The 72,089-nt window shown below is 39.3% G+C and overlaps 3 protein-coding genes across 13 annotated transcripts in view; all 3 read right to left on the minus strand.

Annotated features, from left to right (window-relative positions):
- LOC111873206 (phospholipid transfer protein C2CD2L) overlaps positions 1-20,083 on the minus strand; it is a 178,269-nt gene extending 158,186 nt beyond the window's left edge. For all 6 annotated transcript variants that reach the window (XM_023867727.2, XM_023867724.2, XM_023867726.2 and 3 more), the window contains exon 1: positions 19,367-20,083. In XM_023867727.2, the coding sequence (XP_023723495.1) occupies positions 19,367-19,963 (597 nt within the window). In that variant the 5' untranslated portion in view covers positions 19,964-20,083. The remainder of the gene's footprint in view (positions 1-19,366) is intronic.
- Positions 20,084-45,871: 25,788 nt separating this feature from the next.
- On the minus strand, positions 45,872-52,901 carry LOC111873204 (UPF0430 protein CG31712). The gene is made up of 5 exons (XM_023867719.1): positions 52,762-52,901; positions 51,775-51,918; positions 50,510-50,735; positions 46,795-46,878; positions 45,872-46,456 (listed from the first exon to the last, which is right to left on the minus strand). The coding sequence occupies exons 1-5, from the start codon at positions 52,899-52,901 to the stop codon at positions 46,292-46,294; spliced, it is 759 nt and encodes a 252-aa protein (XP_023723487.1). The 3' UTR covers positions 45,872-46,291.
- An 8,402-nt stretch (positions 52,902-61,303) lies between these two features.
- Positions 61,304-72,089, minus strand: part of LOC111873212 (rho guanine nucleotide exchange factor 7) — a 94,033-nt gene continuing 83,247 nt past the window's right edge. For 4 of the 6 annotated variants that reach the window (XM_033755008.1, XM_023867734.2, XM_033755007.1 and 1 more), the window contains 3 exons: positions 65,760-65,853; positions 62,498-62,594; positions 61,304-61,662 (listed from right to left, as the gene is read on the minus strand). In XM_033755008.1, the coding sequence (XP_033610899.1) occupies positions 61,540-61,662; positions 62,498-62,594; positions 65,760-65,853 (314 nt within the window). In that variant the 3' untranslated portion in view covers positions 61,304-61,539. Of the gene's footprint in view, positions 61,663-62,388; positions 62,627-65,759; positions 65,854-72,089 lie in introns of those variants that run through there. The other 2 variants (XM_033755009.1, XM_033755010.1) reach the window with 2 other exon arrangements.

Below are 72,089 nucleotides of genomic sequence, written 5' to 3' on the forward strand. Positions count from 1 at the left end.
TACAATTTTTCACTTGGCTTTCCAGAAGTATCAACTTTGCTCTGTATGCCCTGATAAGTGCAAATAAATCACAGACTAAATTATTTTCACCCTGCAACTTTAAATCCAAATTGTTCATATGGTTCACCAGATCAGCAAAAAATGCTAATTTCCAAAACCACTCGGTTTCTGATAAAAGTGGTTGTGAATAATATTAATACTAACATAATATGGAATATCAATATATTTTAAACACAATCTTAATGAATGAATATGAAATCTATGAACAAGTATTTCTTTACCAGTGCTCATTGGAAAATTAGTTTAATTGGCGCATTTCTGCACAATTCTTTCGCGGGCCGGATGTGGCCCGCGGGCCGTAGTTTGGATACCCTTGCCATAGACAGATCATGTTAATTTTTGGATTGAAATATGCGTTATCACAGCTCCGAAATAGTCGTAAAAATTATAATATAAAGATTTAGATAAGCTAATTTTGTACGAAAACATCTAAGACATTATTCTGACATGTGGCATCGATCTTGTGTCTTTCAAGTCCAGGAGGCAACTTCCCTAACATTTCGGATGTATTTCGTGACTGCCAACTCAGAATACGAAATTTCGACTTATGATTTGTTGGGTTCTTTTTTTGGGGGGGGGGCCTCCTTACAGTCTACCGAAAGATGACGGTTCCGGTCTACATATGAAAACTAAACATTATGAGACCGGAACCGTCATCTTTCGGTAGACTGTAAGGAGACTCTGGCTTGGTCACGTACGGAAGGATGGGAATGAAAAGATGTTGCACCCTTTTGTGACGTACGAGCACTACCGTCACATATAGACTTCTCTAATTTCCTCTTTCCTTGAAACAAAACAAGTACGACTTCTCAACTTGCAGCAAGTTAAAACTACTGAAAGTCTTTGCGGAACTATAGGCATTAGTGAATTCATGGGTGTAGAGAGAGGAATCCACATCCACCATATTGACGGGCACCGGTCTGGATTCGAACCACAACGACGGCATTAGTGCATCATCTGTTAACTGCTCTCCGCTGAACTTCTGAAGACGTAGAATCGGAATTTAAGTGCGCCTGGGCGATTCCCGAACAAGACAAAACATTTATGAGTAGGAATATGACTTTCGACAGCCTCTGTGGTCTAGTGATCAGAGTTCTTGGCTACAGATCCAGAGGTCCGGGTTCGATTCCCGGCGCTACCAGATTTTCTGAGAAGTAGTGGGTCTGGAATGTGATCCACTCAGTCTCGTGAGGATAACTGATGTCCTTCTTGAGACGCTGGTAGTCCTTCACCTGGTCAATAAATTACCTTTTTTATGAAACTGAAGATTGCCTAGTTTCGTATTGTCAAGTGTCCATCACAGAACCCTATCCTACATTCCACAGCACTTCAATATTACCTTCCCCTTTGCGCCTAGGTCGCACAAAAGGGCTCTTCCCTCCTGGTTTTCGATTCAAATTCTGTCGCATTTTTGATCTGCCCATGCACTTCCATTTTCTGCGCATGTCATGCTGGTTGCTTTGCTCGCGCTAATGAGCCCCATCATTACGTAATTTTACTATATCTTCCCTCTTAGAACCAAATTATTCCCAGCATGAAATTCTGTGCAAGATATTTCTGCATTTCTGCGGCGCCGGTTGTGGAGTCTTCCGAAGCAGTTGTTATTATTATTATTATTCTCAGCTTCCTGCCATCCAGTAGTGAAAACGATACGTCATTACAGCCTCACTCGAACACCATGTGATTGTCAAACGAAATATCAAATGACAAATTAAAGCCAGAATAATTGGGTATAATTCAATTTATACATATATGTATATATACCTGAGTAATACTGGCTGAAATAATACACAGCCTGAAAACATAAACACCTTTCTGCTTTTTATTAAGATTTGTGACAGTTCAAATTCGACATTGTCAGGATAATTTCCAATTACACTCCATAATCGATTATCATTTTTGCAAAGAGAAAAAGTAGATAACTGGCCTATAATGTGGGGGATGATCCATCTTGTGAAATACCTTACAGGAAATTGCATAACAGGATATTATGTCACCAGGTAAAGATTCGCAGAATAGTATTCTGAACAATTCCGTCATCTCTACCAATCTGCGACTCACAGCCGCTGTATCCGTTTCTGTACTACAGCTGGTATTAAGAAAAAACAAGGAAATGTGGGAATATAAGCAGAAAGACCTCAAGAATCAGAACAAAAAGAAAATGTGTGATAAAGCAGGAGGATGTTATAAGAATAAGAGCAAAATAAAAAGAAAACACGGGAGCGTAATAAAACAGGAGGAACATCGGCAAGAACTAGTCCTTTGGACGTCAACGTTCTCATGATAAAGGCATTATGAACGAACAATACGGACAGTGTCTTTCAGTACACTCTACACAGTTATGTTCCGGTAGAACGAAACGTCATTGTCACGACCAACTCGCCAAGCGTAACAAGAAGAGGATGTTGGACATTCTAGCACGAATCACGGAGCACTTGAAAGTCTCGAGTTCAGTTTATTGGCTTCGCTTTCTCTAGTGTACTTAGAAACGTGAACATCTTGTGACAATATTGCAACACTGCTTCGTATTTTTCATTTTGACGTGTGCTAAACAGCGTAATCATATTTTTAAATATAAAAACTATATGTACTTCAATTGAGCGGAGCACGGAGATACACCCAGTATTGCTTGACGCATTCTTATTAAACTTCCATTTAGGTAAATCGTTTTATAAAACTACGACACATGAGAACATTAAGGGTTCACGTTTACTTACGCCACAATCAAGCCACTAGTAATGGAACTGAGCGTAACAGGCTCTAGCCTTAAACATATGTAACTGACAACGATAAAACGTTGCTACCCTACAAAATTACCAAGGACTTACAGTACAAAAATCTTATCGGGCGATCGGCCGTTCTATGTTAACAACCAACGCTTCAGAGATCTTCACCGCCTCCACCATCAGGGTCGATGACGGAGATCTCTGTAAGGCTATTTCTAAATTAACACTGATATTGCTGATCGCCCGAGAATATTTTAGTATTGAGGTGTGCCGCCTAAAAGCCGGACTATATGACGTCCATCGCTGCGCAACGGCTGCAATGGGAACGCATGCTTCAGCGGCAGGCAACTACCTAAGAAACTGCCTAGAGAACAAAAGCGGAATTGTTGAGTTCAGACGGCAACGAATAGACCCGCTAACGAATATTCTAGCTAACATGAGGAACAGAATCCTTCGACAAGGTGTTCTCTCAGCGGTACGCGAAGAGCTACTTAAGAGGGCAGAAGATAAGAGACGAGGCATCAAGTAAAGATTTTTAACAAAACCATATCTTGGACTAAGGAAACGAAGTATCTTGGTGTTACACTTGACTCAAAATTAACCTACCGTACCCACATATCCTGTATTTTGCGCAAAGCTAATTACAGACTCAGACAACTGTACCCTATATTAAATAAATCCTCCACAATTGACATTAATTTAGCGTTGGTAATTTATAAATCACTCCTCCGTTCCATATTGTCATATGCCTCCCCCGCGTGGGGCTATGCTGCCAACACTCACATAAATAAATTACAGACATTTCAAAATAAAGTCCTCAGGATAATAACAAAATTGCCGAGGGTAACACCAATTACAACCTTACATGAACAGACGGGAATGTCATCAATAAAAAGTCATTTCAAGAGGTTAGCGAGGACATTGTACCAGAAATCGGTAACCAGCGAAAACAGTCAGATTCAGGCACTAGGACACTACGATCCCACTGGTGATAAACATCTGCGTCCCTTATCCCTGCTTGCAAGATAATCAGCTCTAAGATCTCTTTACAGGTAACCGGATGATTGTGTATTTATGTGTTCCGTATGGTTCTCACAATAAACAGCGACTGTTTCCCTAAACATCATTAACCGGTTGGGCTCTCTAGTGGAGACGTAATGTGTTTCCTGTGAGGTACGAACTGAATCTTTATATTATTTGTGAGACGAGAGACCCCCGTGTGGAGGCGGGGTCGAATACCTCCACCATGACCCTGCGAGTCGTAGGAGGCGACGAAAAGGGAAGTCTCAAATCTGAGAGAGTAAAATATGGTCGCGAGTCTCAAGGAACTCGGACGCGAGAAAAACTGCGCTGGCAAGGGCCAGCAGCATATATAGAAGACAGACCCGTCCTCTCGTCAGAGAGGGCGCCCCACAAAAGCAAGACCGTAAATGTCAAACAGTAATAAATATCTAGTCATGAGCCCCAGATGGGCCTCGACACCAAGACTTACTGACTGACTGACCGTCAGTCGCAATGTGACTTCGACTTCGACTTCGACTTCGAGACGAGAGAAGTTCAGATCCGACGGGAGATAAGTGAAGAACCAAGAGCAAAGAGCGGTGCAAGTGTATAACTGTTGAGGAGGAAACGCTGAGAGACGACGGACTAATCAGGTCGCTTCGTCTGAAAGGGCGTTATTTGAGAGTGGTTGTAATTGGGAGTGTAAACGAGTAATTGTCCAATAAACAGCTTCGTCTAATCCGGAACCCATATTTTCTTGTCGCGTTTCCTGGATACGTGACAGTATGCTTATTCGCTGTGGAAGATTCAAAACTTATATAGATACTTACGGTATTAGACGTAAGTGTAAATCGGACAGTCCATATGGCTAAAACTCCACGAAATCTGAAGAAGAATGAGTTGAACAGCCAGTAATCCGCCTAACGGATTTAACTGTTGGACTTCTAACGGCATTTTGCCGTTATTCTCATACCTTTAAAATGTTCCTTCCTACATATAGCAGAAGCTACCAACTCAGTGGAGTACAGTCGTTTTTACCAAGCTGACATGTCCTCTTTCTGACTCCGATGAACCAAGCCACAATCTATTTCTTTATTATTAACTTTACTATACCCCTAGAATCCTCCCAACTAAGCCTACGTCCCAAGAAGTTCCTCCCGCCCCCTCCACACACAAGATTTTCTATAAAAATTGTACAGGCATATGCACATCCTTCTTTTCCCAATGCGTCCACGCTGCTCGACAATTTCGTCCACATGCAATCATCCTAATAACATTTGGCGAGGAGTATAAATTATTAAGCTGCTCATTATGCAATTATCTCCAATCTTCATTACTTCTTAGTTCAAATATTCTCATCGACATATTCTCAAACTACCTGGACTTATGAAAAGTGCTTTCGTTCATTATGTGACACCGTGTGGTCTTGTAGAAGTTACCGGACGTTTCAGAGGAACATCTTGCCTCCATCTGAAGATGAAGGATCGGAGAGTAAACCCAGCATTATACAAAGAAGCAGCAAGCGATACCTACTTGTTTGCTCTGCTTGCACTTCGAGCCTGAAGATTGGAGTAGTACGTTCGTAACAAACGTCGGTAAGTTTTCTCTATAAAATGTGTTCCCAAAAGGTTCTGATAAATGCACGGAATGTCCAGGATCCGTTAGGCCCTCCCCCCCCCCTTCAATGCCATCTGTTGGCGAGTTGTGGCGTTAAGATTCTAGAAGTTTCAGCTGTGACTGTGTATAAAATTTCAAGGCGCAAGCATCGCTGCATCGTGTGTTCTGACCTTGAATGTAACAGTACTGTTCTGATGCTCGTCGGAAAATGACGGTTGAACAGAGAGCCAACATGAAATTTTGTTTGAAGTTAGGCAAAACAGCCGGAGAACCGTACGAAATGGTAAAAAGTGTGTATGGTAGTGATTGCTTGAGTCGCTCGAACATTTTTTGATGGTATGCTGTATTTCATGACGGCAGGGAGAACACTGAAGACGCTCCACGTTCATCGAAGCCGAGGACAATTTGCACTGAAGAAAATGTAAAAAAGTGACCGAAATCCTTGCATCAGACAGATGTGTTTCTGCAAGATTCTTCGAGGAGCTTTTTGGAATATAAAAAAGTATTGTGTATCAATTTTGACCGAGGATTTGGGCAAACGGAAGGTCTGTGCACGGTTGGTACCGCACGCGCTGTCAGCCGATGAAAAACATGCCAGCGTGGAACACTGCAAAGACATGTTACGGTCGGTCCAAAGTGATACAAAATTTACAAAATCGATTGTTACTGGTGACGAGACATGGTATTTTCAATATGAGCCTCTCACAAAGCGGCAGAGTGCAGCGTGGTTGAGCCCAAAGAAGCCGAAACCAAAGAAAGTACGCATGCAAAAGAGTCGAGTAAAGAAGCTGCTAACCGTTTTCTTCGATTGCAAAGGAATCATTCAAAAGTTATTTCTGCCAGAAAGTCAAAAAGTGAATTATGATTATTATCTAGGAGTCCTCGATCGTTTGTGGGCGACAGTTCTTCGAATTCGACCTGAATATTGAGAGCAATGTTCCTGGCCCTCCTCCAAGACAATGCCCCACCCCACAAATCGAAGATTGTGCGTGATTTTTTGGCCAGAAAAGAGATCACAGTCCTTGACCATCCTCCGTATTCGCCAGATTTGGCTCCAGCAGATTTCTGGTTCTTCCTAAAAGTTAAGTTGGCGGTGAAAGGAGGCCGTCACGACAGCATCCAGGACATCCAAAGGGAATGTACCGCAGTTTTAAATGCGTTTCCACAAAAGGAGTACAGTGACTGTTTTAGAAAAATTTTCAATCGATTCCAGCTATGTGTTGATTCAGAAGGAGACTATTTTGAATAAAAAGAGTGAAATTTTGAAAATAATTGACGTCTTGTATTTTTAATGAACACAGTCCTAACAGAACCTGGACACACTGTTTATTTAGCTTTTGCATGGGCGGTAAGCACAAGATACGGCCACGAAAGCGTGGTGTACACGTAAAATGTCCGTTACTATAACCCGATTTTAACTAAACTGTAACGGGTCGACAAATATCGTTAAACTCCCCAACATGAAATGTAATTAAAATCGTTCAGTGGCTTTCCAGTTCTTTCATGCGTGCAGACGGACGGCCAGAGCGATTTTGAAAGGCGCTTAGAAGGGATATGAACTCGTCTAAAAATCAGGCAAGTTGCATCCAGAATAAAAACTGTATTTCTGTCGTATGGTTAAAACGACACTTTCTGGGTGTAGGTTGTCTTTCAAGAACCTCGAATTTCTTAAGACATAGGCAATGTTCCCTTTAAGTTTCGCGCATGCGCAACCGCGCAGCTGCTGTCGCACTCCCGCACACGAGTCTCGGTCTCCCGCGCACTGTCAATGACCGCGCAGCGGTTTTTGTTAACTTACTATCAACGTTTCAGAGGATCACTAGTGTGACTTAATATTTGTTTTAAAATAAGTTTGCTCCCTCCAAGATATCAAAGCGTACAGTACACGGATCGGGGCAAGACAATCACTATGAAATTAAGATAAAGAAAGAGGACGTTTTTAAGTTATCGTGGCTAATTGGATAGGATGAAACAGGAGTATGGACTCTTAGAGCCTGCAGCATATACAGCTCAGCGAACTGTTTTCTTACACTGAGGATAGAGGTATAGTACACCTGTCACGTGCGAAAGCCAAAGTCAGTTGCGATTTTACTGAAGGAAAGGCATGCAACTCATGTATGACCGACTACCTAAAGACACATGTCAATCAAAAAGTTCATCTGGAGGGAGTGCGCAAGTTACGAAGAATTCAACAAGGGAGTGGAATAAATCACTTACTGGAATTAAATACTGACCAAGAAGTCTATGTAGATTAGAGTTAATGAGCGCCAAAGAAGTCAATCCGAAGTGAAATTACCGATTGACAATCTACTGCTTGCCATATCCGTAAATTCTTCAATGTTCTCTGTTCGTAATATCCATGAGCATATGGCAAAATATGTTACACTTCCAGAAAGTTCGCGCACCAAAAATTATGTAATTGAATTTGTTTAGTGCCTTAACGATGCAGTTTTGAAAAATGTAATGAATGAGACCTGCAACGCCTCTTATGACGCACAAATTGTGGACGGAAGCACATGTGGAATTTTTAATATTTTAATGTTTTGTCTTAGCTCTCGCAGATGGTTAGTGCTGTGGTTGGCTTATATACCCTGTCTGGTGTTGGTACAGGTGTCCGAAGATAGGGACTAGCTATATCGATTGGGCCCAACTGAGTATGTTTTACCCGAAGACGGAGACAGAATCTGGTATCTGAAACGTTTTCAAATAAAAAAACAGGATGATGGATAATGTCCGGGAAAATGTTTGTACCGACATTTCTGTTAGTGAAAGGTTGATTTCACATATAAATTTTCGTTCCTCCAAAACCAATAGTTACAAAAGCAAGCACAATAGACCACTGTAGGTCGCGGTGCAAGGGCCGAGAAGGCCCACCCCTTATACATACATTCAAGAGTGACAAAACGTTTGCTGGAATGATGCAGATATCAACATGCGATAGTAAGCCAATTTTCGCAGCTATTAAACAACTCTATATAGATAACCAATTGCATCTGCAAAAGATGGCTATGTTCTCACATGAGATGGCGTGCAGTCGTGTTGGAGAAACACAGGGGTGTCGCGGCATTCCCGAAGAAAGAAATTCAACATCTCAGAGAACAAAACTGCGTAGCTCACCGGGAATGTCTAGGCATCGACGATGCCTGGAGAAATGTGTCTATAGTGCAGGGCCTAGGAACAATTCTTGTCACAGTATATACAACATTTAGCAGGTCATCAGTAAAGAAATCCCGATCTAAGGAAATGACCCGAATTGCTGAATAAAATGTAGTCTCGTGCAGACAATCGAGGTTAGGTGGCTTTCAAGACATTTTGCGGTGAAGGGATTGGTTACAAATTATGAAGCATTAGTCCAGTATTTCTCAAAGATGGTTTAGAATGAAAATGATCCTGTAGACAATTACTGTTTTAAGATGTTGCAGAGTCACAAATCCGTGTTTCTACAGCAATTGTGAATGATGTTTTGAATGAATTGGCAGAAATTTGCTGTGTTTTTTAACGAAGCTTTATTATGCCACTTTGATAAGGCCAAGATAGGGAAGCTGAGAGCACCATATTTGGGGCACACTGCTCAATTTAGTTCCAAAGTGAAAACAATTATTGCCAGTATTGGAACTGAAATAAATAATGATGCAGTTGAGCCGTTTTATCGAGCGAGTATGTAACAATCTGGGAGATCAGTTTCCAGATGGTGAACTGAAAGAGGGGGCTGCATTTGAATTCAGGCTGTGACAAATGCCACTCGCAATAGATTTCGACATGTAATAGAATTGTGTGGGCCGTCCTGTGACTGTGAACTAAGTATTGTTACCTGCGCTTGATACGTGTCCACGTTCACTTCTGCTCCATACACAGCGTTTACTCACCCTGCTCTAGAGTACAGAAATGGGGGCACACAGTAGAGTAGTTGGTTGAGGCACTATGCTAGAAGCCGGAAAGTCGCGGGTTCGAGTGGATTTTTTTTTTCAATTTACCTATGAATATGAGTATGATGGGTGAGCCATAAAAACCGGCCCTCGCACCGCGACCTTCAATGATCTGTTGTGCTTCCCTTTTGGATTAACCCTTTATTAATCCTACATTTCAAATGAAATGTAGTACTTTATTTATGGCGGTGTCATAAAAGTCACTTGGTTCCATGAAGAATTGACCCAGGTGGCGAAATCTTGCGTAAGCCATGGCCTCACAGTCACATATGATGTGTGTGTCTGATTCATCTTCTTGTAGGCACCTTTCACAAGTTGGGTCATCTGTCAGTCCTAGTCTGAAAAGGTGTCCTTTTAGGTGGCAGTGTCCAGTAAGTAATCCTACCGCCCATCTTAATTGATCTCTGTTTAATTTTAACAGGTCCCTCGTTCTTTTGGCAGAGGGTCCTGATATAAATCCTTTTGCCTATTTGAGTCCAGTTGTGGATTCCCAGCTTCAATTTACCTAACCCTTCCAGCTGCACTATGGCCCTGGGGTCAACTCAGCCTCTAACATAAATGAGTACCAGGAATCTTCCCGGGGAGTAAAGCTGACAACCTTACTGCCATCTGTGAGCCGATTGTCTAGAAAATGTTGAGAGTCTTAACGTCTCACAACCCTATGGAGCTTCACAGCCCGTTACAGGGATAGCTTTATCTTTTTTTTTCCTTGGCACTACAGCCGCAGTGGGCCTTGGCCTACCTCCATGAACTTCTCCGTTCACTTCGGTTTTTCTAGATCTTATACATTCGGTAGGACTCCTTGGGCGGGTGATCAGCCCGTCGCAAGGCTTCTACCTGTACACAAACACAGAAAAACACACACACACACAAACTAAACATCCATACCCTGAGTGGGATTCGAACCCAGGTTTCTCGATTTCCAAGCGAGCGAAGACAGTACATGCCTTAGACCGCTCGGCTACCGTGACCGGCAGCTCTACCTTTTACAGTACATTACATTACAAGCACTCGTCTGGATTTAGTCAGTGTCATTCGGGCTGAGGACTTATGACGAGGCAAGTTAGCACCTTCCTCCTCCTCTATCCCGAAAGCCTTTTGCTGGTCTATACTCGTAGGGTTTCAATGAACACAATATTTCCATGAATGTAACCATTGAATATGTGACGGTCTCCCTTTTGCGTAAGAACTACCTTGACTTAGCTTTCTCGAAGGATCTTATAAACAGCCGCAATTTTGTTGTCATCGTGCCCATAAGCCGCGCTACTAAACAGTCTGACTTCAACGTACAGTAGGCAAATGTTTTCATTCCGACTGTAGCTCACTGACATTTTGTAAAACTGTTCGTTCGGCTGAACCTGCCATAATAAGGAGACCAACTAAATAAAAAAGTCTTGCGTCATACATAATCAAGCAAATAATCTACATGTTTCTGTGTTACGTGTAATTTATTATCGCACATAGTTACAATAACATTTTTCATCTTAAAATAATTGCTCGTATATTGGAAACCTTGACGTGTAAATCTGCCCCGTTTACATGCATACTGCCTTATAACACATGACATAATTATTAAACAGCAGATGAAAATTTTGAACACATCCTGTATGTCACCTTGGGAAGAATACTTGCAAGTGTACGTCTTCTGTTTTATTTCCATTGCTATTGCGAGTCTGAAATAAGAAGCAATAGCGCGTAACAGACACCCAAAATGTATCATAGCCACTACACAGGGCAGTTAAAGGTAAAGTTTTCCCTGTGCTTAACTAATTAAGCACTACACAATGAAGGTGTATGGGGAATTGATGTATAGATCCACATTTCTTGACCTCGGCACTAGTTGGAGGTGAGTGGTCAGCTTCACGCCTCTGCCGCTTTTCACCCGGGGAAAGCGCTCCCGGTACCCTTCGGATAAGAGGCTGGGCGAGCCCCAGAGCCGGTCTGGACGACATGAAAAATGGAAAAATCTTGCCCCTACCGGATGTCGATCTCCGACTCCTCAGTCGTCCAGCCCGTAGCTAGTCTCTATACCGACTGAGCTATCCCTGTTCACCACACAGTGCACTTCCTGTAACATTTTACCTGTGAGACTGGAAGCTTCTTCAGCTATCGCAAATTGGACTCTCTGCTAGTTCCGACCTAGAATTAATTTTGAAAACGAATTATTTTGATGTCTGACAGGACTTCTCGAACGGGAAAGTGGCCCACCAGGATGTCTACCTATTGTTGCTTTTATTATTAGTGGGGTGGGACTAAGTCCCTTACACCGCGGCCACTTCTGGCCTATTGTACCAGCCCCAGATGATAGGTGAGGGTGATTGTGGAGCAATTGGTGGAATGAAGATTGGCAAGGGAAATCGAAGTACTCGGAGAAAACCTGCCCCAGCGCCACTTTGCCCACCCTAAATCCCACTTGACCAGACCCGGAATCGAACCCAGGCCGCCACGATGGGAATCCAACGACTAACCGCTTGAGCTATGGCACGGCCTAAAGGTCTACCTAAACGAGATAGAAGATACATCCCTGCAATAAGCCAGATTCAAGTTCATGATCCCTACATCTGACGGGTAAGCACTTGTCCAATTTAACCTGTACTGTGACTATGGACAAGAAGAAGAAAATATTTCTTACGCAACTTGTAACTTCAGCGCTTATACATATGCAGCATAAACGCCTTTCTCACTGATACACGAGTACCAGCAAACTTGGACTGCTCTTGGTAGTTCACCAGTGCCTGCCATTTCATGGAAAGCCCACTGTCATACTTATAAGTGTTACGAAAACAGAGCAAAATTTCCGACATCCTACTCATTAAGTTGTTCTAAAACGGGGGAAGGCAATTATTACACCTCGTGGAAAGTGATATGGCCATTTTTAAGTGACCGAAGGCCGAAGGACATCGCAGTAAATTCCCAGTTCTGTAAATACAACATATGGGTGTAACGTTTAAAGGTGTCTCTCAGAAAGTACGGATTCCTTCAATTTTAGCCTTTAGACACTGGAAAATAAAACGTGAACTGAATGGCAAGAATTATTTCAAGAAATATTTTTACTCACATAAGCGAGAGAATTATTATAATAGTTACATGGCTACACTAGGGCCTAGGACTATATTTAGTCCACGAAGACCATGAAAGCCACATGCTCCTCCGAAACGCCTGTTGACTTAAACGGACTACATAGCGTCATATCTCAGAGGACCTTCATACGCACCGGTGTGAGAACCTCAAATCCTACAACTTAATTCAAATTCCCACTCTAAATGCGAATAATCACTGGCTCAAGCATATGGAGTGAACCCATTCCACTATAATACAATCAAATGTAGATCCAATAAACAAAAGCGAGTGCACTACAACGGACCCCAAAGATTAAATTTCCGTCAAGTAATAACTTTTATTAATTCAGACAAATACTTTGTCGAAAGCAGTCTTCTGGGATTTGGCACCGTGTATATGTGGTGTTAACCGACGTTTCGGAGGAACGTATCGCCCCCATCTTCAGGGTTGAAGAAAAAGTTTAAGAAATCTTTTTCTTCAACCCTGAAGATGGGGGCGATACGTTCCTCCGAAACGTCGGTTAACACCACATATACACGGTGCCAAATCCCAGAAGACTGCTTTCTTCATAGTCACCGCCGTGAAAGCCTCAAATCTTACAAATACTTTGTCTATTCTGCGTATGAGTGAGACAGATTGACAAGGGGCTGTGTGACAGAATACGTGAATACTGCCTCGGGACGGACTGATTTTTTTATGGGCTGTATTTTTCCCATCTCTGTCCTAGAATATTGTTTTCCTCGCTCAGTGCAGAATATAGCTGTTATGGTAACTGAAATTATATCAGAACCGATAATCTTATTTCAAATCACAACTCGTAAACCCAGACACTTCCGTTTACATAGTTCGATGACATAGATCAAGAGGCCTATGTTTATCATAAATTATTGGTATCAACGTGGCCTTAACCCTTTAAATGTTTTAATGTTTCTATTTAATATATAAAAATACATTCATACCTCACAGCAAACATATTACGTCTCCGCTCCAAAGGTCGATCGTTTAATGCTGTCCAGGGAAATAATCGCTCCTTATTGTGAGAACCATATGAAATATACAAATGGACTCTAATGTCAGAATGCTCAGCTTCTGTACGTTAAAACAAGTGGCATGGCATATATAGCGACCACTGGGTTTTAGAGAGTTAATTACAGTTATTTGAGAAGAGTTTAAATAGTGATCAGAAACAAGTTTGTAAGATTTGGGGTTTTCATGGCGGTGACTATGAAGAAAGCAGTCTTCTGGGATTTGGCACCGTGTAGATATTGTGTTAACCGACGTTTCGAAGGAACGTATCGCCTCCATCTTCAGGGGAGAAGAAAATAAGAAGTCCGCGAGCGAACCAGCATGAGCAGGTGCAACAGACAGGCGATACAAGCGATACGTTCCTCCGAAACGTCAGTTAACGCAATATCTACACGGCGCCACATCCCAGAAGACTGCTTTCTTCAGAAACAAGTTTATTTTCAAGACGTGAAATGCACTTATCGTCAAATCATTCATATGTAATAATAAACTAGGTCAGAAGCGACACAGCACTCAAGGGAAAGTGCTATTATTCTTTCTTTGATCAAAGGTTTAATAAAACGAAGAACATTAGTACAGTGAGATGCGGGATCTCAGAAATAAGAATTATTTTAAGTGAATGAAGCAATGCAGTTTTGGAAACTCATAAATACGTTACAATTTCTCCTTTGTTATTAGAACGACGGAGCCTGGATAGCTCAGTCGCTATAACGACGAGCTATGGGCTAGATGGCTGAGGAACCGGAGTTCGAATCCCAACAAGTGCAAGGGATTTTTCTCTTTTCCATAGCGTCATGATGGTTTCTGGGGCCCACCGAGTCTCCTACCAAAAGGGAATTGGAAGCTCTACACCCAGGGTTAAAGTGGCTGAGGCTTGAAGATGACAGCTCGCCTCCATTTAGTGCCGAGGTCAAGAATGGTGGAAGTATACCTCCACCCCCCCCCATATGTCTTCATGGCATAGTGCTTCATTACTTAAACACAAGAACAACTTTAACTTTGCCTTTTACCATACCTATAACTCCACTCCCCAATACATCTTAATTAAGCATAGGGATAACTTTACATTTATTTGTTTTATTAATTTTGCATTTCCTATATTTACTTTCCCAAAATGGGCATTAGCCGGTCACGGTAGCCGAGCGGTCTAAGGCATGTACTGTCTTCGTTCGCTCGGATGCCAGGATCGTGGGTTCGAATCCCACTCAGGGCATGGATGTTTAGTTTGTGTGTGTGGGTTTTTCTGTGTTTGTGTACAGGTAGAAGCCTTGCGACGAGCTGATCACCCGCCCAAGGAGTCCTACCGAATGTGTAAGATCTAGAACAACCGAAGTGAAGGGAGAAGTTCATGGAGGTAGGCCTAGACCCACTGGGGCTGTAGTGCCAAGGAAAAAAAAAAGGGCATTATGTATGAATTAAACACTTCCCATGTGCTTAATCACCACGCCTTGGAGACATATGGGGTCGTGTGTGTATATATAGCTCCACGCGTGTTTAAACTCAGCACTAGATGGATGTTGGGTGGAGTCCTAAATCGTGTGTGGACGTGATGTCGAACAAAATAATCTCAGAGCCTCATGGGAATCAAACCCCTGTCATTCAGGCCATCAGCCAGCCAGCCTCTCCACTGGCTGAGACATTCCGGCTCATGTCAAAACAAGTAATAATACGAGCGACTGGAGGATACAAGCTGAAATCAATCGTATACATAATCTGTACCATAACTGCCAATCGAATTAGTTTAGAATCCCGATTTCTCGGTCGTCTAGCCGAAAGCTCGTCGCTACACCCACTGCGCTTACACGATAGTTACAGGCTAAGAACATAATACAGTGATTCCTTCCTGACGGGTTTGTGCCAGAACCTATCTGTCCATAACGCCGTCCATAACTGGAAGGAATGGGGGAAAGGTAGGCGTTACATGTATGAAGCTCCGTTTCAACATTTGACAGCACGGACTGGGTGAATCCACAAATAACATCAGCAACGTCACTGTTAAACCGTCTACCTGCGAATACTAAGCATTCGTGGCTGCTAATGACCACAAACTACACAGTTTTAAGAATGACAATTTTTTTTTCTTTCTGTGGCGCTACAGCCCCAATTTGGGCCTAGGCCTACCTCCATGAAACTCTCCGTTTCACTTCAGTTTACTAGATCTTACACATATGGTAGGACTCCTTGGGCGAGTGATCAGCTCGTCGCAAGGCCTCTACCTGTAGACAAACACAGAAAAACGCGCACAAACATCCATGCCCTGAGTGGGATTCGAACCCACGATCCCGGCTTCCGAGCGAGCGAAGACAGTGCATGCCTTAGACCACTCGGCTACCGTGACCGGCAAGAATGACAATTGGTAATTTTCATTTCGTGCATCCTGTTGTGTTACAATATACAGCTCTTTTAATGACCGTCTCACAACACAACAAACAGAAAAAAAAACAAGGTTAGCGCCCAGCTATGGTTTCGCTACATGTTTCAGCCACTAACGGCCATCATCAGGCAAACACATATTAACAATGACAATTGGTATAATCAAACCAAGAACTTCGAGGATACAAATCAGATTCTATAAGAAATTTAACATAACGGGCTGGGTTAAGTTGTTGAGGTTAGAATCGTTGCGATTTATTACTTATAGACTTAATGAACAGTAGACTTATTATAGTCTCTGTGAGATACCCAGTAACCCTGGGCCGTGCCATGGCTCAGGCGTTTAGTAGTTGGCTTCCCACAGCGGCGGCCCGGGTTCGAACCCATGTCCATTCATGTGGGATTTTCTCCGAGTACTTCGGTTTCCCCTGCCAATTCTCATTCCACCTACTGCTCCACACTCACCATCTATCATCCGGGGCTGGTACAACTGGCCGACGTACCAAGTGGACTCAGTCTCACCGCACCCCAAGAAACAAAATAAGGAACCTAAACTACCTAGCACCCTCAATTGGAAAGTCAGAGAAGCCAGAATATTAGAATTTATGTTTTGACATACAGACTGTGCAGACAATCTGAGTCCACCGTTCAATGCGCAGTGCAGTACCTGAGCATTACGTAACGCAAACCACAACAACAAATGTGGACCCGTCGGACGCCTTATTACGAAACAGCTCTACTTGTTGATGTACAGACCATTCAGAAACGTTAGTTTCATGACAGAATAATAGCCACTGAAACTTAAAATGGCAATTTTTAGATAACAAAAGCATTTACACTTCACCTACGTGTCCTAAAGCTCGGTGGTTCACTATCAGCGCACGTACCTTCCTACGGAAAGTCTGAAATGCAGTTTCCATACCAAACATAGTAATAAAGATTAACTTAAAGTAAAGCTCGGCTCTTCTTCGTAGGAATAAAACTGCGTAAATTCATTTACACCTTAAATTCCAATATCATTACTATTGCCATCGCGTAGAAAACAATGAAGCCGACAGGCAGCTCCGCCGTTTGACCAGCGATGTTTAATTAATTACCAATCCGTTCTCAAGGTGAGACAAATTATCAGGCGAGACATATATTAAAATGTATAGATGAGAAATGCTAAAACTGGAATTTATATAACACATTTAATTATTCTGTGAAATAGCAGTAACATAACGTTTAGTACTTCATACGTACGATCCTACGAAGCATTAGCAGACATAACAGTTGCCTGTTCCTACGGGCTGGCTACCATCATTACATTTGGTTTGTGTACAAGTGATCTGGATATTACTGTCTCAGCGTTTCTGAAGCATCTGCAGCAGTTATCTGTAGCAGCTCAAACGTCAAGTAGCAACCCTATTACAACCTCGTCGAATTTTAACAATTATAATAGTAAGCAGGAATGTGCGAATTCCGTTTAATTGAATCTCTGACCTTTTATGCTTGGCCCTTAATTGATACTCGATTGATAGATCCTCAAGATTTTCTTAAGTATTCATTCAATATATTTTTGTAGTTTTGAAATAGCGTTGGGGCTCCACACTTTTTACTGGACCGGGCTCCACTTCGCCCTCTCAGGTCCTGCTTGAAAGTATTCTGAACAAGACAGACTGTACTGTACCCCGCTAACCTAAACGCAACGCAGACCTCACACTGGGCAAACTTCACATATAGACAGCCGTAGCAAATGTTACATCCTCATGGAGCTCTTGTCCATTAAAATGAGGTTGTGGGATTGAATTAATGTCTTCGATCTCCACAGACATTCCGCGGATTATGAAATAGATCCATATCCCCTCAAAAAAAATGCCAAACGTGGTGGTGATTCTCTAGGGGGGGATACGCAGGGACGAGAGCTTCTGGGGTGTCACATGCTGCAATATACATAAGCACTGTAATACTGATGACAGCAATTAATTGTCAAATACAGCGTCAGATTGACACGAATGCACATATAACTGAATTTTCCCCAAACTACGCTAAGCTGAATTTTACAATTCTTGCCCCATTCTTTGTTCTTTCTCTTCGGCCCAAAGGATGCATGAGCAAAAGAAGCTGGAGAGGTGAAATCCGTACCGGAATACATGAAGTTCCCACATGCATTCTTTGCATAATACTCATCTGTGAATGCATATTTATATGATTTGTGTGACCACCGCAATGGCCCTATAATTCTCCGCAGGGGCCACTCATATTAAATGTCTTCAAAATCTGTCCAGAGGTTCTCGTCTTGAAATATGCGCCGGACGGACAAGTAGACAAACACAATTTCCATTCTATGCGTTAAGTTTGTGCACATCGTGCAAAGAGGGCATTTTGCTGGTAATGTAAACAAGAAGAACTGAACAGACTACACGAGCAACCTCTTCCTTATCGTCTCTTCGTCCTCACATAGCTCGCGTAATGATAAGCCACCTGTGCCCTAATCGAAATCGGCATTTCCTGGCCACAAACAATACAAATACGGTTAGGATTCGGTATGACTAAACATTCAATATTTGAAAACTTTAATACGAATTATTATTATAGGAAAAAACAAAATAACATTGAATTTGTTTGGTCTAAAAACGAGTGTTCAAAGAAAATTACAAGGCTTTCATGCGGCAAGTACTGGCTGAATGATACATCTCCCATCAGCAAGTTCTTACCCTATCAAGGCATTATACTCTTCTCTGAACACTCGTTTTTAGATCAAACAAATTAAATTTTATTTTGTTTTTTCGATAATAGTAATTCATATTAAATTTTTCGAACATTGAAAATTTAGTTGGAACTGATTTCCAATTCCATTATTAGTTCTATATGGGTACTGTAATTAATTGTCAAGCAGGTATCTTGTACTAATTACGGTATACAGTGGCCAGGTATTTACTAAATATCGATAATTTTGACTGTATATTTCGGTACATCCGGCAAGAAAAAATGTTACGTGACGGCTGACGGCTGTAGTTCCATCCTGGATATAGAATTCGACGTGCAGAACCCGACACCAAACAACACTAGTCTCTCCCGTAGACTATTAGAGTACGATTATGCATCAAATGTGAGAACACTGAAAACGTGCTGTAAAATGAGCGTTCCAGCGAAGAAAGGGAGTTTACAGACACACGGTAAATTATACAGGTGTAAAACATTGTCAGTAAGCTGTTTTTATAGAGCTGCTTGTCAAGGTCAGTTCTATCGTTAATGAAATCATCTCCTGTTAGTACAATACATCTGACTACGAGCAACAGAAATACAGGATGCACAGTACCGGCGATACAACGTCTTTCATACATTCCGTCTGTTCCCATTTTACGGACAGTTTATTTTTGGGGGGAGTTATATTCATTTCTGGAAACCTTAAAAGATATGGGTTTAGAACTCGGTAATATAACGTACGTTGTGATAATGTCAAAAATAGAAAACAAACTTTAGTAAGTTTGTTCTGTTCACAAAAGTACTAGCATAAAAACTGGCAGTGTGGTTCATCATTACACCCACTTCATAGAAACACACAGCTACTGCCACATACATGCAAACACTTACCTCAGCGACAGATTGTTTAGTGAAGTCGTTGAGGGATTGCATCCAAGCATTTAATATCTCATTCACTACCACCAAATCGGAATATAACCAATTAAGCACTTCGTTGACCCACTGAACACTTTCACTCTCAGGTCCTGTAGCAACGGGTGGTTGGACGTAGGATGTAGTTTTCGTTGGGGATGGTGCAGGGCCGGACCCCCGTTTGGATATTCTTTTTCGTATAGGGGGTGTGGGAGGTACGGGGGTGCCTGCCGTCCTCGAAGCAGCGACGGTTGAACGGGGTAGTTCTTTAGCAACCAGGGCATCTTCACTGACACTTGGAGCCGCGGCGACTGCTGCTGGCGGTACGACTACCGACGACTTATCTTTCACTTCTGAAGAACTAATAAATGTACCATAAATGTATCTCCCTATGCCAAGTACAAACAATCCGAATATCATCCAACCAAATATCAACATAGCCAAGGTATCCATTGTTGTTTCGGCGCCGCCTTCAAAGCTACAGATCAGGTCGTCTATTCTATCCGCCAAGTCGGCCATATTGCTCCATCCCGCCGACAGCCAGTTCCAAATTTGCTTTAGAATGAGATCAGCCATTTCTATAAATAAGTCACCGGTTCACACAGTGAAAATAGCATCTCAGAACTGGGTAGAGAGATCGAGTTTCCCCGGCAGCAGTCACTGAGCGTGTGCCAAAGCCTCACTAACATGACACTGCAGCGCTCTCTCTTGCGGCCCCAGCTGTAAACAGTTGCCTAGTGACCCTAGTGACCGCTAGTGACTGTAGTGGCAATCCTGCTCATGCATGCTCAGAATTCGGTCGCGCAATCGATACATCGTCAAACTCAAATTTGTTAAAATAGTGTACAAAACAGAGTGTAAACAATTAGTAACGTAAAACGGTGCTGACAGCACTAGCGAACTTTCGTGTTTTATATCTGAATATGGCAACTAATATGAGGAATCTGACAGCAGACGCAACATGCAATGAACCTCGGTAAAAAACGTTACCGCTACAACGAATATACATGCAACAATAGAAGTATTGTTGGAGGCGTAGTTTTCTGTGCGGCCCGTGTAGTATCAAAGGAAAGTAGGCTATTAAGTCTTCCCAGAACTTCTTATCTGATTTGTAAATACTTTTTCTGTCACTATGGTTTTGAAGAATCCAGTAAGATACAAGTATGATGGGCCGCAAATAGTTGTAATGGGCTGAAATGAATTTTTCCTAAATGAAAGTGAAAAAAGAGCTGTTCTTTAAAAAAATCAAAAAGAACTTTACTAATAGTTCTTCTTAGGATTCGAACAGAGTGCCTCTCCAACATAACGGAGAATTAAGACCACAGAAGTAGTCAACCTTATAAAGAAATTATCGTAAGTGAAATCTGTCACCACTTCTGCCTGGATAGGTCTCATGATAAAAAAAAACAATATGTTAACAATACCTTCTGGACCGTAACACAGTGAAGTATGTTAGAAGCTTACTAGATTAGAAAAAAGTCTGTTCTTTTATCATGTAGTTCAGTCAGGGTTACACTCCATTAGGAAGGCTACGCGACTTTTTAGATCTATTTCGCTAAATATTTATGAGCACTAAAATTCATGACTTCTGTTGCAAGAGTTGGATTGCGAGAGCCCCATAATTACGAATTAAAGTGGAGGGTATCAAGTGCAGATATACAGAGTATACAGTAGAAGGCATGAATATATAATTGATGTTGCTTCAAATCAAGGTTCAATTTCTAAATAAAATGAAAGTCAATTTCTTTTGTGAAATTACAGGAAAACAAGTGTCATGAATTACCAATCTGACACGAAATTTACAGTGGTAGGTACACTTCAGTTTCTTCTGATTAACTTTCGTATTTACAGGTTCATATTAATCAGCCTTAAGACCTCAGGCTGAGAAGGATAAAAGAACGATTAAGGTTTCCATTTGCTAGTTAAATCTCCAGATCACGAGGTAGCCACATGGGTCTCAAGATGAGAATATTCTTGCAGTTCGGAATTGTGAAAACACTGATGTTTCGAAAGAAAAAACCGCATGCCTATTTATTACTCAGGAACCGGATGTCTTGATTATATGACATTACTCAAATAGAGATTCTGTAAATTATTAAGTGCGAAACTTGTCTATATACTTTTACAAAAATGGTTCCTACCACCAAGAAAACATCGCATGAAGATCAGTCAGTTAATGATAAAATTAGTAAAATAATTGCTATGTATTCTGGAAACAAAACAAAATTACAAATATATTCTTTGAATAAATTGACGAGGTACTAAACGTCAAAACTGGTGGTCGTCGTAGTTAAAATTTTGCTGCAGAAAACTAAATTTATAATTTCACTAGAAAAGTAGCCTTAAGAATCTGCCATAATTAAGAAATGTCGCAGTTTTGCTATTGTTTTATCTGTAGGTATGAAATTTATAGATATTAACTAACACCTTTGTTATATTCCTTCGCTTAGATGATAAGGCATTAACCTACAACAAATTAAGATGTTCATCATCCTCACCGTAAAGAGTAAAAGTAAAGCTATCCCTGTAACAGGCCGTGAAGGCCCATAGGGTTGTGAGACGTTGAGGGTCCCACATTATCTAGACAATCGGCTCAAAGATGGCGGTAAGGTTGTCAGCCTTACGCGCCGGCCGGGCTTTATTCCCCAGGAAAATTATTTACACCGAACCAGTCCTAATTCATTAACGCACCAGGGTCACCACGGTCTCCCCAATTGGAGAAGAGAACGAGTTACAAATGTATCTGTGGGAATAAAACAAGTTTCCGGCATTTGAATTATCAATGCCACCGACTCTACTGAATTATAAACAACATCGATATTTAATGGTCTACATAAATAATTATGTTTTCTTCCTTTATGCAAGATCTCGTTTTCAGGGATTGGCAACAGCCGCGTGTTGTATGTACTGTTTGCATGTGTAAGGGGTGGGCCATGAAAACCGGCCCTTGTACCGCGACCTTCAGTGATCTATTGTGCCTCCCCTTTGATTAATCCTTTATTAAACCTACACTTCGAATGAAATGTAGGGCTTTATTTATGGGGCGTCATAATAGTTACTTGGTTGCATAAAGAACTGGCCCAGGTGGCGAAATCTTAAATAAGCTATGGCCTCACAATCACGTAGGATATGTGTGGCTGATTCATCTTCTTCTACACACCTTTCACAAGTTGGGTTATCTGTCAATCCCAATTTGATTAGATGTTCTTTTAGGTGGAGGTGTCCAGTAAGTAGTCCTACCGCCCATCTTAATTGGTCACAGAGCTGTGTGTTTCTGGATTATTTTAGCTTCTATAGGTAGAAATTTGAGATTCGTGGCAAGATCTTTATTGTTCTGTTTATTTAATGGACGTTTATTTTGAGCTAATTCTTTATAAAGACTCCTCTTGACCAACAACTTTCATTAAGAAATATTCCCAAGGCCTCCGCCATTTCCTAACTATTTGTCCTCCAGTATAAATTTTCATAATGTGTTTTTCTACAGACCAATTCACAGCACATTTTCCCAGCTCAGCATTGCCAACGACGTGATTATAATCGATATAGGAACATTTACACTCTTCATCTCTAGCTATTTGCAGCCGCAATGCAACACAGATATTTGTGTATGGACTGTGCAACCCACTTTTTCGAAAAACTGGAGTTGGCCACCCACTCTAGGAAATAGGTAGGACTGTAGAAGACGCCGGCTGGGACGAGTAGCATCGCCAGTTCTCTTCAAAATTATGGACGAGCTTGCTTTCTGCTATGTGACGACAAATCATGTAGCTGAAGGAGCCGGTTCTCCTTTTATCTCAACGGAAGTAATTTTTCAAAGTGCTAATTTTATAAGACACAACATGTGGTAATTATTTACTTTAACTTTGCTACAATGAAAAACATCCTTGTAACCGATTCACAGGTAAACACATGAGAAGTAACAATTCGCTTAGTGGGGGGTGGAGTCCAATGTGTCCACTCGGCACGGCGATTGGCCTCTTGTACCTGCTCCGGGTGTTTATGATGATGAAAAATTTGGTGGAATGAAGATTGGCAGGGGAAACCGAAGTACTCGGAGAAAACTCGCCCCAGCGCCACTTTGTCCACCACTTGACGAGACCTGGGATCGAACCCCGGCCGCCGCGGTGGGAAGCCAGCGACTAACCGCTTGAGCTATGACGCGGCCTAAAAGTAACAAGATAATACGTATATACAAGTATTATGTTTTTGGGCGTTATCCATCATCCTGTCTATTTTCTAAAAACCGTCCTGTTTATTTTTCAAACCACAACATTTCGAAGATTGGGTTCTGTCCCCGTCCTCAGGTAAGAAATAGGGACTAGCTCTATCTATTGGACCCAACTGAGTAGGTTTTACCTGAGGACGGGGATAGAATCCAGTCTCCGAAACGTTGTGTTTTGAAAAATAAACAGGACGGTTTTTAGAAAATAGACAGGACGATGGATAATGCCCAAAAACATAATATACGTACTTGTATGAATGTACCGTCGGCACGAATTTCTAGATCTTATTAATATAATATATACTGAAACACATGAGGGACTTCAGTTGAAGAGACTTTTACACAGGAAGAGATGAAAGGAAAAAAGGTAAAGCTACCCCTGTAACAGGCTGTGAATGCACATAGGGTTGTGAGACGTCGAAGCTTCCATATTTTCCAGACAATCGGCTCACTGATGGCGGTGAGATTGTCAGCCTTATACACCGTCCACCCCCTACCCCCAGGAATACTCCGGTACTCACTTCTGTCAGAGGCTGACTCGACCCCAGGGCATAGTACGGCTGGAAGAATTAAATAAATTGAAAAATCCAGTGACCTCATTGGGAATCGACCCCGCGACCTTCCGGCTTGTAGCATAGTTCCTCAACCAACTACGCTTCCGCGTGCCCCCACAGGAAGAAGTGAAACAGCATATAATACAATGGGTGAAAGTAGGTGGAAATATAGAGTGCAATTATAAACCTGTAGGTTGAAGAGGACAGGAAGACAAAGAAGACATTAGAAAAAGATTCCGAGGCTCGGTAAAGTACTCAGCCGAAGGATTTCAGGTTTCCATAGCGATTCGACTATACTTCTTGTGTGTTTCTTATTTCGGCTTCTGATTCCATGTAGCAGTAGAAATCATTAAAGACGTTTCGGTAAAACATTTTTAAGGTGCATGGATGAAGAAATGGAAGAACATGAAAGGGAAACTGGTCTGCCTAACCCGTGAACAGCAAATTCAGCACTTTCTCGGATGAATGATAAATAGTCAACTATAAACTCAAGAAATAGGCCACGGCTACAAAATCCCAGACTTTCCAAATGATCACCACAGTTGAATACACCTTCTTTTATAAAATTTGGATCCAACGAGGACCATAAATCCGGAACCACGGCAACTTCGCCCTCAATCACGCGTGCAGTGAAACATGAGTGTCGAGATTGAGGCCATGAAACAGATAAAATTATTCGAAACGTTATGTGTAACGTAGTTGTGTTTTATAAACGCTAAATTCAATTTCGCGTGCTCGAAGCTCAACTAGTCTTCTGCCGACAGCGGCAGCAGCAGTAAATTTGCTGATCAAATATTGTCCTGGAACGTCATGCTGTATATCTCAATAGGTGTGAACGTTCCGTCAGGAAACCGTAAAACAAAAAGATAAACTCCGTGGCCTGTAGTCCGTAAGCGAACTATATCGACCGAGCGACCGCCGCTTGTCGGCGAAGTTATTGCCAACTTTTGCGGATCCCCACGGCCTTTAATCTCGGTTTTCTAGACCGGAGCCTCTGTTCCTTTGAAATAGCTCCTCAATTATCCTGACGAGGTTGAGTGGACCCCGTTCCAGACCCACTATTTCTCAGAAAATCTGGCAGCGCCGGCTATCGAATCCGGGACCTATGAATCTCTAGGCAGAAATCTGACCACTAGACCACAGAGGAGGTTCAACACAACGTTATACATAATTAATCAATTATACACATTTCATTTATTTCGTTAAATGTTTTGTCTTAATTGGACATCATCCAGTTAATTGTACATTCATTGTCCACTTAACTGTTGCTAATACATATTGGCTAACGTTTATAATTGTAATCTTTGTGCTTTAGTAATTACATGGTTTTGTGACAGGTCTGTTTTGTTTTTAGATCTTAGTTTTGACTTTTATGTATTTTGGTATAATGTTTTCAGTTAAACAAGTTTCAGATTCTACTTCACAACATTCATCACACAGAAAATAATAATAGTCTCTTACAAGAGCTGATATAGTTTCTGGGCAGATACTTCACTTGTTCTGGACATTTCTTTGATGCCACTTAAATTACGTGAATAACAGCAGAGAGATGATGTAAAACAAACTAATTTAAACACTGTTGCTACATCCACCCCATCCTAGTGCTGCTAATTTAATAGAACTGAACCCATGCCGTTATCAGGACTGTGTGACAGAAGTGTTTACATTAGTTCGTGGAACTTAATTAGTTGGCCGTTCAATAAAGCAGTCTGTCAATGGCCGTATTGCTTGTCCTGCCTAAGTAGAACAAGTGGACACCACAAAGAGGTGCCATTGTCCCCCAAGAATTCATCATCCAATCCGATATCAAATATTACATGTGGGCCTACCTCCCTAAGAATTTAACTTCTGATAACCTCGTCATGACCGCATTGTTGCCTTGAAAGCAAAATGAAACCTTCATGTTAGTGAACCCACTACTACAAAGCAGCGATAAAATATCCCCCCCCCCATTAAGAACAAATGAACTTCCTCAAAACTTTGTCACACATAACAACATGAAATCTGCTGGCATTGTGATGAAAACTGTTATGATTCTTAAACATGTTTTCATCAAACCTATTTATGAACCATTGTACAATCTTGATACTGATGGCATCATTAAATGACAAATTTAAAAAATATATTAGCAACTAAATATCAAAATACCACCATTCCTGCAAAACGGTCTTGGTGGCACTATGTAAACGAGCAATGGAAACTTTTCAAAATCAGGATTTCTCAGATAGTCTACAAAACACAACAGTGACAAATTTTGAATATACATAAACGTAATGATAAGAATGTCACTCACTTCCTGTAATAACTAACAGAAATTGGAGGTCAGTCATAAGGTTTCTTCAATAATTCTTCACATTTTGAATGCGCAAGTCTAATGTGTGTAATATGGAAGATATGTCATAAAAAGTCTGGAGAGGATAAGTGTCAAAAGATAAACTGCATTCCTGAGGGAACAGAGGCCCTGAACATAATTTATGCTTGTTCAATTATTACAAGCAGCACAGACTAAAACATGAAACCAGTATTCAAATGCCAGTTTCCTAAACAAATAGTGGTGGTAATGACTGGTGCCTAATCCTAAGAGGCATACTGATAAAAACACTCGAGTACTGACCTGTAATGTGTATGGCCATCAGACTGCCAACAGTTAACAAACGGAAGAATCAGTTTGTCAATTATGTATTCAGGAATATGGAGTTTTCAATTGTCATAATTTGCTGATTAACAAAACATTGCAAGGAAATATTTCTTTTTACACACTTCTGCCTTGAGTTCTTAGATATGATTTCATTCACATAACAGTTCCTTATGATGCATGAAAATTTGTGGTCTTGTTAATACAAGTATCTGCTAGCATTATACTTTCATGGTGTTTCATTACATATTGAATTTGAAGCAAAGAATATTCAATGAGCAACACTTCATATAACAGTGTATGATTTAACACTGAATCTTTAAGTTGCTAATTTAATTTTCATTTCATGCATCCTGCTGTGTTATAATATATAACTTCTTTATTAAGACCGTCACAACACAACTATATCAAGGTCAGTGCCTGGTTTTGGCTCTGCTACATGTTTCCGCTATTAATAACCATCATCAGGCAAATACATGACTGACATACATTCTATCATTCTATAGGGAATGTAAACGACGACTTAATATGGACAATACTTTGTAAGATGAGGCAGCGACTAAATATTTAACATTAATATCACTACCTCTACATCATGAGCCTCCAATAACAGTTTTTATACACAAAGTACAGAATACACAGAGATATTGGGTTTTTGGGCTTTATCCATTGTCCTGGTTTTAAGATAACTAAGAAAAACACGACGTTTCAGAAACCGAATCTGTTTTCATCCTCAGGTGAGGGAAAACACCCATTCTGTTGGGTCCCTTAGAAAGAGCTAGCCTCAATCACTGTAGGTTAGTCCAGTGATTGAGGCTAGCTCTTTCTAAGGGACCCAACAGAATAGGTGTTTTCCCTCACCTAAGGATGGAAACAGATCCAGTTTCTGAAATACCATGTTTTTCTTAGTTATCTTAAAACCAGGACAATGGATAAAGTCCGAAAACCCAATATCTCTGTGTGTTATACACCATCATCAGAATCCTAAAGTATAGAATACTCTAATTTGTCCATGGGAACAAAACAAAATCACAAAAACCAATGACTGACTCAATGACGTAAATCATCAATCAAAGAATTTTATTCTTGTTTTATACTATAACTTTTGTTTTATATAATATAATTTATTGTATTTTTACATCAAGTATTTTAATATAATTAATATTATTGTATCCAATTTTATTAATACTGCAGTTCAGTGGTGTATATAGGTTAGTCATGTATTTGCCTGATGATGGCTATTAATAGCAGAAACATGTAGCAGAGCCAAAACCAGGCACTGACCTTGATATAGTTGTGTTGTGACAGTCTTAATAAAGAAGTTGCTAATTTAAATTTTTTCTTCTAATATGAAACAGTTCTGGGGAAGTCCTAAAACCTACTTGCATACTACAAAGGATTTTGAGTGCTAGTATTTTGTGTGGTTAATGACATGCCTAAGTAGTGTGAGTTTATTATCCAACAACAAAATGCAATTAGGTCATAAATTAAAGTGTGGACTTACACACAGGTAGTCATAGGATCAAATCCTATTCAAGTTGGAAACTATTTATTCCTAGCATTTCAAATGTTACAGACTGTAGTTTAGTTGCTGTTGTTATTATTTTTAAGGCATTATTTTAGCACAGATTCTATGACTCCTGTTGTGTGTCATTCAAGAAAAATATAAATGGGATTGTGTCAATATCGATAATATAGGTATAATATTATTTGATCAAAATTTAAATTAAGGAATGTGATATTAAAAAACCTATTAATGTACAATATGGATCCATATTAATGAGTTAACATATTCGACAATTTATCACTATTGTTTCATGTATGCCTGAAGATTACCTAAAGAAAGGTTGAAACATGTAGCATTAACATCTGCGCCAATAAACGATGGTGATACTGTAGTAACTAGTTTGTCTCAGTTTCAAATAATTTGATGTGTTGACTGTCCCACTTATACTTTTTTTACACATTCTGTTGTTGTTATTGTTGTTTCACATTCTATAACAAAAATTTCATTAACAAAATTGCGTATTTTTGATGATCGATTACCATACCATGTTCCTACATTAAGTGGCAAAAGTGTCACTCCTGCCTCTCACATTCATGCCTTCATTAGTAAGTATGTGAGAAGGGGGATTGCAGTGGCTTCTAATACAATGCTCAAATCAAATTCTGTGAAAATTGGTCATGTGTTAATAGTGAACATATTTCCCTCCCCTTTAGTGACTTCATGACCCTACTTTCCTTAAGAAAGGAGAGTACACTATAAATGCTAGGATTCTGATGTCACTTTTTAACTATATACTAATAACATGCAACTAATTTGCAAACATGCAGTAACATGACAACGGCTAATGAATGCTCACTGCATGAGACATACAAGGTGTGGCAATAAAGAAACCGGATTCATGCTCTAACCCTTTATTAAAAAAAAATCAGACAGTCGAAATGTTATCCCCTTCAATGTAGTCCCCTCCCCGATCCCTACACCGCTCCATGCGAATTTTCCACTGTTGGAAGCAGTGCTGCAGGTCATCTTGTGTTATGCTCTTCAAGAGTTGCGTCGCTTTTGCTTTCACTGCATCCACGGACTCGAACCTGGTCCCTTTCAGCGCAGACTTGATTTTTGGGAAGAGAAAAAAGTCGCACGGTGCTAGGTCCGGAGAATACGGTGGATGTTCCATCACTGGAATGTTGTTTTTTGCCAAATACCTCTTCACAGATAGCGCGTTGTGTGCTGGCGCGTTGTCGTGATGAAGAACCCATGAGGCATTCTTCCACATGTCTGGTCTCCTTCGTCGCACACGTTCACGGAGGTACGTCAAAACATTTTTATAATAAACCTGATTGACAGTCTGACCTTCAGGCACCCAATCAATGTAGATTACCCCCCGGATATCGAAAAAAACAATCATCATTGCTTTGAATTTGGACTTGCTCATGCGCGCTTTCTTCTTCCTAGGGGATTTGGGGCTCTTCCAATGCATGGATTGTCGCTTAGTCTCTGGATCATATTGAAGAATCCAAGTTTCGTCACACGTAATTACGTTTTGGAAGAAATCAGGATCATTTTCAATGTTTTCAAGAGTGTCAACACAGCAATTCACTCGATGTTCCTTTTGCTGGGGGGTAAGGATTTTTGGCACCACTTTAGCACACACCTTTTTCATGCCCAGATCGTCGTGCAAAATCTGTCTAACACTTTCCTTATTGATGTTCGTAAGTTCAGAAATTGCTCGAATGCTCAGTCGACGATCTCTTCGAACAATTCTAGCGACCTTCTCCACATTCTCTGGAGTTTTCGCAGTGGGAGGACGGCCCGATTTTGGATCGTTCCCGACGTTTTTCCTACCCTCCATAAACTTCTTAAACCACTCGAAAACTTGCGTGCGAGATAGACACTGATCACCATATACTTCTGTCAACAAATTGTAAGTTTCAGTGGCAGATTTTCCAAGTTTTGTGAGGAATTTGATGTTAGCACGTTGTTCTGCATTAGCACTCAGCATTATTCCGACGGAGCTCAGAAACACGATCCGCTTCTAACAATGGTCGCGGCCAGACTAACCGATGCACGTGAATGAAACTTTGTGTGACGGTAGAGGGAAGTCCAAGGGTCAATGCCCTACCCTCCTCTTCGTCAGTGACGTGGCCGGAAATGAGTCATAAAAGTAATCCGGTTTCTTTATTGCCACACCTTGTATTTAACACACAACATGATGCACAGAATGAAATGGAACATACGCTTGTGTTTGAATTCAGTGTCTATTCATGAGAGACATTAGAAAATTTCATGCACTTTCCTCACCACTTCCTAAGATCCTAAACAATGATAATACCACAAATTTAGAAATAAATCAAATGAATTTATGTATTAATGATATATGATACCCAGTAATATTTACCATACGTGTTTTTCTGAATGCAGCTTAAATATCCAATTTACACTTTTCTGCCAAAAATATATGCAAATTAACCTCCTTTCTTCATTAAATGACTCTGATTATTCATAAAGTTCTCCATCAGAATTTAAGACCAGCGGTTGTTTTTAAATGCTTTATAACATTTAATGTGTCAGCAGTGCTCGCTGTCTACTTCATGCTGGTTTCTTGCCCAGCTTACTCTTCAACACTGAGCATGGACATGGTAATTTCCTCCAAAATGTTGCTTAACTTAAATGGGACCACATGCTGTTACACCCAGAACACAGGACTCTTCATAGTTACTACTGTGATAACCTCAAATCCAACACTGAGCACATCAGTTTTCCAAACAGTAAAAATGTTTATGTTCCTACTTTGGCAGTAAGGCCAATCATAAAGTTGTCCCTATGCTTAATCAGTTAAGCAATATGTCATGCTCACATATGGGGGGTGAGGAGGTATAGCTCCACCATTCTTCACCTCAGCACTAGATGAAGGTAAGGGGTCAGTTTTGCACCCTGGTTGTTTTACAGCCATACAAAGACAGAAGGTTGGGTGGGCCTCAGAGCCAATATGGACACTGTGGGGAAGAGAAAAATCTTGCTCCTGCCAGGAATCAAACCCCAGCCATCCAGACTGTAGCCTCTCACTATACTGGCTCCCTTTATTTACAAGCAGACAAAAAAGTGAAAAAGTCAAGATCGCTAATTTACATATCAGGTCCAAATAAATGATAGATGTAAGTCCATCAGTCCTTCAACTTACTGTATGACTGGAGTAATTTATGCATTATGTTTTGTTTGGAGTAATGATGATGAATTCCAATTTTTATTTCTGTGTTCTATGCAGAATAAGAACTTTAAAGGATGTTTATATCTGTGTACTTCAGCTCTGAAAATGCATATCTTAAACCTGGTATAACTCTGTATAATGACCAGTCCACAGGCTGGACAACTTAATTTTGATTCTTGGAAATGGCAAGGATATTTTCTCTTCACTGCTGTGTCCAGACTAGCTCTGGGGCTCGCCCAGTCTTCTCTTTACTGGGATGTGGTGGCTCTGTCAAAGCTAGCAAAGCAGCTGGGGAGCAAACTGGTCACTTAATTCCATCTAGTGCTGAGCTTAAGAATATGTGAAGCTATATGTCCACTCCCCATTATATCTTCATGGCATCTGCTTAATTAAGCAAAGGGCCAATTACAATGAAGATCTGTATGGTGGATATGCCACTGTTTCCTACACTGTCAATTACATGGTCACTGCAAACTTCAACTATGAGAATGCCATTTTATAAACAGCACATGCTTGAATATCTGAGCTAATGCAGGGGAAAGGATGCACAAACAGCAAAAAATACAGATTACACAAGGCTTTGGTAATCTCTGGGTGACTGAAAAACTGCTGTAGAAATTTGAAGAGTATGCAGTTCAATTATTTAAAAACTAAGATTTATGGAAAAAGTGTACCAAATATAAAATTGATGTTTTATATTTCTTTCCAAGTTCTGCTGAAAACATCATTTGCTCTAGTAAATATTTAGCGAATTCCCTTCAAGAAATTCACACAATGAATTGCTGAAGCAATGGCTCCCTTCCATGATGTCATGGCTTCCAGCCATATCTTCCATGCTACCCCTTATCATTGTCCTAGAGCTTACCCTCTTCTCCTTCCCTATACCATGTGGTTTTTCCCTTCCCTTCCTAACCCTGTGTCTCTCAGAAGGAGGTATGTTTTGGGAGCAGTGGGGAGTCTGATAGTGGATCCACTCAGGCAAAGACGTTCGCGGACCAAATTTCTAAATTTCATTTCGGCGGTTTTTTTCTAAATCTAGTTTCGGTGTAGTCGGGAGCTGGCCACAGATGTCGGGCTTACTTGCGGTCACCAGCCATCAGGGGGAAGGTATGGTGGTGATACACAGGGGCCACCTGTGGCTGACAAAGAAGCAGTAGTAAAGTCGTGTTGTGGCCTAACGACTTCTGTACATAACGTAGGTGGGCCAGTGGAACTGGGCATGTTGGCTGAGTTTGATGCCATGAAGTGCATATAAGTATAGGGCTGAAATCAGCTGTGTATGTTGGGTTGTCAGCGACATTGTATGCCCACAGTGCTCTATTTTTTGTATATTCTTGTAGTGCGTTATATTGTGTTTTGTTCTCATTAAATCTTGTTTTGTTATATGGTCGATCATTATAAGTTCTGATAGGCCCTCCGCTGCGAGCTTGGATTCCTTGCAATGACCTTAGGGAGCATTGTGAACATGATGTGAGAGCCTGTCATGATGAACTGCTCCCGACTTCACGATGGTTTTAGGTGGTAGGGTGTAAATGGGAGTAGCAGCGGTTCAACTATGAGAATGACATTTTATAAACAGTACATGCTTGATTATCTGAGCTAATGCAGGGGAAAGGATGCACAAACAGCAAAAAATACAGATTACACAAGGCTTTGGTAATCTTTGGGTGACTGAAAAACTGCCGCAGAAATCTGAAGAGTATAGAGTTCAATTATTTAAAAACTGTAAGATTTATGGAAAAAGTGTACCAAATATAATGATATAATATAATGATGTTTTATATTTATTTCCAAGTTCTGCTGAAAACATCATTTGCTCTAATATATATTTGGTGAATTCCCTTCAAGAAATTCACACAAACGTATGTAGGCCTACATATAAAGTGCTTAGTAAAATGGGTAAATGAAATTGAAATGGTCCTGCAGTTTTTCATAAAATTCTCTGATCGAATTTCATGAAAATCCATCTAGCAGTTCTCAGGTTATTTAATGTGTACAGACAGATGGTCAGACTGCATAAATTTAATAGGTTCTCTGTAGTGTTAAAAATGTCCCTAAGAAAGGTGCATGCACAAGTTGTGAACTGGATCATCCACACATGGATAATCGTAACATACTGTGTAAAACTGGAGGTTTTCATAGTGATTAAAAGATTCATACTGTAGTGTATCGAGCCGTTGCTAGGTAATGGCTCTGTAGACAATGGCCATTACTAGGTAATGGCTGCAACATATTCATAACACGCACCAATGGAGTAACTGAGAAGTGCTGTTTTCTAACCAGCACATGTGACACAATAGTTGAAGAACTGTTGGGAGAGGTGCAATCCATGCCGAGGTGTTATAAGCAAGACATGTCTAGGGTTCAGTCAGTTACTGAAGAGTTGATTAGTGAGTGAGTTCAGTTAGTTAACGAGCATAATTCGTTACAGAATCTTACTCGTAATGCGAAACAATTTTTCCCATACAAATTAATGTAAAATACGATAATGCGTTCCATGCCAAAAAAAAATACTCAAAAAATTTTATGTCTAACGTTTATTCAAAGAAATTTATATATACACTGTTAAGGTGGGTGAATCATCATTTTTTCTTCTATGCGGAACGAACCAACCTGGAATTCGAATTCGATTTGAGGGGGGGGGGGAGAATCGAAATAATTAGTTTATTATTTATGATACATATCTGATTCTTTTTTACTAGAAAGCTGTCTAGAGACATTTGTTTTTGTCGACGCTTCAAAATTTGGTGAAAATGCGACACAGCATTATCATTAAATAAATTTGTAGCGCGCATAGCCACTGCCTTATTAGGGCGATGCTTCTCAATTTACGATGCAACAGTTTCCCATACTTTCACGATTTCTCTTATTGCGCCAGACGATTGTTGCTTTGCTGTTACCTACTCCTCCTCCTCTGACAAACTCTCCTCCACAACTTCTTGCTGTAAAACACAATACAATTCCAAATCGTGCAAATCGTTGATGTAGACCGATTGTATGTGCATGCTAGATCAGCCACACTCACACCTCGTTCTTGCTTTTCAATGATTTTACGTTTCATTTCTACAGTTCTTTTTATTCTCTTAGGGCTGTCTTTTTGCGGCTTTTTCTCTAGGGACATTTTTGCAAGGGTAATCACAAATATGTCTGAACACAAGTTTGGAAAAATGTGTGATCACAAGCGACACTAAGATGCTAGCGAAATGAGTGCTAAACACAGACTGACGTAGCAAGCGCACAATTCGGGACTTCCCCTCTCGTCACTCGTTAAGCGAGTCATTTTTTTACAATTTGTTTTGCTCGTTATGCGAGGTGCTCATTAAGTGAGGTTCCACAGCATTAACAAATATTTTGATCCCATATCCTGAATTTGTCTGTAGCTTATTTAATGATGCTGTAAGTAACTAAGATTAATAGTGTCAAGTGTTTGCATGATAACAAGTTATGAGCTGGAAAGGAATTGAAGGAAGCCATCATGGCCTATGGAATTATCCTGGCATTTGTCTGGAGGGGCTGAAGAGAACCACATACGAACCTCAGCCCACACAGTGTCCTGGCTGTGATTCAAGCTAAGTGTCTCCCAGATACCTGCCAGAAACATTACTGCTAGAATCCTGAAATTCTGCATAACAGATACATTAAAAGCAAATGCAAATGCCACTCTCACATAACTGAAAATAAAAACAAATTCCTTTTCCTTCATATCTAACAGTGTCAACTAATGAAGCACTGCAGCTAGAGATGTAAAATCTTGCTCCATCTCCACACAAGTACTGCAAGAAACTCATATACCTACAGATGACACAAACCTTTCAATCTAAGTTTTTGAATGTGTAGATTTATAGACAGAAGTACAAAGGCATGATTATACTGTTTTTTCTGAAAGTCCTTTTCATGCTTACAGTAACTAATAACATAAAATATGAAGGAAATAATGGATTTATGGAAACAAAGATTACTCTCTCCTACATACAACACATTAAGAATCTGACAATAGTATGAAAGTAAAATAAAGCAAAAAATTGAATATACCATACTTCCTACTATCTATACGAGTATAAATAAAAATGTAAATGTTCGTTTGTTACCCCTCAAAAATCTCCGAAAGTTCTTCACCGATTGCTTCGAAATTTTGACACAACGTTGCATTCGAATGCGTGCATTTTTATATACCTACTAGCTGTACCCGGCCACGCGTGAATCCGGAAAGTATACATCCATGGAAACGCAGTAACAGTTGCATAGGAATTGCCGAAACAACAAACGCGTTTCCCCGGGGATTAAAGGATAAGAGGTTCCGTTGCGTAACAACAGATGAAACCGGAAAGTACACTTCTATGAAAACGCAATAACAGCGGGCCATTGCATAGGAACTGCCAAAACAACAAACGCGTTTCCCCAGAGATGAGAGGATAAGAGTTTCCATTGCGTAACAATGGATGAAACCAAACACTTCTACAAGGTGTTCGGTGCTAGCATTTCCTAAGCAACAGATGAAACTAACTCTTCGATAAGGTATTCCCTATCCCGTCCGAACGCTGGCTATATGTATAAGAGAGTGTAGCTCCGGTGACTGTTCAGTATCACGAGTGTCTCGAGTATCACGAGGTCACAAGTATCACAAGAGATTCCAAGTGAAATCATAGCAGAGATCCTGAGTTTGCGCTCAGAGCTTTGGATTCGACTCTGGCAGCGTTTCCCCGGTGACAGACAACAGAAGGCTCATTGTATAGTATCCGCCGAGGTATAAATACTCCCAACTTGGACAAGAAGCAGTCAGTCTCGGGGCAGATGCCGAGGGATACAGAAGAGAGTCTGGAAGTAACCGCTGAAGGAGTCAGCCTTGCCATGTGAAAGTAGTTCAAACTTCCTGTGGAGTACAGGTGTCTGGTAGGTTCACAAATATATTAAAAACTAGCTGTACCCGGCCACGCATTGCTGTGGCTCAGTCTAACGAAATATTTCAATTCAAACGCAGATCAATCGACACAGCTCAATCCCACCGCCAACTGCACTGAAAAATAAGGAAAACAGTTAAGAAAACGAAATGAAAAACAACGAATGCTACAGCCGAATATAAACAGTTTCGATTTATTTTCATTTTGATTTAATTATTTCGTGTGACATTGCGTTGGAATTGGGCTGTGTCATTTACCATAGCGTTCACTTTGTGAGTATAGTTTATTTTCATTGTTTTTCATTTCCTTTTCTTAACTGTTTTCCTTATTTTTCAGTGCATTTGGCGGTGGGATTGAGCTGTGTCGATTGATCTGCGTTTGAATTGAAATATTACGTTAGACTAGCCACAACAACGCGTGGCCGGGTAAAGCTAGTTTTTAATATATTTGTGAACCTACCAGACACCTATACTCCACAGGAAGTTTGAACTACTTTCACATGGCAAGGCACCTGAGAGCAAAAATGTTATTAATCACAACAGACTTCATGGAAAACACAGCAACCACCTATAGCTATTATATATTTGGGAATTTGATTATATTACAATTTTCAATAAAAACTGAAAGTTGGTAATAAGATTTTAGGTAACAGGATAGCTTGCTTAGCATATATCCAAATATTCCAATTTAAAAGATTAATTTCAGTACCCAATTCACCTTTACTTCCTCCCATTTTAGTTAAAAGTTATATCATAAAACAAGGATACATGAAGCACAAGAAGGAAGTGTGCATATAAATACACAGCAAATGAAAACAAATTATTTCAGATGCAACAATTTTTACTCTTTCAGTCATCACACCTAACAATACTTTTTTAGTTCTAGCCAAAACTGTGTTCACAATCCACTGGGAAACAGTGATTGCTCGTAATGCTGCCATGACATCCACTACTAACATTATTTAAGAAACATTCTCTGGTAATGATCAAAACAGGATGCTGTACTACAAACACTATGAAAATATACTTGAATAACCACTTCATACTAAATACAATTTTGGCTTTTCTTCCAAGTTAAAAAATATGTTGCACTTTCCTTACCTGGAAACTTAGATTACCTTTCACAGAAGAAATACTAACTTATATTGTACACGCATACTTCATTCTTTTCTTGGAATCACTCTTGCATGCATGAAGCCATACGCTGTGTACATCTCTCTATAATTTAAGCTATGACTATACTTTGCATACAATTTTAAACACAGCCACAACATAGCAGTTGTTTACATTTTACAGAGAAAAACTGAGATGAAAATGCTGTGACAAAGACACACTGTTGAAAAGAATCAGTTATTTTAACCACCTGGAACACAACCGTAATTTCCAATTGAGTGCTCAATTTCATTAAATTAGAATGACCATCAAATGATTACATACCAAAAAATTGCATGTACTACAAATATCTACCACAAACTGCCAATTCAGAACCATAGATTTCAGTCTCAAAGAAGATTAAATGAAAAAGCAAAGAATGCTTTATTTTGTCTTCAACGCTTTGACTAGGAGTGCTCAACCTGCAGCTCATGGCACCTCTGCATATGATTCCTTTACTGTATTAATATATAAATTACAACTAGGGCCATTTCAAACATGCCAAATCATGGTGAATGCTCCAGGCCCTGAAATTTGCTATCACAGTATTGGCTTAATTTTCTGTTTTCAATCAATTTGTGAGCAGTGAGTCATTATTTGGTAGGACTGTAGTGTCAACAATGGTAACCAAAAACAGGTGATTAAGAATCCTCACTGTTTATTATGACAAAATAGCAGAGAGTAACCTCAAAGAAATGCATGACTGCTCAAAAATCAACAAACATTTCTATTCTATGTGTGCCTCCAAGTTTGGTAAAACAGACATGCAATGCTTAGTATTGACACTAACTGTCAAAGTTTCTGCCACAACACTCACAATCCTGTTGTTCTGAAAATTGATTTGTCATGCATTCTTCAAGCAACTGTCAGTTCACATTGAGATGTTCATATTGTGCCTACTACAGAACTGAATATATGCCTGTGGTAAAGCTTCATGTTGACTGTAACACATGTCAAGTTTTTTTTTTTTTTTTTTTCAAATGTGCACTGTTGACACAAGGGGGACATGCAGTTGCGTAGTTGGTTGAGGCACTATGCTACAAGCAAGAAGGTTGCAGGTTCAAATCCTGATGAGGTGGATTCACTTTCAATTGATATAATCTTTCCAGCTGCACTATGGCCCTGGGGTAGATTCAGCCTCTAACAGAAATGAGTTCTAGGAATCTTCCTGGGGTAAAGGGCAGCCGGCACATTAGGCTGACAACTTTACCGCAATCTGTGAGCTGACTGTCCAGATAATGTGGGACCCTCAATTTCTCACAACCCTATGGGCCTCTGCAGCCCGTTACAGGGATAGCTTTACCTTTAACTGTTGATGCAAATTAGTTTACTTTCTTTTTATTCCGGATGGAACTGTGAGAGGTCCTGGTCAAACAAAAATATTATTTCATGGAAAGTTTATGCAGCTTTTCTCTTTGGTATGTAATGTTCTATATGTAAGCAAGTATGTTTAGCACATATTAGTTACTTTGGATGTCTGTAATTACAGAAAAGTGTGATACATTAAACAAAAACACCTTATATGATGTCCATCAACAAAGGCATAAATTGGGCTCTGACTATAGAATTTTCAGAAGTGGAGAGAAGAAATATTTTTGTTTCTTTGAATGGGAAAGGTGTGTGTTTAACTTATAGTGAAAGTGGTGGTGTTTTAAGGGAATGTAATACAGCAATATAAAATATAATATAGTATTATAATTTGAAGCATAAAAGAAAGTACATAAGCTATGTGGCAGTGTTCTGAGAGGAAAAATAGTGGCAGCCTTAAAACAGGGCTTGAGTCACAACATACTGTCTTCAGAAAACAATCCAATGATAGTGCCTCTGCATTGTAGGCAAGTTATTGTGCTGCTTACCAGATAGCTAAAATAAATTCTTTTTTTCTGATGGAGAATTTGTAGTAACTCTATAATACAGCAACTTATTGCAAAAAGTAACTCAGAAATAGATGCAGAGATCACTACTATGTCTGTATATATCTTCCTGTCATACAACCATGTTAAGCATGAAGTACTGCTTCATAAATACATGATAAGTATGTCTATTAAGATAACATGAGGGCAGTATGAAAGTACAGAACTGTCAATATTCTCTGAGGATTGATTATTACTACATAAGAACTATAAAAAATAAAACTGTTTGCCCTCCTTCCTTTGAAATGCCAGCCTTCCACATGCAGAAATTTACGGCTCAAATAACCCACTTGAAATGAACAATGAATGAGTTTTATGATTTATTTATTTATTTTATTTATTTATTTATCGTATTTATTAATAGAAAGTGATTTTACTTGTGACAGTCTCTAATTAAACAGTGAATTTATATAAAAATGAAAAAGAACAGATCTGGTCTAGCTGAGAGACATTCAGTACCTCAGAGCCATGTCTCCTAAAATATCACAATACTGCACTTGTGTGCAAAGTTATCCTTTGTTATTTCCATCCCCAAACCACAAATACATATTTGAGAAGACTGCAAAAAGTATATGGGGTATACCCAACATGTGTATTCAGCAGCTGGAGTTATAAATGACATGGTAACATCTCACGATCTTCAAATTACTTCTAAGAAAGGAACAGTAATGCAAAAAAAAAAGTGTAAAAAATCTTCTCTGATAATAAACAAATATCAAATTCACATGCAATTATTTAGTGTTAGTTGATACTTATTCAAATTCATGTTCTTTCTTTTATGGACTATTTAATGATAGTGCCAATGTCTGTTTCATACGGCACAGAATGATAGGATGATTGATAAATTAGAAAGGATTTGGAAAGAAATGGTCATGGCCTAATTAAAGTATTATTCCTGCATTTGCCTGGAGGGAATGTGGAAAACCTCAGCCATCCTTGTCAAAGTATGAGCTGAGCAGCTCCCAAACAAAAGTCTAGAGTATTCAAAATGGTAAGAAAGAAAAACTGTAAACTGAATAATCAATCAATATTGTTTCACCATTCTATTATTACATATTCCAAAATCAAATTAAATATATGCTTAAAACGGGTAGTGTAATATAGCACTACATTATAACAATAAAAGGGTCTGAAGGTAGCTAACACCTCCGCATTACCATGGAAGATAATGAAATAACAAAACATCCCCATAACTTGAAGAAAGTCGTCTTCTGGGATCTGGCGCCATGTATTCTTGGTTTTAACCGATGTTTCAGACTGCCCTGAAGATGGAGGCGATATGTTCCTCCGAAATGTCGGTTAAAACCAAGAATACATGGCGCCAGATCCCAGAAGACAACTTTCTTCATAGTCATGGCCGTGAAAACCTCAAAACTTACATCCCCATAACTTAACTATGACAATGGAGATATATCAAGTAAAGCTTAGTTTCATCTCTTTCCCTCCAAACCCACCACATAACCACATTCATCCAAAACCACTGACCTTAACTCATGCACGCCTATACAGTGGGTACTATCAAAGTTTTATCTCCTTCCGTATCCACCTACCAAACCATCATTTCTCACCTCTTTTCCCATCTGCGTGGTGACAAAAAAAAATGTTTAGCACTTCTCCCAATCATATAGCCAACATAACCACTTCTACCTTCTCTTCTCTTTACCAAATTGTTGGTAAGCAAGAACTTTCCTTCCCCCTTGTCCTAAATACAGGGTCACTGAAACATCTTTCACCATATAATTATTTGAGTTTTTGGACATTATCCAGCATCCTGTTTTTTATTTAAAAACCACATTTCAGAGACTGGATTTTGTCTCTGTCCTCAGATAAAAGCCTACTCATTTTGGCCCAGCTGAGTAAGCTTTTACTGGAGGATGGAGACAGAATCCAGCATCCAAAGCGTTTTTAAATAAAAAAAAAAAAAGGATTATGGATAATGCCCAAAGTCAATAACTCTATTAACATACAATCACCACAAACTTCTGGATTTTATCTTTCATCATCTGAGATTACCTGGTCACCAAACATTCATCACCACCACCCATTAACAGTGTGGCTGCCAAAACATTCTCATCACCTCTCTTCAGGTTCACCTGGTTGCCAAAACATTTTTCAGCACCTCCTTTCATTAATCACACATTGCTGCCCAATGGATAGCAGCCTGCTCCTGTTTCATCCAATCTCTTACTGTCCACTTACATATCTATATAAGAGCTGTAATATACACCACCCCCCCCCCCCACATACCAACACACAACACACGATCAACACACCAATAGAAAGAACNCCCCCCCCCCCACAAGTCACAAACCATGAACAAGTGTTCACCAAAATGGAAAATCTTCCACACTCTGCATGGCACATTCCCAAAAGGTGAAGTCATATATTAAGCTCCAGTTGTGAAACCCTAGACAAGACTGGACATCAAATGTGTTTCATTTTTCTCTGCAACTTTGTTATAATCTACATTTACTGATTTCTGTCAAACATTTGCAAAGAAATGCAGGTGTGTTTTCACATAAAGTACTAGTTATTTTTGTCCACTTGCAACCAAAAAAAAAATGGAACGTGTTGGAATATTCTATTAGAACTCCTAAATACTAAATTTTATGAAAATTCATTCACAAGTTTCTAAGTTGTGTCATATATACAGACAAATAACGGATGGAGCAGACGAAATAGGTGTTCTGCAGGGATGTGAACATGCATAAAAAGGGTGACATATTTTACATGGTTACTTGACACAATATAGCTTCATTTACAGAATTTATTTAAAAACAAACAATGCAGAGCACGAATTTACATGGCCAAATCGGATAGAGAGCGTGGATCTTGGTATTTGTAAGGCATTTCCCTTCAGTGTGAAAGTTCATGTGTCAACAATATCCCATACAAAGAGTATTATCTTCTGGGATGTGATGCCATGTGTCTGGTAGAAATTTATCAAAATTCCTCTGAAATGCTGGTAAATTTCTACCAGGAGAGAACTCAAGATTCAAAACAACCAATATACATCTATTTGAGCTTTTAAGGGCTTACATCTTATTCTAGGTTGCTAAGTTGCCAACAATTGAAGAGTAATAATGTAATATCTGCTGACCATCCCAAAGAGTGAAGCTAGGCAACCGCTCTGATCCACCAGTGACACCGCTGCTCTCTAAGTTACAGCTGGTTCCATAAAGAATTTGTTTCCTCAATTAGTATCATATTTACTCAGATAATTTATATACTTTTCGATTTTCAAAATCATGTCTGAATATTATTCCATGTAATAATCTGAACACTACTTTATACATTAGATTGAGGCAATTACAGCTGAATGCAACATGGTTACACAGTATGGACATTTTACCCCACAGTCTCCACCATGCGATTGCATGATGAACCTTGATAAAATTTTGACTGACTTATAATTTTCAAGAAAGATTCAAGAACAGCTGAATGCAAGGTGACTACAAAGCATTTGCATCTATGGACTCCACCATGTGATTCACTGATTAACACCGAAATAAAAATTCCCCTTCATAAAATTCTGACACATTCATAATTTTCACAGAAAATTATTAAAATTCCACATATAATTTTGCTATAATACATTTTCTGTGCCAATTACACACTGATCAACATCTTCCCTCCCAAACTTGTCTCAAAGTACAGTATGTAAATTATGGAGAAGTACGCAAATAAATATTGTAATACAAATGAGTTTATTTCAGCATGAAAGTTTAATAATACTGATCATCAGAGAAATCAGTCAATCTGAAGATGTTCTGTGCTAAAGACTGCCAAGAACAAATTAGTTGGCTCCTTGTTAGATTACAGTATATAGTAACTTCTTCAAATAGGCAATTCAGATCCATATTGATGACTGAAAGGAGCATTTGTTTACAAAATGTTAGAAAATCATCCCACCAAAACATGGAATCATCATGTTAAATTTTATCAAAGCTCCCTGACAGCCAATGAAGTCTCAGACATTCCTTTTCATCTATGTCGCTGTGGAACTATCTCTGAAAACAGTTTCTTCCTCACTATGATTAATGTGTATCTTACCAATTACTTGCATTTAAAAAAGCTCTGCTGCCACATCTCAAAATCATCAAAATGGTGTCTGTGAACATTTCTATTTACAAAGCTTATGGAAAATAAATCTATTTAAGGGCCTGAGGTGGTTTTCACAGTGGCAGTTATGAAGAGTTCCCTCTTCTGTGATATAATGCCTTGTAGTCCATTGAAAGTCAACTGACATGCTTCCTGGAAATGACAATTGACTTTCAATAGACTACATGGCACTATATCCCAGAAGATAGACTCTTCAGATCTATTCAAGGCAAGTGCAGTAATGGCTAACACCTTCTGTAATATGAGGGTAAGTCAATAAGTAAGTTACAAATGGATATAGAACTTAAATAAGAGTACTAATTTGAAAAATGCTTTTATTTCTCAACATAATTTCCTTGTACATTGAGGAACTTGTCCCATCGGTCCACAAGCCCCTGAAAACCAGCAGCATAAAATTCTTTGGGCTGCTGTTTGAACCAGGCGTGTTCACATTGCATGGCCTACCTCACAATGCATGACAGGTTAGGTTTTCACAAAGTCTGTGCACGATGGGTGTCGCGCATGCTGACCCCACAACACAAAATGCAAAGAATGGGTCTGGCATTACAGCATCTCAATCGCTACCACGATGAAGGACATGATATGCCAGCCCGAATTGTCACAGGTGATGAGTCTTGGGTTCGCCATTACCAGCCCGAGACAAAGCGTGTGTGGGAACATCCCACATTATCACGCATTTCTGCAACACTCGCTATTCAGCTCCCTTTTCACCATCACGTGCGCTAACCAATCACATTGCTTCAAACAGTTCACTATTGTTATTATCCGTCTGTGTATACTGTGCAGCTGCAATAAATCCTATAGGACAGTTCAACTAGTGGTTGTCTCTTCATATGACATCCCACATGTGCATCAATGCAGTGGAAACATCCTGCATCACCTGCCAAAAAAAGTTTAAGGTGACACCATCCTCCAGGAAAGTGATGCTCACAGCTTTCTGGGATCATGAAGGCACACTGCTCACTGCATTCCAGCCTCAAGGACAAACCATAAATGCCGACTCCTACTGCAACATCCTCAGGAAACTTCGTAAGGCCATTCAACGGAAGGATGCAACCTGTCATGCATTATGAGGTATGCCATGCCGTGTGAACACGCCTGGTTCCGACAGCAGCCCAAAGAATTTTATGCTGCTGGTTTTCAGGGCCAAGTGAAACGATGGGACAAGTGCCTCGATGTACAGGGAGATTACGTTGAGAAATAAAAACATTTTTCAAATCAGAACTCTTATTTGTTTAAGATCTATATCCATGTGTAACTTACTTATTGACTTACCTACATATTTCTAAAAAAAACTAACAGCATCTCTTCCCCAATTTTCCATGCAAAATCTGATGTATCACCAACAACTCCATACCCAGCCTACTTCTTCATACTTCCATTAATTTCGATAAATCCAGATTTTCTGTGTTATAATTATATGACAACTATATGTAAACTACGATCTGTATACGTGGCATAAATACCAGCATACAGTTTCTAAACACCTATCTACCTCAAATAGTCTCTAAATTGTATTACACGCACACATAGCTCTATGATACATGTATCAAGTCTTCTGTAATACAGGAATAACTGAAAGAAACAGAGAAAAAAGAAGGAAAGAAAGAGAGAAAGAAATGGGGTTACCTCATACATTATTACCAGCCTCTGCTGTTTTCAGTAAATTACCAGACCTTCACAGACACACTAGTCTTTGGAGCATGGATAAGACAAGCGATAATAAACAGCATCAAGTTCCACACTCAAGCATCTCTGCATGAAGGTTATGTATAGAAAGACTACATGCAACAAAGCCATCAGTATCAAGCTTAGTAGGCATGCTCAGATTGATGAACTGTATGGCAACTCTTCAAAACATCTGCCAAACTTAGGAAAAAAACATATTTGAATAGGTCAGAAGTAGCGTAAATTATCACATAACTGTAATATAGCAGATTAGGAAAGCAGCATCTATTTTACAAAGACATTGAGAGTAAAGATGAAAATACTGGTTCTGAATAAGCAATTAATGGCAAACATCTTGTTCTACCTATTTGTAGTACATGTATTCTTAAACATAAATCAACGTGTATTTAATGTACTTGGTATTCTCTTGACAGATGCCACTAAACCTTCCTGCATTCAGCAAATTCCAGGGGTATAATAAATATAGCAGACTTTGAATTACAAGGCTCATAAACGTTCAAAATTTGAGCATAGTCAGATCTGGCCTAATCTATTTCCTAAATATTGTGTGCTCATATGTAAGACATCAACTAAAAGAAAACCAGCCTATTGAAAAACATATTCAAATATCATTCGTAAATGTCATACACTCAGCTGAGAACAGCAGTTACAAACAACTCATACAGAAATTTAAAGAACAGCAAAGTGGACCAGAAATGACACTTAACACTTGACACAATTCCCATGGTATCAATTTGATGTTATGTCTGGTTCAAATGCTTTCCCACAACCACTTGGAATAGACCTGCAAACAAGCACATTCCAAGTGTTCATAGTCTGCATTTATTGCTATGCCACTGCTACACTATTAAGAACTGGTTCCACTCTCTTTCCTTCAAAATTAACTAATTAAATCAATATTATTATGCATGTTCATACTCCTAATTCAGACAAAGTTATAGCGTACATATGATTAACTTTGACTGATATAATTACTGGAACACAAGTATCAGCTCACTTTGCACATGTTCACGTTACAGGTTTCAGTGAAAAGGATAATTTTGGTCGAGAGTTATTCTTTCCAAGAATCTTTTTCTGTTCTTCTTTAACTCGTTTCTCCTGCTCTTTTCTCAGCCTCTGCCTCTCTTCTTCCATCTTTCTCTGCTCTTCCACCATTGCCAATCTTTCTTCCGCCTTCATAAAACAAAAGTCATAAATTCCTTGTTGATACTACTTACAATTAATGTGCTAGTATATTTTTAACAAATACTCATTTGAGACACAATGGTACAATGAGAGTAACAGGTAAAATTATGTCGTGTGGTAATGAATTATATATCTGTGATGACCATGTCAAAGATTAATTTCATGTTCATTCTTTCTTTAGAGTGACTGAAAACCCCCTTTTCAAAGGGTAAGGAGGAAGGGAAACAGATGTGAGACAAGACGAGTTTAAACTGGAGTGTGTAATACATATGATGAAAAAAAAAAACTGGTAACAAGAAATTCAAATGAAGGGTTGACATAATTACCAGCTTTTTCTGGGCTTCTTCAATTTTTCTGTTGTTTTCTGCCATGATCTGCTCGAGTTCTTCTCGTTTCTTTCTTTCTTCTTCCTACAAAAATAAGTAACCATGTTAATAAAAGGCAAACAAACGGTTTTATTCATGCACTACAAGCACCAGCTGATTCCAGCATAAGTCGAGGATAAAACGCATGTTGGTACGTCACAATTACCACAGTCTGGGGAAAAAGATCAAATGTAATAACTCTTCTTTGAAGCATCATTTACACTAATTCTGTTAATCAAAACAGACGATAAATATTGTTCTGATGAGGATGAAGTAGAAACTGACATTCTATAGATCCCTTACCAGCAGACTCGTTAGTGAGATGGCATACAGTGTAGACGTAAGATGTTGGATGACCTTGGGGACAGAAGAGGATATTCTCATTTGAAGGAGAAAGTTTGAGATCGCATTAAGTGGAGGAACTGTTTTGGAAGAAACTGTGGACCTGTCATTTGACAGATTACTGATGAATGAATGAATACAGTGTAAATGTTACTTCAATGCTGCCTATTGAGCCAAGATTCTTCACCACGACCCAGTGCAAGCACTCAGACCACAAGCACACAAAATCTTCTTCCCTCCATTCAGGAACAAAATGATAAACAGAGGCATAATGGTATTGTTAAGTCAGATTTCGTTAACAGGCTCAGTATACTAAAAGTGTCCCTTCCAATGTCTGGATGGACCATACGTTCCTGCCACCATATCAATATACTATTAATCTTTCCCATTTTTTTCCCCACTGTGTACTGTGCACAGACTATAAATTGTGCTGAGATACAGGTAACGCCATCCCTGTAACAGACCATGGAGGCCCATAGGCTTGTGAGAAGTCGAGGCTCCCACATTTTCTAGACAACTGTCTCACAGATGGCAGTGAGGTTGTCAACCCTATGCTCCAGCTTTCCTTTACCCCTCAGTAAGATTCCTGGTACTCATTTCTGTTAGAGGCTGCGTTGACCCCAGGGCCATAGTGCAGCCGGAAGGATTAGGTTAACTGAAAAATCCAATGACCTCATCAGGAATCAAACCCCACAACCTTCTGGCTTGTAGCATAGTGCCTCAACCAACTATGCTACAGCATGCCTCCACCATAATAAGAGGCTCACTATATAAAATATAACTACAGTAGAACTTGGTTATAACATCATCAAAGGGACCTAAAAATAGTGTCGTTATAAACGAATGTCGTTGTAACCGAAATGGGCACTTCCACAGTAGCCTTATGTTAGTCACGTAAAAATCTACCAAAAACCGAGTTAAAATGTTGCATTTTTTAGTGAAATACGTAGTTAAGTACAGACTAACGTAACATTAACGTGGAATTGCCCAAATGTGTAATATCAAAGACATATTACAGCGCTTTTCACTGACAATACACACAATATTTCACGAATCACTTTAACTTTCTCTTCAATGCTTAAAACTTTCCTTTTCATTGCCATATTTTCGCTACTGCACTTCTCTGGGTTTAGGCAGGAACACTATAGGGTAAGTAGACAATGTGAGGTCCTGTTACGCGAGATTCTAGGAAAGGAATGCAGTTAACAACCTGCCGCGTCCTCTTGCACTATTCACGCAGTCCCACCCCACACCCTTGTTTTCGCATAAAACCCACGCTCCTCTTGCAGCCCGCGGTCGTATTCTTCCAGGACAGTCACGTCAGCAAGTAGAGAAAGTGAGGGTGGGCAGATACATCGAACTTTCCCACGATATCAGAGAAATTCAGGAATTAAAATGATGTTACATACGAGGTTGATGCATTTGTGCATGTCGTACTAAGCAAGGTATAAAAACAGTTGCTTTATGAGGAATTAGTTCGTACCATTGAATATTTGATGCAATAGACAAGGTGTCACAGAAACCGATGTTGCTATAACCAAGTGTTACTGTACTTGATTACCCAAAAAACTGGACAACCTTATCAAAAATAAGAGGAAGCTCACCAAAATCCTAACTGATGACAGTCAACATACTACATACAAAATTTGATTTTAAAATTTTCACTGTATGCCAGATAGCAAATCAGATTACATTATCACCATACCTTTATTGTAAGTTCAAACACATCACTAATGAAAGAGTGAGCGTACTTCCATCCAGCATGAGCTATGCCCCATATGACTGATTATCAACAGCAGCAATAAATTAAAGCACCAAAAACTTAAAACATGGAATAATGTTTTGCAGGAAGTATACAAAATACTTATATGCACTAACCAAGACAACACTTGAGAATATGAACATCTCAATTTTGTATCTAAAATTCTGATAAATGGATCAATACAAGATGTGGAGCAAATGGTGCCCACAATTCTTACAATTGGAAGGAACACATGCTGCAAATATGTCGATGATTAAAGCTATTCAAGATGGCATAACAACCTCACAAAGTAACTACACGTACATACATGTTGCCAGGCTGCCACTTCATCTGCTGTATAAAAATGTAGGCTATGGTAGGGCATAAGCTCCTACAATTTATAGTGCACACCAATCGGATTAGAAGTGAAGTGTCATAGTCTGGCACTTACTTACCAAATGATGTCAGCACATGTGTACTAGATGAGAGATCTAAGTGGCAACCCTGCAAATAATTCTTGGTAAAAAAACAAAGATAAAAATTGACATTGAAAGTATAAAAAATGGTGGATAATACCTTGTAGTGGCGGAGCCAAGACCTCTTCCTCCGCAAACTGTAAACTCAGCCTCAAATGCATTCTTTAGTACTAACGATGCAGTCTTCTTTCTACAGATGATGAACCTTACTTTGAGACTGACAGTCTCTGGACCCCCGAAAAAAATGTTTGTTAGCAGCCCCAGTTCATTAAACATGTTTTGACAAGGCTAAGGGAGAAGTAATTGCTAGGTGGTTCTAACAAATAAGGGGGGAAAAAGAATAAAGCTCACAAGAATGATATCTGGAATATTTTTATCAATTTAAAATGAAATTGTCTGAAAATAACTGAAGGAGATGCACAGGATAATGGTACATAAATATGATGGTATTTTGGCTTATATTATTTTTAGGGCCAAAACAATTATTCACTGATGTGAATATCATAATTTTCACAACATGTATAGTCCTATTAATACATGTATCACTAAGACTATATGAAATGTCAGTTCTTTCACATGATGTTTTGATGAATACATCCATTACACAAATTCATCTGATAACCTAATTTTGTCACCAACATTGCCATGCTCTATGAGTATCACTGTTGAAAGAAAGTAATACAGATGTAAACAATTTCAGACAAAATTGCTATAAGAACCAAATGTTTAAAAATCAATTTCATATATTACAATATGTCCATGTAACATATATGTTTCATATACATATACATATAGAGAGAGAGACAGAGAGAAAGATGTGATTACACCGTACAACTCTAATGAACACATATTTCAATAGAAATGTGCAGAATGTTCAGTTCATATCGTCTTATTTCTTCATGTTCAAGTTAGGGAGAACATATAATTTTTTAACTTTGTTGATGCATGTCTATAATCAGTTTCATGGGAATAATTCAGCTAAACAGCAATGGAACAGCAAACTGTAGTTTCAAAACATACAATTTTGAATGTCTTCCCATGAAACTGATATCAGCCCATCACACATTGCTCCACCCACCCACAACTCAACCCTAACAGAATTACCCTTCTGCCTTACCTCTCGCTTTTTCTCCTCTTCTAACTGTTGCTCTCTTCTCCTCTCCATTTCCTCCATCATTTGTCTCTCCATAATTTTTTTGGCTTCTTCAACCCTTCTAAGAACTTCAGCCTCAATTTCCTCCTTCCGCTTTTCTAATTCCTCTTCTACTCTCTTTTTTACCAGCTCTTCTATTCTTTTTGCCGTTTCTTCTTCTACCATTTTCTGTTCCAACTCTCTCTGCCTTCTGTGAATAAAACAGTACAATTAACTGAGTTAATTCAGACATATTACAATACATAAAAACAAGACACAAAAACATAACACAAAAAGGAACAAGTGTGTGTAACACATAATAACATATGATCTAGTAATCCTTGTTAGAAAAGAGTTTACAAAGAAATCTTTGTAACATTTATACTAAGCAAATTAACTGAAATTGCTAAAGCAAAAGTTTGATGCTGTGAGTATCACAAAACATTCAAGGATAGCATAGGAAGAATTAAACAGACAAGTACTCACACTTCTAGCACTAAGAAAATAGAGTAACTATAAATTTAGGCGGCACCATAGCTCAAGCGGTTAGTTGCTGGCTTTCCACTGCGGTGACCCGGGTTTGATCCCAGGTCTGGTCAAGTGGGATTTGTGGTGGACAAAGTGGTGCTGGGGCAGGTTTTCTCCGAGTACTTCGGTTTCCCCTGCCAATCTTCATTCCACCAACTGCTCCACAATCACCCTCACCTGTCATCTGGGGCTGGTACAATAGGCCAGAAGTAGCTGCAGTACAAGGGACTCAATCCCACCCTAATAGCAATAATAAAAAAAAACTATAAATTTCAGCTCCATATCAAAGATGAAGCTAACCCTCTTACTCCCATGTTCACAGCTACAGACTATGCAAAAACTGCTTCTTTCATAAAAATTAAGCAACACAACAGTCCTCTATGCCAAACATAAGAAAAATATCAGGTATTTTGCATGACTATGCCATCTTTTAAAACATGCATATATACATAAAACAATGACCTCTAAATGGCCAAAGTGAAACATAGCAGGCATCAACTCTGTTGTTAAGCCACAACAAAAGACTTCATTTTCAAAATAGTCAAGCATTTACATAAGGTTCTGTAAAGGAAAAATTTCCAAGTTTCACTGGATTGCATATTTTTCTCTATCTAAAACTACCCACAAGTACTTAAAAATCTGCAATAATTGCAATGTTACAAATATTTAAACATAATTATCATGTCAACCAGTCCCTTAAATATCTGAAAATGCTGTCATACCTCTGTCTTTCCATTTCTGCCAGCCTTTCAACTTCATCCATTTTTCTGTCATGGTAAGTCCTCTTCCTGGCATGTCCTGCTGCTCTGGTAGCTTCATCAGATATATCTGAACTACTACTTGATGAATTGGAATGTGATCGTTTCCTAAACAAAGTAAAGTACTATATAACTTATGTAATATATTATATTTTAGCATTCTTGCCTTGACATTATAGAAACATGGGAGTTGTAAAAGGAAAATAACACAGAACGGTGAGATTTATTCTCAAACAAACACATTTTAGTGTGAACAACGATATGCAATAGCATGGAAATATATTGACTTGCGACCTAGTGCAGTGCGACGGTTTAAGAAATGGAACAACTGCATGAAAATGGATAAGTAAGGATGAAACATGTAGCAGTTGACGTGTTCTTAACGTTATTTTAAATTAAAGGCAGATTGTGAACCGTTTTAAGTTGCATTAAATATGGAGGTGAATGAGTGAGTGATACAACTTAAGCGCTGTATTTACTATCCGCGAAAATTCAGGATTCAGGTTCAGGACCATCCACAGAAGAACGAACTGTGCTGAAAGTTGAGACACTAAATACGGCGCGGAAGAAATGATGTGAAAAAGGCAATAGAAACAAATTTCTTTCACATGAGCTATAACATGACCAAACCTAACCTAAACTAATATCACACTGCTGACCTCTTACTTTTTTTACTTCGATCTTCGACGTAATTTCTGGAACCAGGGACAGCCATATTTCCTACATGTACAGGCTAACAAAATATTAATTGATACAAGCAACTTGATCCAGTATATGGTGGTACAACTGTCGAAAAGTTCACATTTCTGAACTCTTTTAAGAAGCAAAGTAAATAACAGTTTGGTACAACAAAAGCACGCCAAATGACTGTACACTTAATGGCAATATACCTGTACCACGACAAACAGATCTGAATAGTTTATACATCTACGGGAGAAAATTAAAACCCACCTTAATTTGGCATTACGTTCTCTTGATTTTTCTCTGTGTTTACTGTGGCTACTTCTGTCACGAGATTTTGAACGTTTACGTGTATGTTTATTTTTATGTCGCCTTTTAGGGGATTTGCTTCTCGTTCTGGATCTACCCATATTATTGTCAATAATACGAAAATGTCACAGCAAAATAAATAAAGTAACAGTAACACTATCTCTTCACCAACATACAAACAACAGAGAAACGCATCAGCCTACCACAGCAACGAACAGACCACAACGTGATTGGGCTGCGTCAGAAAGACCTTCACAATGTTCACAATTAATAGTAGTCACAGATGGTCACAAAACAGAATATTCAGACATGTCTTTCAGTACTACACAATTTATACTGAATTGTAGTGCTGACTTAAACTTTGGTGCATAATATTTTTTGCACAGAAAATATCACCTCAATCTATGTCTATTTCGATATTAAATATCAAGGCTTTCATCTTTTACAACCGAACCGTTGAAGCCATTGGTATTGACAGGGTTCCATTAGTTTAGCCTATAACGCGTTTCAACACACGGATTAGTTATGAAGCTCGATTAAAGGATGGACAAGAAATTTGCAGTTTTCCCCGGTTTTCCCTGCAACCAGAAATTTAGTAATCCATGCTAGGATGGTACTACTCACGGATTAACCGCTACTATTCGAAGAAGTCGTTGGTCTCGCCTGACCGCGCGTCTGAAAAACTCCACTGCAAATAATACGGGACTCAAATGGACTCCACGCCGGAAGGGCGGAAAAATTCAGGGAACAAGTCCTCCGGGAGGGACTTTAAGCCTTGTGCCCCGCGTCGTAGATTTACGGCACGTAAAACAACCTCATGTCTCTAGGAGACCTCTGAGCTAAATTACAGGTCCTTTCCCGCCCAAGTAGTGTCCAATGCCTCTGGTGGATGGGGGAAGCATCAAGGTACCGAGGGCCGACCTCGTTGGCTCTACGGGGGCTGATGGCACGCACCGTTACCGGTAAGGTATGGCGACAGTAGAAATTAAAGGGGGACAGACAATGGACCAATAACTGGTTTAAGTGCATGGGGAAACCCACCCCCTCTCATAATACGAATACAAATAGTTAGAATAGAATAGAATATATGAGGGGTAGGCCTTCTCGGCCCTTGCACCGCGACCTTAGGTCTATTGTGCTTCCCCTTTTTTTAATTATTCCCTCAGCAACCCCACGCTTCGGATGAAGCGCAGGATCTTGGACGTGGGGGCATCAAAATAGTCACTTGGTTCCATGAAGTACTGACCCAAGTGACGTAATCTTAAATAAGCTAATGCCTCACATTCACACAGGACATGTGTGGCTGTTTCAACTTCTGACACCTCTCACAGGTGGGACTATCACTTAGTCCCAGTTTGAACAGGTGTCCTTTGAGGTGACAGTGTCCTGTAAGTAGTCCTACCACCAATCGTAGCTGATTCCTGTTGAGCTTCAACAGTTCCTTCGCTCTTTTAGCAGAAGGTCCTCGTATGAGTCCCTTTGCTTGCCTGAGTCCAGTTAAGGATTCCCAGTATTCCTTGTGTTTCATGTTAGTCCAGTCCCTGACTGCCTGTTTGGCAACTCCTAGAGAGCTGCCACAGGCTGGTTCAGGTCCTGTGAACGGGTGTTCAGCTCCAATTTTTGCTAATTGGTCTGCTGCTTCATTTCCAGCAATACCCTCATGCCCCGGCACCCATATCAGTTGTACCCTGTTATGTTTGGCCAGTTCCATGAGGGTTTGGTGGCAGTCCCAGACCAATTTTGAGTTGATCTGGTGTTTGTCAAGCGCTTTAAGTGCAGCTTGGCTGTCAGATAGAATGTAGATGTTCCTATTTCTATAGTTCCTATCTACATTCTCCATAATACATGCTTTAATGGCATATACTTCTGCCCGGAATACTGTCGTGTACCGCCCAAGGCGGAAACTTAAGTTTCCGCCTCGTGACATGGCAGTACACACCAGCTCCAGTGCCCTTATTAATCTTGGAACCATCTGTATACCAGATTAGTCCCCCTTTCTGTCGGGCTGAAAACCCTTTTCCCTTTTACTCCTGTCAGGAAATCTGACCGTGAAGGGTTTTTCATATACATGTCTAAGTATCATGTTGTCAGACCCCATTTGCAATATGGGTTCTTTATTCTTGTCTGAGTCATGTCTGCATGACCGAAACAATCAGAACTAGGTTTCCATCGTCCACTGCACTGGAGACGGTAAATTTCTGCCTTGGCCTCCGCATCCAACTGTATGTGCAGTGGGCGGAGTCCAAGAAGTATCTCCAGTGCAGCTGTTGGAGATGTTCGAAATGATCCTGTTATACCTAAGCAAGCCAACCTTTGCAATTTGCCAAGTTCTGTCTTGCTAGTCTTGAATTTAACTCTGGGCCACCATACTGTGACACCATAAGTAATTATGGGTCTCACAACCGCAGTGTATACCCAATGTACAACGTGTGGCTGTAGTCCCCAAGTTTTACCAAACATGCTTCTGCATGTCCAAAAAGCCTTATAGGCTTTGTTAATAACTTTGTCCAGCTGCTTTCTCCATGTCAGTCCCTTGTCTAATACTAGTCCAAGGTACTTGACATCGCTGGAGAGCTGGATTGTCTTATTGAAGAGAGTCGGTTCCTTAAGACCCTTTACATTTCTCTTCCTAGTAAACGGTATAATTACCGTCTTGTTGGGATTGATGGAAAGACCTGTTCTTTCACACCATCGTTGGACCATGTACAGAGCTGATTGAAGACGCTCTGATACGGTCGAAAGGAATTTTCCATTTATGAGGATTGCTATGTCATCAGCATATCCTACTGTATAATACCCATCATCATTAAGTCCCCACAGGAGATCGTCGATGACCAGACTCCACAGCAGAGGCGAGAGTACGCCCCCTGTGGACATCCCCTAGCCACGGACGCCCCCAGGGTCTCTTCCGATAATGTAGCAGCTATGGTTCTGCTTTCCAGCATAGCATTGATCCATCTGCATATTGCAGGCTCTATGCCATGCCTTCCAGCAGCCTGTTTGATTACATCAAATGAGGTCCTATCAAACGCTCCCTCTATATCAAGGAATGCTCCAAAGGCAATATCCTTGTGTTCAATTGCACTTTCTATGTGTGTTACCACATTGTGTAGTGCACTTTTGGTAGATTTACCTGTTTGGTAGGGGTGTAGGGGATATGTCCTCAATTCCCCGTCCCTAACATGCCTATCTACTAGTTTCTCCATCGTTTTCAAAAGGAAAGACAACAGGCTGATAGGACGATAAGCCTTAGCCTCGGTATAATCAAGTTTCCTGGACTTTGGAATAAACGTCACCTTAACTTGCCTCCAGGCTGTGGGGATGAAACCATATGCCAAGCAGGCTCTATATATGCGACATAGGTGTGGAACTAAAAGTTCTGCCCCATGCTGCAAAAGTGCCGGTACAATTCCATCTGTTCCTGCTGATTTAAATGGTTTAAAATTGTTCAGTGCCCATCTTATCTTTGATTGGTTAATTATGACTTTGGCCAGGTTCCAGTCTGCCCTGTTCATCTTGCTTTGGCAAGTGTCCAGGTTCTGCTGACCCTGCCCATCGTCCAAACTGTCAATCAATTTTGAATCAGGAAAGTGGACCCTGAATAATTCATTCAGCGTTTCCCTTCCTGTTTGAGTATACTGTCCGTTAGGCAGCTTAATTGTGCTGACCTTGTTGGTTGCCTGTTTTGCCATGATCCTCATGAGTCTGGCACCGCCTGGTACATCATTGATCTCCTGGCAGTGTCTTCTCCATGAGGATCGCTTGGCTTCCCTTATTTCTTTATTGTAACAGGTAAGGGCTTCCTTATAGGTGTCCCATTGCCCTGTTCTTTTAGCTGTATTAAACAGCCTTCTCGTTTTGGTTCTAAGCCCACTCAGCTGTTTATTCCACCAAGGCGCTCTCCTTGGTCCGCGAGTGGTCCTAGCCGGACAATTCTGATTAAAGGATGAGATAATAGCCCATTGCAACTGGTCAACAGACTGATCAACATCCTTTATTGTGCGTATACAAGTATTACGCGAAATGGCCTCTAGATTTACCTTTAGGTCGTCTTTATAAGACTCCCAATTGGTTCTCTTAGGATTCCTATAAGTAGTATGATCTACTGTGATGTTACTTATTTTAAAGCATATATATCTGTGATCTGATAGAGACGGCTCATCAGATACATGCCAGTTACTTACCAGGTTCCCTATATTATTTGTCCCTAGTGTCAAATCAATAACCTCCTTTCTATTGCAAACCACAAAGGTAGGTTTGTTACCATAGTTTAGAATATTCAGGTTCGAACTCACCAGAAATTCCATAAGGCTCTCTCCCCTTGGGTTAGTGCCGGTGCTCCCCCACAAGATGTGGTGTGCGCTGGCATCACACACAATGATGAGTTGCTTTTTCCTGCTAAAGCAGTAGTCTGTGTTGTCCCTCATTTCCTTAGTTGGTGGTGGTTCATCCGAGTCATATGGAAGGTAGACTGAAGCAACTATCAGCTCCCTGCTGCCTTCTCGATATGGATGTTATCCTTACCGCTGCTGTATCCCTTGAACAGAGCTCCAGTAAAGGCAAGGCATTAACATGATTCCTGATATAAACACAAGATCTTGCATTATTACTGGGTACAACAGAGTAAACTGTTCCCCCCTGTATTATTTAAGCCCCTTATTCGACCCTTGTATAACCAAGGTTCCTGAATAAGTGCTATGTCAGCCTTACCCTCAGCTAGATGTTGACACAGAGCTGCTGTGGTGTAGGTTCATTTGGAGAAATCTCATGATCTCTTCCAATTTTTTGGTTTTGAATCATTGGTTCATTCCTGCCTTTGGCTGAAATTACAACAGTAGGTTCGCCAGTTGCTTCTGAGCCCCTTAATGGTTCACCAGAGCTTCCAGCCCCTTGCTGAAGCATTTCTCGTAGGGATCCCCTTAAAGGGGGGTCCCTCTTAAGTTTAAGGTCCTTACGACCGGTTTTCTGTTAGGTCCCTTTTTTATTTTGGTCCCACGAGAAATGGGGATTTAAAAGGTCACCACCCACAGAGCCCCATAGGGGTGGAAGGCATAAATAAAACGGGGTGTTGCCAGGTGCCCCAAGGGGATTGTTTGTGACACCGGCCAATAACTTCCCCAGTGCCATGCAGCCCTTGGCACGACGCCTCACACCTTGGCTTAGGAGGTTGGTCCTTTACAAGTATAACCCTCACAAGCCTCCAGGACCAAGAGTGCATGTTCGGGGGGAGGGGGGTATCCCAGATGATAAATGGGAGTGCGATACTAATTGTCATGAGTTTGCGACCAGGGCATGCTACACGAGATTATCGCCCCTGGAGGTTGCTTCAGAGCTCCCCCATTCCTACCCCTCCACATGGGTTGGTCGAAACCATTTTAGAGTGTTGAGCCCTAAGGCTTGCGGCACCTTATCAGTACTCTAGGGAGACAACTCAAATAGCCGTGGCTACCCCCATAGGAGTGCTCTCCCACATTCGTCCTGGGTACATCGTAATGAAACCCAAGAGTCATTATGCCGCCGTGTGGGAGGCTCTGGTCAAATGACCATTGCCCTTTATGGAAACTCGGCCACAACCGCGGAGGTTCATGCTAATGCAGACCCTCCAGGACTGTCGTTGCCCAGCAGGACCACGAGGAGGTGTTCCAAAGATGTGTCTCAACGCATCCCTGGTCTGTGATACGTCCCCACCAAAGACACAGCCACCCTGCCTAGTATGTTAGTTACTCTATATTGAATTATATGAGTCTATCTGTATAATAGTTTTATTGTATTTACAATAATACTTATTGTCTTTTATATCATTTATTTTATTGCTTTATAATTTTGACATGTTCTAATTATTTACCTGAGCTCAACTTATACCTGAACTGTACTTTTATGTTGTTCTGCTTATCTTGACATATTTTAAGTATTATTTTACATGTTCTATATCCTATGGTTTGTAACCAGTTTTATTGGATCTGGAACTCGAAATAAATTACAATTACAATTACTTACCTTCTGAAGCCTTAAGTTCACCAAAATATTCTGAATTCAGTTCCTACCACAAAGAAAACATGCTGCAGCTATATTACAAAGACCAACTGGTTAATGCTGTTTGTAATTGTATTCTTTCCTAGAACTATATGAACCATACAGATATGTTCCATGGACAACATACAGGATGTTTTATATTAAAGCAAGAAGTAAAAATAGTAACCACTGTGCTTTAAATGGTTAAGAACACAAACTACAATACAGTTACACAGTACTACAATTATATTGCCATGTGTAGGGGGGTATGTGCGACGAAAATAACTGGTTCTAGATTGGATGATTGGCACTTTGGTCGCAATCTCTCTTAATTATACTTAATTAAGCACTGTCACTTATTTACACAAATTAAAGTTCATCATTGCGCACGCAAATCTCAGTTTCCACTGGTTTGCTCCTACAAATGGATCTCAACACAGAAACTACCAAACCAAATCACAATGCAGTATTCTTGCTATTTCTTGTTCAATCGCCCTGGAACCATGGAACTCAAATAAAAAACTCTTCTTAGCTGCAAGCGGACTCAAGTTCTACAGCCACAGCAAGGACAATGCAGAAAACACAGTTCTACTGTTGCGTAGCGCAGACCACACAGAATAGAGAAGACATGTAATAACTATCTTGCCAGTCCATTGGTGCGCTGACTATTACCTAGCAATGAGCTACAAACATTTGTCCTATTGTTGTGTGCAAGTATTGAGGGATGTTTATTGAGCTGTTGCCTGGCAGTATGTTGACATGTCACAATATTACATAATTTGTACACCATGCCATAATAACTCATCCTTGTACACCAAGTCATTTAACAAGTGAAAGCAAGAATCCTGACATTACATGTCACATTTACTCGTAACAAGTAATGACACATCAATCATCAGGAGAGTTGATAATGAGCAAGTTTTCTTTCAGTTTTACCTGACAATATGCATATATGTACATACATTAGGTATCAGGTGCATTACAGATGAATGAACCTTTTCTTGGAGCAGCAAGATAATAATATGTACTAGAACAAAAAATTATGCATTCCATGTTGTCTGTTATAAGCACTTTACTTCTGTCAATTTAATTTCCAAGGGGTCTGGGGACAGTATGCTCACTCTGCTTGAATATTCAGTGCTCTACACCTCAATCACATAGCTACAAAAGCTTCAAACATAACTTGGCCATGTAATTCATGATACAGACACAGATCCTTGGTTTCATTGCCCTTATATTAATAGAAAACACTAAAATCAAATACAAACATAATCTTCCATGAGAGTGAAGAAATTGGTCTAGAGTGGGCACAGCTGTGTGTGTGAGTGACCAAGTTAAACATGCCAAGGATACTGAAGGGCTGTATTTTTAAAACTTTACTTAACATATGTATTATCATCAGACACTTTGTTGGATTAGTGAAATGTTTCACAGGAGTGACTACAATAAAAAGTGACAAAACACATTCAAATCATATTCAATACTGATATTTTATTCATCGATTTTAACAAGATGGCCAAAAATGCAAAACTTAATCTAATACAAAATAGTCTTTATACTCATGGCATACTTATCTCTGTGAAGAAAGCACAGTGTACTTTCATCTGGATTTTACTGTTAAAAAATAATGAACATTACTGTCACTGACAATGCTAACAATGTCTTATTACAAGGAGTTGAAACATAATTGAATATTCTTCCTAATGCACACAGTTACTACAACCGAAAATTTACCTCACAGGAACACCAGTTGCAGCATATATCGCACTACAAATATCAAAACCAAAAAAATTAATTATATTTAATAGAAAGGAGATGCAGAATGTTTACTAAAACATGTATTATAAAGTTGGATCTGAGGTTATCACAGAAGTTGACTCTTAAGAGCATAGTCTTCTAGGTTTAGCTTCGTGGCTGGCTTACTCTTCAACCCTAAAGATGGAGGTGATATGTTCCTCCGAAATGTTGGATTATTCTGAACTACAAAGCATTATCACCCAGAAGACTGTACTCTTCATTTATTATAAAGTTTGACTGTTATGAATGGTTACAATGTCAGTATGAAGGCATTTTCGTTATAATATTAACTGTTACCTCAAAATCCTGTAAGTTTATTTCAGAGTGAGCTATAATAATTGTTAAACCATTTCGTATATAATAAAAGTAAAGTAAGTAAAGGTATCCCTGTAACAGGCTTTGGAGGCCCATAGGGTTGTGAGATGTTGAGGTTCCCACATTTTCTAGACAATTGGCTCATAGATGGTGGTAAGGTTGTCAGCCTTATGTGACGGCCACCCTTTACCCCCAAGAATATTCCTGGTACTCATTTGTGTTAGAGGCTGAGTCGACCCCAGGACCATAGTGCAGCTGGAAGGATTAGGTCAAGTGAAAAAATTCAATGACCCCATCGGGATTTGATCCTGCAACCTTCTGGCTTGTAACATAGTGCCTCAACCAACTACGCTGCCATGTGCCCCCCCCCCCACATATATATATTCAGGGCATAAATAAATATATGTTACAACGCTCTGTGATAGATGGGTTCAATCTGATCATATTTTGTTAACACACCTATGTCTGTAAACGCTTCATTTTGGCACCAAGTGCCACGAAAGTTTCCGAGAGGATGCATATGTTTTAGGGGATGGGATCATTGTTTTACGTTATAAAAGCTGTTCAAAATAGCAGCCAACAACTTCATTGCATGTTCTGCACAGCTTGGCCATGTTATGCTGAACTTTTTGAAAGATACCTGGCATTTCCCGGACGGTTCCAGCTGTGACTGCAATTCTTGGCACAAGATCGTGTTGTCTCCACTGCAGACTCATACATTAGGCTCTGCATATACCCCTAGAGAAAGAAAACCAATGGAGTCAAGTCAGGGGAGAGAGGGGGCTAGGTTATGGGCCTTCATGACCAATCTATCTGTTGCCAAAGGTTTCATCCAAATACTCATGAAGGACATTAGTGCAGTGTGCTCAGGCATCATCATGCTGGAACCACATTTCGCAATGGACTTCCAAAGGGACCACGTCTAGCAGCTTGGGTAAGGTTTTGGAGAAATGTTAGGTAAATGTCATCAGTAAGCCGCAGAGGTAAGATGATCAGATTGAACCCATCTATCTACCACAGAACACTGTAACATATATTTATTTACACCCTGTATATATATGAAATGGTTTAACAATTATTATGTATACATAAATTAACATTTTATGTACAATTAATGTAGATGAATTTAATAAAGTCTTTAACTATAATGTAAAATTTGACAACTTCGGTGTCAAGTCTAATAACCATTAATAATACCTAAATGTTTGATATGTAAATTATGTGAAATGCATAAAAACTTAAATTAGTGCAGCATTTTAATTTTATATTAAACATGTGTCACAATTGCCAACCGTATATTATGACCCTGATGACTTTTGTATGTACCAGCAGATGGGCGGTTACACACTGATTGTACATTTTCTTACGGCAAGGATATTCCAAATGTTCTGAATGAATTACTACGATAATTTGTAACAGGGACTACTGTCATTCAGAAACTCTGTCAGTTTCTTCTCTGTTCTGAAGAAAATGTAATTTATCTCATAGTATCTTAATTCTCAGGCCAGTGAATATCTTCTTTACCAGCTGCAACAAGATGGGTGCAAACAATATTCTGCAAAGTAAGCCTTGCCTTAGTTTCTTCTTCCAGCTGTGAAGACAGATGTGCTACACTGGTTTGCAGCTCCTTTACTTGGTCCTTCAATGCGTATACTGTGTCCACCAAGCTCCTGTCCCAACAATCACACTGTCAGTACAATATCTGAGATATAAAAAAACACAAAAAAGAACAAGTGTATTTTAGAAGAAAATATATGAATACAAAAAAAAAAAAAAAAAATGGAAACTGTCAGATCAACTAGTAAAGTGACTGGCTGTGTACTGGACAGACAGGGTTCACAATCATAGTGTAGTAGGGCTGTTGGAACTCTTTTCTTTGCCACGTCAAGAACAGACATGGAAACCAACCAGCCTTCTACAAAATGGGTACTGTGGACTCTTTAATCTCACCTTCAGTCGACAAACATAACCTCCCATAAGGTTTTATTTTCCACAAATGCCTATGCATTCCAAGCACTTCAGTATGGCGTAGTGTAAAACACCTTAAATATTGAATTCTAAAGGGTTCTGATGATGATGGTGTATAACACACACAATTACTGGGTCTTTACACTTCTCCCATTGTCCAGTATTCTAAAAATTAGAGAATGCAATGCTTCAGAAACTGGATCTCAATCAGAGTAGTTCTTTCTAAGGGACAAAACAGAGTAGGTGTCTCTTCTGTTGCCTAAGGTAGGAAACGGATCCAGTTTCTGAAATGTTGTGTCCTCTAAAACTCTGTGACTTGAGCCTGCAAGTGAACTATACTGACCGAGCGACCGCCGCTTGTCAGCAAAGTTAGTGCCAACTTTACTGGCTAGAGGGTGTTGTGTGGTCAGCACAACGAATTCCTACAGCCGTTAATTCCGGTTTTCTAGACCAGAGCCACTATATCTTTGAAAGAGCTCCTCAATTATCCTCACGAGGCTGAGTGGATCCTTTTCCAGACCTACTACTTCTCAGAAAATCTGGTAGCATCTGGAATCGAACCCAGGACCTCTGGATCTGTAGCCAGGAACTCTGGCCACTAGACCACAGAGGCGGTCCTCTAGTTTTCAGAATACTGGAGGATGGCCAAAGTAAAAAATTCCAGTAATTCTGAACCTTTAATATTACCTCAATAAATAATTTTCACGTTAAATAACACTTAAAGGTGAGATTCATGATAATGAGGGCATACTTCACATCACTGGTTATGACTTCTAATCATCCTTAAAACTGAAATGTGATATGCTGTTCAGTGCCTTCCCACAGATCTTGCATATTTCCCAGTATGATGTTATGAAATACTCTCATTTAGTACGTAGGTTGTACCGAAAGTCATGAGCAACTTTTTTTTGCATGCAACCTGGGAACAGCAGACGAAAGAGAGTATGGTGGTAGGTGGAACCAGCTGTCGTGTTAACCTTGAGTGTCTTGTGACATCAATAGCTTGCATCACGTGACCAGTATCACTCCTAACAAAATGGCCGACAACCATACGTCGTTTTGCCAGTGTGCTCTCATTGAATTCCTTGTGAAAGAGGAAATCCCTGCTGCAGAAATTCACCAGACTTCAGCGTGCTTATGGAAGTGTTCGAAGATGGGTGAAACATTTTAACCAACATCGAAGATGAGCCTCGGAGCAGTTGTCCTCAAACAGCCTCTACTGAACGCAACAAGGAAAGAGTGGATGAGATCATTCAAGATGACAGGCGTGTGACTGTGGACACAGTAGCCCGAAAACTTGGAATAGGGCACAGTGCAGTACAGGAGATGATTGAAAGCTTGGGCTATAGGAAAGTTTGTGTTCGTTGGGTCCCACAGTTATTGACCGAAGACCACAAAGGTCAATGAAAAGCCATCACCTCAGAACTGCTGCAGAGATATCGACAAAAAGGCGATTACTTTTTGCTCTGTACTGTAACAGGTGACGAAAGCTGGTTTCACCATTTTGAGCCCGAAACGGAATGGCAGATTATGCAATGGCACCATTTGCATTCTCCATCAAAAAAGAAGGCAAAGACAGTGCCATCAGCTGCGAAGGTGATGTGCACAGTCTTCTGAGATGCAGAGGGGTTTATTCTGGCCAACTTCCTGGAACCTGGGCAAACCATCAATGCTGCTCGTTATGTCCAGACGCTGCACAAGCTCCGTTGTGCATTGCGCGATAAATGTCCAGGACAAAACATCATCATCCTGCATGACAACGCTCGCCCCCATGCTGCTCGCCTGACATTAGAAGCAACTGCAAAGATGGGGTGGGAAGTTCTTCCACACCCCTCCTATAGTCCTGATCTGGCACCCTCCAACTACCATCTTTTCAGATTTGTGAAGGATCAGTTGGGTGAACAACGTTTTGAGACAAGGGAGGCAATTCAGAAAGCAGTGTGTCAGTGTCTTCGGATGGCTGGAATGGAATTTTACAGAAGGGGAATTTTCAAACTCCCAGAACACTGGGAGAAATGTGTACAAAGAAGTGGCAATTATGTGGAAAAATAAAGAAAGGTCTGTAGATTGAGGTGGTGTATTTGGTTAGTCAATAATAAAGCATGTTACTTCACAAAAAACTGTTGCTCATGACGTTCAGTACGACCCTTGTAGTACCTACAGATAGGCACTGTCAGTTGCATTCTGCTTTGTACCAGAACAGCTTATATGCTGCAAGTTTCTCACCTTGTCCCCAACATATGAATGGAAAAACAGATGTTCCACAATGAAATTCATTGGACACCTCTGGCTCCTTAGCACAATAACAATTAGATGGAAAACAATTATCCTGTCAAAACAAAATTTCAGATTTGCTGTTATCACGCAGGTTACTTTTTACTGAGCCACACTGGAATAAAAGATATTTGTTTCAATGGATTTGAGGTTCTCACAGTGATGACTATGAAGAACAGAGACTTCTGCATTGCAACATCATGTAGTTAGAAGAAAGTCCAACGTTTTGAAGGTAACATCGCCTCCATCTTCAAAGCTGAAGAATAAAGCAAGCAAAAAACCATCAGAAGCAGGTGGAAAGCTAAGTGAATCATGCATGGAAAGTCAGGCCTGACAAAGGCCAGTCCAACCTTGAAAGGAACTGTGACAGAGCCAATGGAAGCAAATGAAATTATACCGTAGTTTTGCCATTAAATATGCCAGCTGCACACTGAATAAAAGAATAAGTGGAAAAATGGAAAAGGTTGGGTGTGCATAACAGAAGCATTATAAGATCACATTTCTTTCAACAGCAGTGCATGATGTTACCATTCTTTACCTATATTAATTTTTTTGTTGCACATTATGTAATTACTATATAATAAAATACATACTTTTCTTCTACAAATGTTTGATTTCCTGATGTCTCTTCAATTATAATCTTTTCCTCTTCAGCAATAAGCATCTGAGGGCTGTCCAGGAGAGCAGCTGAAATTAAATACAAAACAAGCTATCAATTTATATACAAATAACATAAATAATATGCTTCTAACTGTATAATTTCCATATCACTACACAAGAAGGGTTGTTTATCAGGAATAATATCATTACAGCACTATATTACAGTTTAATTTACACAATTCAGCGCATTTTTTTTTTTCAAATTCCAAACATTCAAAATGCTAAAGAAATGTGAATGAATAGATAACAGGAAATGTTCATTTTGTCATACAGCCCAGTAACTTATGTTGGACTCAAATCCCTTTAACATTATTACAAGATTTTGAGGCCACCAAACCTGTTATAATTATGTTTGATTTGTTGATTTGATTTGATATAATTATTTCAGACGTCATTTAGATATTTAAAAAATAATTACGAATGAACTTTAACTGTATATAAGAAGTACATTTTATATTAAACTGTATATTTGAAAATTAAAGTGGTATTTTCTTATTAATTTCACTGTATTATAATTAGATCACTAGCATTTTTGGCAGTTCATGGTAGAAAGTGTCATGGACCCAGGGGTCATGGTGGCAATGTTCCTACTTTGGGAAATGCCGATATAGTTAGTTTTACTATAAATAATTTATAACTGCATATACTTTCTTTAAACAACTAAAATCAACATACAGAGCAATTCATATATCTTTGAAATTCACAAAATAGGCTGCATTCTGCGCTTTACAATTTCTGAAAAATCAAATTAGCATAAGTCATTCTATTTCTGTCATAACTGCTGGCACACAAATTACTGAAGCATGCACAGCTTATTGGGTCAGTTGCATGGCTGCTGCATTCACTTTCCTATGTATAATGCATTCCTTGTAGCTGAAAAACACACATTTATAGATGATAACTGATAAGGAATCAAACATCAAGTCAGACATAGTTAGAATATGACAGTAGTGCTTTACAATGATAGCAGTTCCTTAAGTTAAGAGTAAAATTTATACAAAACAGGGAAAGGAAATGGAAATGGAAATCCATGTTGCTCTTCGTACTTTCGTAACAAGTAGAATTAGACAAAACAAACCTACCATATAAATTTATTTGCATACATTTTTAAAAATAAACACAGAATTGATATAAGTTATACATATAAAGTTATCATATGTTTGGGGCACTCTTAGTGAGCCAGTGCTCTAAATATCCCTTTTCAAATCTATGTAAATAAATAGTTTCTCAATATGCATATATGTGTATGTGAGTAAATACATAAAACTTCAGATCAATCATAAAGACTTCAGATCTGTAAAGAATAGCTGTATCAAATTATTCTTAACAGCACCAATCACAGGAAAACTATTTGTGCATAAGATGAGATTATGTTAAGCATGGTCATGCAACTCGAGGATAAATTTAACTGACACAATACAGCTATGGAACAGATTCTATGAAACTAACAAATTCAGTTCTCCCATTTTTACCTACAGAAAGATGTATCTTAATATAACACACAAGATACTTTCAGTCGGTAATTTCTAAATGTATGGCACAAAGTTCACAGATAAAAAAATCTTTGCAAAATCTGATCATATATCAAATGGGCACACTTTCACTAAGGTGTACAGCAATCCCTCATTTACTGTAGGGATTACAATCCTGAAAAACACCATAGTGGCAAAACCAAGGCCTTGTGGAAAAATGCAAGTTGCAAAAACCGAGGCTGTTGTTAACATTCTTCAAAGCCAAGTACATATGCAATTCTAGTCAGAAAACCCAAAGGAAATAAATCACTTGGGGGTCCTAGGTGGGAGAATAATATTAAGATTCATAATGTGTAACTAGTGTGTTGGGATGTGAACTGGCTGTTGCAGTCTTATTCCCAGCAAATGTAGATTTCTTAGCATAGAATCCAACAGTTGTTTCTGTGTACACACCCACTCACTCATGTGCACACGCACATGCACATACATACACAACAGGAATCATAAAAAAAAAATATGACAGTTGGTGAAACTGTATACGAATGGGAAACTCAATATCTGAAATTCAAAACCAGGGATTGCTGCAATCATGAAATTCTTTTTAGCTTGTGACATTCAATATCTCAAAACAAACCAAATGAAGACAATGTACATACTAGAAAATATTTATAAAAGGTTATGGTCTTTAAGCAGAAAGACAACTGTAACTTTTTAATTTCACCTTATACATTTGACAGAATTATTTTAAATGTATGTATCAAAAAATAGACAAAACAGTAATAACTCCATGTAAAGTATCATCCATGTTTTACAATTTGGCTTAAGATACATGTGATTGATGCATTTCTTAGGAAAGCTGAGCATACACTATTGCTTGTGTACAGATAAGTGAAAATAGTGAAACTATAATGCCATCATCCACTGATATGGGTAGAACCTAAAACTAACAAAATATGAACAGCCATCACTATATCACGACATTGAAAGAAAACGATAATTTGATTAGTTTCCCAATTTTTAGATATTTCTTGTAGCTTCAAATGTTAGGAATGTCCTAAATTTAACTTGGAGGGAAAGATGAATTCAATTCTTGTACTATATTGTAACAGATTTGATCAACACGTTGCCAGACAACAGCTCTGTAAACACAGTCCAACAGGCAACAATAGATAAGGCTGTGTTTTCTATGTCATCCATGCCAAGCAGTGGTGGAACAACAGGGTTATGCAACCCATTTCTAAGCAGCAACTCAATAAACACACTTACATGTAAGCAATGACATCAGCAACAACAGAGATGATGTTTTCTGTGGGGTCAGTGCAAAGTGCATGCAATGACAGAGTTAGTTCAAGGGCAGTTACGAGTCAGTTGTAAGCTGAAAGAGTGAGTCAAGAAGAATTTTTAGTTCTGTGGTTCTAGAGTGAATGAAGACGAAACAGCAAGATGACTTCATAATGAACTGAAGTGCTAGTTTCTGTGATGAAATCCACTGCCAGGAGACAACTACCGAAGACTGGGAATCCTAGTGCGTGTGCAAATAAATCCAATCATTCGAACTAGAACCTGTTATTTTTTTGTTATGCGTACCACACTACGCATGACAATATAGTTTACAAAAAGTGCTTCAAAACAAAAGGCAGAACTTCCAACAGCACTGATTCACCCTTAACCGAAACATACACAAATAACTAATAATAGGATTAACAGGACATTAAAAAGTAGTTTATATGTGTTAACCCACAGCATGCGTTATGAAAACAAATTCTAAAATACAGCATTACATTCTATATTAATCTCTTTCTTCAACTTGAAGCCATCTTGTAACTTACACTTTACACAATATTCAGTATTTAGTGCCATCATATGAACAGCCACAGATACATGTGATGAGGCATTCACATATAGGCATATGAGACACAACTGATAAACAATAAAATTGTAATTACAACAATAAATCTTAATAAATGTAATTCTTGACTTAGTAAACATACATGTATAAACAGGGTTTTCCTATTTTATAACATTTTGGTACTGGTCCCTAAGAGTATTAAAATATTACATTACACATACTCAGTGAAGCATGGTTCTGTATTGTTACAAAAACATCACAGTCAACTGAATTCATGCGATGAATTTGAAAAGCCTCAAACACACATACATAACTGTCAAAATCTTTGTGTAGTGTTAATATGTATAGGATCCCATAACCCAATTTATATATATAAAAAAAACAACGGCATTCATACATGCTACTACTAAAAATACATGTATATCTAAGCACCAATGGCATAAACATGATCAATTACAGGGTAACTCTGATTAAACTGACTTTTAATTACTGAGCATCCAATAAACACATGGAAAAATCTTCCAAACTGCAACACACTGCATGATTTTGCAGGTGTTCTAAAAATATCACCAAATGAATGATTAACTCTCAAAACAAGCCCAACTCACATAAAAGATAATTATACTGTAGAGATGAATGAATTCTGAATTGATTCTGCACTGTACCAGACAATCATGAAGCCATTAAAACTCATCTGTGTCCATCATGAATACTTGTGTTCTTTTCTGTTAGTCAATGTAAATGTACTTATGTAAAGCAATACTGAAGTGTGCAATAGATACAAACTCAGAGAGATGTGAATGAGACGATTCTGAGTTATTGTTAAGTTATACCCTTCAGCTGATATGAATGGAGTGTCAGCTGTTTCTGGTCAATCAGATGAGATTAGTGGGAGGTAACTAAATCATAGATAAAGGAGTTCCAAAACATTATTAAGACAACAATATGAGGCATATAATTCTTATGTGAAGAAAGAGGTCAACTGGCAAAACACTGCAATGTATTGGAATACACATGTCGCAAAAAGAATTATGGTAGACTGACTTCTACAACATGTGAACACCAATGACTTATGACCTCAAACACATCATGTAATGGATGTATGGCCATGTAGTGAAGATATCATCTTCTGGGATGTAATGCTGTGTAGTGTGGTAAAAATGTACTGGCATTTCAGAGGAATGTCAATAAACTTCTAACAGACTACACACTGTGACATCTCAAAAGATAGCACTCTTTACAGTTACTGTCATGAGAACTTCAAACCAGTTACAAATTTTTTAACATATGCTGCCAACATGGTTACCATAGTAATATTACTGTAAAATGGGATTGTAATATAAATATAGACAAAATATTATCAAATTTTATTATCTGTCAACTAGAAATTAAGAATGAAAACCGATATGTCAAATTTAATGCTTGCAACTTAGGATGTCTTAGTGACACTCTCCACTGTTCCTAAGGGAATGTTCTGCTTTGTGTGGGGGGGGGGACAGTTTTGCCTGCATATTCAACATATGTTTTATCAACGCTGAATAATATCAGTTCACCTCTGACGCTCTCTTACTTTTACTCTTTTACTGGAATGAGAAGTTGGAACACATTACCATAAAATTAAAAGCTAATACAAATTCTGTAAATAAATTTTATATATACAACTTGCTGTAGGTAAGAGCGCAGATTATTGTAAGTTCAGTGGCGAATAAACTGGACCTTTTTCCATTTTCTAAACTGAACAGAACAGTATTAGACAGAGAGTCTATGAAGACATGTTTCTAGGTACATTTTCAACATTAGTTTTGTGAGCCCATCTTTATGAAGTAACAATACCACTTTGAATGATCGGGTTTTAAGTGAATTGTAGTCAGAGAAATACCATGAATAAAAGCAAACAACAAGTGAATCAGTTGATTAATATGTGTAAGATACTAATGATACTTTAATCCATCCACATTTTATGCATTTATGTCTATCTAACACCCATTAATGTATCAATACTCATATTGAGCATTTCCCAAAAGAAACTATCAAGATCTACCTTCTGTGATGTCATAAATGCTGTGAAAATGTGAGGCAGGTTTGATATTACAAGAGATTACTTCACACCATGTTGTAATGGTTTTGTTGGTGACGCTTAGTTTGTGGGTGCATCGTAGACCAAACGTGTCAGAATTCCACTGACCAATATTAGCCAGAATACACTCATTCATTTATTTGAGAGTACCTGACACATCACATGTAACAGTGACATTTCCAATTCTGGAATAAGCAGGCCCCCAAGTCAGACTCCATATTTGTGCGTCTATCAGTACTAACACAATTATTCTGAAAACTAGACAAACTTTTTGTATAGTAGTGTGAAAACTGTTTGTAAGCACAAATATACAATAAATCATAACTACTGAACTCAATCTTGCTGCTTGACTGTAACAAAATTGTATCTGTACTAAGAGATACAGTAAATATAATTCAAAATGTAATATGAAGTAGAACAATATTCAGTATTGTATATATAGTGAATAATAAACTGAACAGTGACCTGGTATCTTAAAGAATTCAAGATATAGGACTGCCTATTTGAAGCTATGTGGATATTTATAAGCCTCTACATTAAAACTGCAAGAGTCCCTGAGAATTTAAGAGAGCGAGAAAGGAAGTATATTATATAATGCTAGAATTATAACATTGCAGAATATCTGTGGAGTAACACACACCAAACCATCTAGAAAATAACAGAATAGGAAACTATACTGTTCATTAATTACTGTTATAAAATTCACATATGTAGACAATTTTCTCAACATTTAAAGATTACTTCCTCAAAAATTACATGACATATTACACCTCTTAAAATAACATAAATTAGGTTTGTTCAGAAGAAAGAATATCAGTACATCTTTCAGTGCCTAAACATCATTGCCGTTGATGTGGGATATAAT

The sequence above is a fragment of the Cryptotermes secundus genome, unplaced genomic scaffold (assembly GCF_002891405.2).
Source record: "Cryptotermes secundus unplaced genomic scaffold, Csec_1.0 scaffold540, whole genome shotgun sequence".
NCBI classification, from domain to species: Eukaryota; Metazoa; Arthropoda; class Insecta; order Blattodea; family Kalotermitidae; genus Cryptotermes; species Cryptotermes secundus.

Bases quoted from the DNA above. Each gene is read 5' to 3' on its own strand.
- LOC111873204 (XM_023867719.1), bottom strand. From the start codon at position 52,901: ATGGGTAGATCCAGAACGAGAAGCAAATCCCCTAAAAGGCGACATAAA. The intron at 46,879-50,509 runs GTAAGGCAGAAG...TTATTTTTGTAG, and splicing joins AAGAGGAGAAAAAGCGAGAG to GAAGAAGAAAGAAAGAAACG. The intron at 46,457-46,794 runs GTAATTATGTCA...TGTTTTATGAAG, and splicing joins AAGAAGCCCAGAAAAAGCTG to GCGGAAGAAAGATTGGCAAT.